At 40.4% G+C, this 72089-nt stretch overlaps 1 protein-coding gene across 1 annotated transcript; it reads left to right on the top strand.

Annotated features, from left to right (window-relative positions):
* The first annotated feature begins 31072 nt into the window (after positions 1-31072).
* Positions 31073-55157, top strand: LOC131937895 (doublesex and mab-3 related transcription factor 3, truncated). Its single transcript, XM_059295602.1, has 4 exons — positions 31073-31746; positions 43382-43713; positions 47462-47651; positions 53212-55157. Exons 2-4 carry the CDS (start codon positions 43528-43530, stop codon positions 54276-54278), a joined length of 1443 nt encoding a protein of 480 aa, XP_059151585.1. The 5' UTR covers positions 31073-31746; positions 43382-43527; the 3' UTR covers positions 54279-55157.
* Positions 55158-72089: the final 16932 nt, after the last annotated feature.

Below are 72089 nucleotides of genomic sequence, written 5' to 3'. Positions count from 1 at the left end.
TACCAGATGACCACACGTCTAGACTGTCCACACCAATACCAGAAGACCACACGTCTGTCCACACCAATACCAGATGACCACACGTCTAGACTGTCCACACCAATACCAGATGACCACCCGTCTGTCCACACCAATACCAGATGACCACACGTCTAGACTGTCCACACCAATACCAGATGACCACCCGTCTGTCCACACCAATACCAGATGACCACATGTCCACACCAATACCAGATGACCACACGTCTGTCCACACCAATACCAGATGACCACATGTCCACACCAATACCAGATGACCACACGTCTGTCCACACCAATACAAGATGACCACACGTCTAGACTGTCCACACCAATACCAGATGACCACCCGTCTGTCCACACCAATACCAGATGACCACCCGTCTGTCCACACGAATACCAGATGACCACACGTCTAGACTGTCCACACCAATACCAGATGACCACCCGTCTGTCCACACCAATACCAGATGACCACACGTCTAGACTGTCCACACCAATACCAGATGACCACCCGTCTAGACTGTCCACACCAATACCAGATGACCACATGTCTAGACTGTCCACACCAATACCAGATGACCACACGTCTAGACTGTCCACACCAATACCAGATGACCACACGTCTGTCCACACCAATACCAGATGACCACACGTCTGTCCACACCAATACAAGATGACCACACGTCTAGACTGTCCACACCAAAACCAGATGACCACATGTCTAGACTGTCCACACCAATACCAGATGACCACACGTCTGTCCACACCAATACAAGATGACCACACGTCTAGACTGTCCACACCAATACCAGATGACCACCCGTCTAGACTGTCCACACCAATACCAGATGACAACCCGTCTAGACTGTCCACACCAATACCAGATGACCACCCGTCTAGACTGTCCACACCAATACCAGATGACCACACGTCTAGACTGTCCACACCAATACCAGATGACCACCCGTCTAGACAGTCCACACCAATACCAGATGACCACATGTCTAGACTGTCAACACCAATACAAGATGACCACACGTCTAGACAGTCCACACCAATACCAGATGACCACACGTCTGTCCACACCAATACCAGATGACCACATGTCTGTCCACACCAATTCCAGATGACCACACGTCTAGACAGTCCACACCAATACCAGATGACCACATGTCTAGACTGTCAACACCAATAGCAGATGACCACCCGTCTAGACTCTCCACACCAATACCAGATGACCACACGTCTAGACTGTCCACACCAATACCAGATGACCACACGTCTAGACTGTCCACACCAATACCAGATGACCACATGTCCACACCAATACCAGATGACCACACGTCTGTCCACACCAATACCAGATGACCACACTTCTAGACTGTCCACACCAATACCAGATGACCACACGTCTGTCCACACCAATACCAGATGACCACACTTCTAGACTGTCCACACCAATACCAGATGACCACATGTCTAGACTGTCCACACCAATACCAGATGACCACCCGTCTAGACTGTCCACACCAATACCAGATGACCACCCGTCTGTCCACACCAATACCAGATGCCACCCGTCTGTCCACACGAATACCAGATGACCACACGTCTAGACAGTCCACACCAATACCAGATGACCACACGTCTGTCCACACCAATACCAGATGACCACACGTCTAGACTGTCCACACCAATACCAGATGACCACACGTCTAGACTGTCCACACCAATACAAGATGACCACCCGTCTAGACTGTCCACACCAATACCAGATGACCACACGTCTAGACTCTCCACGCAGGTGCACATCCTGTCCTCTTGAAACTTACCGTTTGTTCGCAGCTTTTTTTAAAGCTTTTATTTAGATCGCAACGTCTGTCTGTTTGTTTGTTTGTGGATTTGTGGCAAATCTTGTAACTAAATTTTGACACACTTCCAATGCAGCGATTTCGTTCAAACTTTGAATTAAACTAGATGTTTAGTTAGTTATTAAAAATCAATTAAACGGTTTCGATAGATTACTTTATTCAAAATCAGATGGAGAGATAAATAGCTAGGCGCGACCACCCTAACACCCATCGTCTCCCCACCCTCACTCCCCACCCTCACTCCCCACCCTCACCGCTTCCTCCGGCTTTCCCGCCCGCTTGACTCAAGCCCACAGTAACAGTTTCTTGGTCTTGTTGAGATGTGCCAGGTTTTTGACAAGTTTTTGACAAGTTTTTGACAAGCTGACTGTGACGCTACCCTACGCCGATCTAAACATCACTTCCATCCACTTGATCACGTGTCGCTGTATGGACCAATCGCCTGCAGCCATACCCGAGAACGATCAAGCTTGAAGTGAAGCGACATCTACATTCTCTCGTCTAGCGGGTATGCCTGGAGTTTTTAAAATGACGGTTAAAACGGTCCGAAGAAGAAAATAAAAAAGTTATACTAACTAGCATTTAAAAATAAGATATTAAAATAAAAACTTTTTTCTTTGAGTATAAAATATTAAAGGCTTTGGTCTGTCAAATGTGACTTTTGTCGGACTGTTATGTTACATAGGTTTTACGATTGTTTTCATCGAGACTTCAATCCTGAGACTTTACCCCACAATTCGCCCCTCCTCAACTGATACCTACAATGTAATGTTTTTGTAGTCAATGCCAGTCTCGTATTCTGATCAAAACTTCGAGTCGGCTGTTGTAAAATAGGATGGTAACAGCTCAACTGTGACACCTCCACCCCCCATCCCCCCCCCCCCCCCCCCCCCACCATTGCCACTTTTAGCCACGCTACAGAAAATTATCCAGCTGCTTTCATCCATACCTGACAACGACATCTGTAAAACATGGGATGAAAGAAGGATTTTTATTGGGATAGTAGCTACAACTAGGTCAATTACTGCAGCTTATTGGGATAATAGCTACAACAAGGCCTGACTGACAATTGTATTTACGGATGGTCCCTGTACTTTACCATCCATCAATGGATGTTCGGATACGCTACCCTCCCCTCCTCCCCACCTTTCCCTCCTACCCCCCCCCCCCCCCAACCTACCCGCCCCACTCCAGCCTATCCGCCCCACCCCATCCTACCCGCCACACCCCAGCCTACCCGCCCCACCCCAACCTACCCACCCCACCCCAGCCTACCCGCCCCACCCCAACCTACCCGCCACACTCCAGCCTACCCGCCCCACCCCTGCCTACCCGCCCCACCCCACCCCAACCTACCCGCCACACCCCAGCCTACCCGCCCCACCCCAACCTACCCGCCACACTCCAGCCTACCCGCCCCACCCCAGCCTACCCGCCCCACCCCAGCCTATCCGCCCCACCCCATCCTACCCGCCCCACCCCAGCCTACCCGCCCCACCCCAGCCTACCCGCCCCACCCCAGCCTACCCGCCCCACCCCAGCCTACCCGCCCCACCCCAGCCTATCCGCCCCACCCCAGCCAACCCGCCCCACCCCAGCCTACCCGCCCCACCCCTGCCTACCCGCCCCACCCCAGCCTACCCGCATGTAGACGGGCGGCGACATCCGAAAGTCCCCGAGGCCACAGACAGGAGCCGGCACCGAACCCACAGACTCCTGTCGTGCCGGCTACATTGTCGGACCTCATCTTACGGCTGTAACAGCCGGGTCCGGCCTAATGAACCGTCAAGTGGAGTATCGTTTACCACGTCAAAAAAGCATCTTTCAAGGGCTTTTAATGAGCCAATTGCCCGGCCATTCAGGTCGGCCTTCTGTCCGTTACCCCACGCCCGGGGGTGCGGCCGGCAATGAAGCGAGGGTAAGCGATGTTGCCAACTCCAATCATCGCGACAGGAGCAGATTTAACTAGGGCCCGGCATACAGCAGACTGATGGGACAGCGAGGCACAAACTGATGGGGCGGTGTCTGTCGGATCTCTGGTCTTTGTAAACAGCTGTAATGTCAGCTGACACATTGGCGCTGTCAGTGGTGTGACAAGATGCAGATGTCATCTGTCAATATCAGATGAGGAAGATGTCATTTATCGTGTCTTCCAGTTATTTGCTTTGCTTTGCTTTGCTTTGCTTTGCTTTGCTTTGCTTTGCTTTGCTTTGCTTTGCTTTGCTTTGCTTTGCTTTGCTTTGCTTTGCTTTGCTTTGCTTTGCTTTGCTTTGCTTTGCTTTGCTTTGCTTTGCTTTGCTTTGCTTTGCTTTGCTTTGATTTGCTTTGATTTGCTTTGATTTGCTTTGATTTGCTTTGATTTGATTTGCTTTGATTTGCTTTGATTTGATTTGCTTTGATTTGATTTGCTTTGATTTGATTTGATTTGCTTTGATTTGCTTTGATTTGCTTTGATTTGATTTGCTTTGATTTGCTTTGCTTTGCTTTGCTTTGATTTGATTTGATTTACTTTTACAATTATTAAGTAAATTTGATTGGACCTCATGATAAGACCTTTTGACAAACTTTTGAAACTCTTCTAATTGGGTATAAACATTATAATTAGCGTAAGTCTTCGCTGGACAAGATGTCAGGATTGATAGCTAGCCTGTCGTGTCGGTGTTGTTAGCTAGCCTGTCGTGTCGGTGTGGTTAGCTAGCTTGTCGTGTCGGTGTGGTTAGCAAGACGGTCAGTATCGCTAGTTATACTGTTAGTGTCGCTAGTTAAACTGTTAGTGTCGCTAGTTAGACTGTTAGTGTCGCTAGTTAGACTGTTAGTGTCGCTAGTTAGACTGTTAGTGTCGCTAGTTAGACTGTTAGTGTCGCTAGTTAGACTGTTAGTGTCGCTAGTTAGACTGTTAGTGTCGCTAGTTAGACTGTTAGTGTCGCTAGTTAGACTGTTAGTGTCGCTAGTTAGACTGTTAGTGTCGCTAGTTAGACTGCTAGTGTCGCTAGTTAGACTGTTAGTGTCGCTAGTTAGACTGTTAGTGTCGCTAGTTAGACTGTTAGTGTCGCTAGTTAGACTGTTAGTGTCGCTAGTTAGACTGTTAGTGTCGCTAGTTAGACTGTTAGTGTCGCTAGTTAGACTGTTAGTGTCGCTAGTTAGACTGTTAGCTAAACCTCGCGAGATTGAGACGAGAGTTTGTTGTACAGACGTCCCGGTACCCATGACGTCACTCGTCTGACGTCGCCAAGATGTCTGCGGTCACCGGTCCAGAACGAGGCAGCAGGTGAAACCACGGAGCAGACCCCGATCACAGGGAGCAGGGCTGGCGATGACGGCATCACGGACATGATAATGCGACATCCACGGACATGATAATGCGACATCCACGGACGGCCCAATGTATTGGTGGTGATGGCGTGGCCAGGGATGACGGCTCCCAGACACTCAAGTGCCGTGTGGGCCGGCTGATGTTTCAACAGCCGGGCCGTCAAAGTCACTTTTAGCCGGCAGGGGGTCCCGTCATGCTCTCTCGCGACTATTTAAAGACCGGGGGGCGGGGCTTAAGACATTGAGACACCATCATTCTATTTGAGACACCATCATTCTATAGACGTTTTCATTTTCTTTTTTTTTTATGCCGTCCAGTTTTTCCAGTGTCTGTGTGAGCGCTATGGAGCAGACGTTTTGATCATCTTCTTTCCCGCCCCCCTCGACACTCGGAAATTAGCATATCGGAAGTCTTTTTTCTCCCAGCCATCCGACTGGGCTTTGAACCTCTCCAACTCTGCTGGGCTGGTCAATGGGGCGTGCAGCAATTAATGGCACCCGCGCACACAGCGCTCATTATCTGACAAACCGCAGGGGCGTTGCCGGGGTTTCACGCCAGCAGCCGGTAAATTAGAGGGCCGCCACTGCCGGGGGACGTCATGGATCCGCCGCTGGCTGGGGAAGTGACGCGTGTAGGTTTTTGTTCAAACATTCACGTTGGAGAATCGGGCATTGTCAGTAGCGATTTTCTAAATGTCTACATTTAGTGGTGACTTCTACAGGTCACAGTTTCTTGTCTAAGTCAGACCTTCTATAAGTCAGTTTCTTGTCTAAGTCAGGCCTTCCATAAGTCACAGTTTCTTGTCTAAGTCAGGCCTTCCATAAGTCACAGTTTCTTGTCTAAGTCACAGCCTTCTATAAGTCACAGTTTCTTGTCTAAGTCAGGCCTTCCATAAGTCACAGTTTCTTGTCTAAGTCAGGCCTTCCATAAGTCACAGTTTCTTGTCTAAGTCAGGCCTTCCATAAGTCATAGTTTCTTGTCTAAGTCAGGCCTTCCATAAGTCATAGTTTCTTGTCTAAGTCAGACCTTCCATAAGTTACAGTTTCTTGTCTAAGTCAGGCCTTCCATAGGTCAGTTTCTTATCTAAGTCAGGCCTTCCATATGTCAGTTTCTTATCTAAGTCAGACCTTCCATACGTCACAATTTCTTACAGCGACCTTCTGTTATGATGTACTGCCCTAATATTGTATCAGATTTTTCAGATTTTTAAAGCTTGTGTATACCTTATCGCAGTACTCGGCCGTCTCTTCCGTCCCCTTTTGTGTGGCTTCGTTTCTTTTCTGTTAGTTCGCATTTGATAATACTGCCGGAAAATTGATGTTGCCGGCAAATTGATGTCGCCGGCAAATTGATGTTGCTAGATCTAGGACTCGGTCCCGTTGACCGGGATTATGTACACTAGCAGCACAAGAAAGGCGGGCGAGAAAACGATTATTTGGAGCAGACGAGAAGCGACGAGTTATCTGGCAATCTCAAGTCACGGACAGACTTTTCCCGCCTTTTGTATCGCCTGTTGTAAGCGATGCTTTCGAAATGTAAAAAAAGTTGGCCAAGAATTTAGTAACGCTTTGAGCTACCGGGGTGAAACGTAAGCCAGCGCGCCACACAATAGCAAGTCCCAGCCCACAGGAGGGGTGAGGGGCGGTGGGGGGGAAATAAAAACATAGATCTAGGATTGGACTGAAATCTAATCTGGCTAGCTTGGTTTTATGGGGCACTTAATATTTTAACAATTTAAACTAGTTTTCTATTCAATCGTACGCCCCCTGCGACTTTTGACGAATGTTGATAAAAAAAACTGACAAGCTTACTGTACGAAATACGTCCTGTCATTTCTACTTTCGTTTTCTCTGGCTGAGAGCGCCACCTGTGTGAAGACGGTCTGATTGGCTTGATTACAGAGGACAGGGGAGATGATGCACAGATCACCTTCCTAACACAAGCCCAGCCTAGCACGAGTTCTCCTTACCTTGGCGGGGATCTGGTTTTTTCCCTAGATTGAGCTCCCTTGGGCGACGTGAAGATTGCTGCAGTAGCCGCCCCTGAATCCTCGGGTTGGTTCGGCGGGGCGTGATGTGAGCTTTAGAAATACATACACCGCTAATTTTCGCCGTGTGACGTCATACTGCGGCCACCCGGGAGACGGTGGTCACAGAACACGTGACTAGCCAGGCGTCAAATTGGTGCAGACGAAAGTCACTCTGGGTCGTCTGCTGGGAGACTGGGCGCGAGTTAGTGAGGGGGTATCAGAGAGCAGCCGTAGGGTGGTGGGGGGGGGGGGACTTCAGGCGTTTGGTGGTATCCAAGTGGTGAAGGTATCTATTTTTTGGTGTGATCTGTGTGCTGGTGGTATCTGTGTGTTGGTGGTATCTATGTGTTGGTGGTATCTATGTGTTGGTGGTATCTATGTGTTGGTGGTATCTATGTGTTGGTGGTATCTATGTGTTGGTGGTATCTATGTGTTGGTGGTATCTATGTGTTGGTGGTATCTATGTGTTGGTGGTATCTATGTGGAATAAGATTGGTGAGAAAATATGGGGGAGGCATAATGGTGAGATGGATTGGTGATACAAGATTGGTGAGACAAGATTGGTGAGACAAGATTGGTGTCACCAATCAGCAGACGGCTGAAAATGTTGACAAGATCCCAAATGATGGTAATTTTGTCAGTGAGGTCACATGTCACAACCTCAAGGTCACTGACCTTGACCCCGCGCTCCTGGCATGAATGAGAACAGATGATTTGCCAGGGGGGATTTTTCCAAGAAATTTGGGGGTCATCAGGGTCAACTTCCTGGCGGCGACATACAAGGAGAGTCAGGACATTAGCGCCTCTTATTGAGGGGGGGGGGGGTGGGGGGGGGGGGGTAGGAGAGTCAGGACATTAGCGCCTCTTCATGAGGGGGGGGGAATTAGGAGAGTCAGGACATTAGCGCGTCTTCATGAGGGGGGGGGGGATTAGGAGAGTCAGGACATTAGCGCCTCTTCATGGGGGGGGGGGAATTAGGAGTCAGGACATTAGCGCCTCTTCATGGGGGGGGGGGGGAATTAGGAGAGTCAGGACATTAGCGCCTCTTCATAAGGGAGGGGGGGGGGGGAAATTAGAAGAGTCAGGACATTAGCGCCTCTTCATGGAGGGGGGGGGGGATTAGGAGAGTCAGCACATTAGCGCCTCTTCATGGGGGGGGGGGGAATTAGGAGAGTCAGGACATTAGCGCCTCTTCATGGGGGGGGGGGGGAATTAGGAGAGTCAGGAAATTAGCGCCTCTTCATGGGGGGGGGGGGGGAATTAGGAGAGTCAGGACATTAGCGCCTCTTCATGGGGGGGGGGGGGGAATTAGGAGAGTCAGGACATTAGCGCCTCTTCATAAGGGAGGGGGTGGGAAATAGGAGAGTCAGGACATTAGCGCCTCTTCATAAGGGAGGGGGGGGATTAGGAGAGTCAGGACATTAGCGCCTCTTCCTTGGGGGGGGGGGGGGAATTAGGAGAGTCAGGACATTAGCGCCTCTTAATGAGGGGGGGGGGGAATTAGGAGAGTCAGGACATTAGCGCCTCTTCATAAGGGAGGGGGGGGGAATTAAGAGAGTCAGGACATTAGCGCCTCTTCATGGGGGGGGGGGGGGATTAGGAGAGTCAGGACATTAGCGCCTCTTTTTGAGAAGGGGGGGTGGGGGTGGGGTAGGAGAGTCAGGACATTAGCGCCTCTTCATGAGGGGGGGGGGGGTAGGAGAGTCAGGACATTAGCGCCTCTTCGTGAGGGGGGGGGGGTAGGAGAGTCAGGACATTAGCGCCTCTTCATGAGGGGGGGTAGGAGAGTCAGGAGAGTCAGGACATTAGCGCCTCTCCGTGAGGGGGTGGGGGGTGGGGTAGGAGAGCCAGGACATTAGCGCGTCTTCCTGGGGGTGGGGGGGGGGGATTAGGAGAGTCAGGAGAGTCAGGACATTAGCGCCTCTTCATGAGGGGGGGGGGGAATTAGGAGAGTCAGGAGAGTCAGGACATTAGCGCCTCTTCATGAGGGGGGGGGGAATTAGGAGAGTCAGGGCATTAGCGCCTCTTTTTGAGGGGGGGGGGGGTGGGGTAGGAGAGTCAGGACATTAGCGCCTCTTCAAGGGGGGGGGGGGTGTAGGAGAGTCAGGACATTAGCGCCTCTTCAAGGGGGGGGGGAAATTAGGAGAGTCAGGACATTAGCACCTCTTCATGGGGGGGGGTGAATTAGGAGAGTCAGGGCATTAGCACTTCTTCATGAGGGGGGGGGGGGGAATTATGTTCACCTTATGAATTGGAGAAGAGGATCGCCACAAACCACACCACCACATGACCACTTCACACACCACACCTCCACACCACCTCACACCACCACATGACCACTCCACACACCACACCTCCACACCACCTCACACCACCACATGGCCACTCCACACTCCACACACCACACCTCCACACCACCTCACACCACCACATGACCACTCCACACACCACCACATGACCACTTCAAATAAAATAATCTATAACGATTCTGTGGATATTGCTGAATATATGGATGCACACAGTGCCTGGACACGAGATGGACACAATGGATAACAGTGGATGGAGTGGACATGCCGGATTATTCCGTTAATCCCCTGTGCCGGCAGGATGAAAGCCGTGAGACTTGATCAAAGACCTCCACACTGGTCTATGTGCTCACTGCCCACTGGCCGCATGAACTGACCAAAACAAACGTTTGGTCATAATGACTTGCTGGACGATAACCTTGGTGTGGGGACGGATTAGGCCACGGTCTCCACGGCGTCAAATGATCCGTGAAATTGTCTTTGTTGGCTAGATTAGAGACCCGGCACACCCAGGGCACAGCCAGGGCAGCACAGCGAGGGCAGATCTGCCTTTGTCCTTCTCATATTGGAGCTGACAGCTTTATTGGAGGCTATGCGACAGACGCTAGTAGCGTACACGGAGTTGACGGGTAGCTTCTGTGGTCAACATTGTGTGACGGTGAGGGGAACGGTTAGGGGAGATTATCGTGCTAAAGCAATGGCTGTCGATAATCCCTGAGAGTTGCCTCTCTTTGATATTGTCGTGGAGGCTTGAGTTGAAGGGCGATCACTCCACACATTGTCATGGAGGCTTGTATTGAAGGGCGATCACTCCAAACAAATTTAAAGAACAACGAGGGACATGTCCGCACCTTGAGGCTAGCACCTACCGATAGATCTAACAATATGAAATACATTAGGGAGGGGGGGAGGAGGATGGGGGTACAGGGAATAAGTGTTTTCAATTGGTACTTTAACATTTTAGATGAGGTGCTAATGTTGTATTGCCCCACCCCCTTCAACCCCGAACAGACAGACAAAAAATATGTGGTCTATATCAAAATATGGTCTATATCAAAATATGGTCTATATCAAAATATGGTCTATATCAAAATATGTAGCTTATATCAAAATATGTGTTGTATATTAAAATATGTGGTCTATTTAAAAATATGTGGTCTATATCAAAATATGTGGTCTATTTAAAAATATGTGGTCTATATCAAAATATGTGTTTTTTACCAAAATATGTGTTCTATACCAAAATATGTTATCTATATCAAAACATGGGTGATTGTATAAAGAAATGTAGCCTAAATAAAAATTGTAGTCTATTACAAAAAAGTTTGGTCACACAAAGCATGCGATTATTAAATTATTTGAACCAACTATAGAAATAAAAGTTTGCCATAAGTCTGTGGTTTTTTTAAATAACACTTTTATACATGATCCACTTATGAACATATTTGTCTAATTAAACATCTCAAAAATAAAAGCAATTATGACCTATGGAATGAACAAAAAATAATGTAATAAAAATTAATTTCGATGAAAAGTTTCCAGAAAGTTCTCGACTTTTCTCTGTGTCAGGTCTGGTGTCAGCAAAACAATGTCTCATCACAGACGACTCTTCACATCTTTTCACTCGGTAGGACATCACATTTTTCACTCGGCAGGATTTCACATTTCCAATGTTTGGTTAAAGTCACCATGCCTTTCAGATTGTAGAAATGGTTTGTTGTACTTTCATGTCCACCTGTTGTAGAAATGGTTTGTTGTACTTTCATGTCTACCAGTTGTAGAAATGGTTTGCTGTACTTTCATGTCCATCTGTTGTAGAAATGGTTTGTTGTACTTTCATGTCCACCTGTTGTAGAAATGGTTTGTTGTACTTTCATGTCTACCAGTTGTAGAAATGGTTTGTTGTACTTTCATGTCTACCAGTTGTAGAAATGGTTTGTTGTACTTTCATGTCTACCTGTTGTAGAAATGGTTTGTTGTACTTTCATGTCTACCAGTTGTAGAAATGGTTTGTTGTACTTTCATGTCTACCAGTTGTAGAAATGGTTTGTTGTACTTTCATGTCCACCTGTTGTAGAAATGGTTTGTTGTACTTTCATGTTCACCAGTTGTAGAAATGGTTTGTTGTACTTTCATGTCTACCAGTTGTAGAAATGGTTTGTTGTACTTTCATGTCCACCTGTTGTAGAAATGGTTTGTTGTACTTTCATGTCTACCAGTTGTAGAAATGGTTTGTTGTACTTTCATGTCCACCTGTTGTAGAAATGGTTTGTTGTACTTTCATGTCTACCTGTTGTAGAAATGGTTTGTTGTACTTTCATGTTCACCAGTTGTAGAAATGGTTTGTTGTACTTTCATGTCTACCAGTTGTAGAAATGGTTTGTTGTACTTTCATGTCCATCTGTTGTAGAAATAGTTTGTTGTACTTTCATGTCTACCTGTTGTAGAAATGGTTTGTTGTACTTTCATGTCTACCTGTTGTAGAAATGGTTTGTTGTACTTTCATGTCCACCTGTTGTAGAAATGGTTTGTTGTACTTTCATGTCTACCTGTTGTAGAAATGGTTTGTTGTACTTTCATGTCTACCTGTTGTAGAAATGGTTTGTTGTACTTTCATGTCCACCTGTTGTAGAAATGGTTTGTTGTACTTTCATGTCTACCTGTTGTAGAAATGGTTTGTTGTACTTTCATGTCCACCTGTTGTAGAAATGGTTTGTTGTACTTTCATGTCTACCAGTTGTAGAAATGGTTTGTTGTACTTTCATGTTCACCAGTTGTAGAAATGGTTTGTTGTACTTTCATGTCTACCTGTTGTAGAAATGGTTTGTTGTACTTTCATGTTCACCAGTTGTAGAAATGGTTTGTTGTACTTTCATGTCCACCTGTTGTAGAAATCGTTTGTTGTACTTTCATGTCTACCAGTTGTAGAAATGGTTTGTTGTACTTTCATGTCTACCAGTTGTAGAAATGGTTTGTTGTACTTTCATGTCTACCAGTTGTAGAAATGGTTTGTTGTACTTTCATGTCTACCAGTTGTAGAAATGGTTTGTTGTACTTTCATGTTCACCAGTTGTAGAAATGGTTTGTTGTACTTTCATGTTCACCAGTTGTAGAAATGGTTTGTTGTACTTTCATGTCCACCAGTTGTAGAAATGGTTTGTTGTACTTTCATGTCCACCTGTTGTAGAAATGGTTTGTTGTACTTTCATGTCTACCTGTTGTAGAAATGGTTTGTTGTACTTTCATGTCTACCTGTTGTAGAAATGGTTTGTTGTACTTTCATGTCTACCAGTTGTAGAAATGGTTTGTTGTACTTTCATGTCCACCTGTTGTAGAAATGGTTTGTTGTACTTTCATGTCTACCTGTTGTAGAAATGGTTTGTTGTACTTTCATGTCTACCAGTTGTAGAAATGGTTTGTTGTACTTTCATGTCCACCTGTTGTAGAAATGGTTTGTTGTACTTTCATGTCCACCTGTTGTAGAAATGGTTTGTTGTACTTTCATGTCTACCAGTTGTAGAAATGGTTTGTTGTACTTTCATGTCCCCCTGTTGTAGAAATGGTTTGTTGTACTTTCATGTCTACCTGTTGTAGAAATGGTTTGTTGTACTTTCATGTTCACCAGTTGTAGAAATGGTTTGTTGTACTTTCATGTCCACCTGTTGTAGAAATCGTTTGTTGTACTTTCATGTCTACCAGTTGTAGAAATGGTTTGTTGTACTTTCATGTCCACCAGTTGTAGAAATGGTTTGTTGTACTTTCATGTCCACCTGTTGTAGAAATGGTTTGTTGTACTTTCATGTCTACCAGTTGTAGAAATGGTTTGTTGTACTTTCATGTCTACCAGTTGTAGAAATGGTTTGTTGTACTTTCATGTTCACCAGTTGTAGAAATGGTTTGTTGTACTTTCATGTTCACCAGTTGTAGAAATGGTTTGTTGTACTTTCATGTCCACCAGTTGTAGAAATGGTTTGTTGTACTTTCATGTCCACCTGTTGTAGAAATGGTTTGTTGTACTTTCATGTCTACCTGTTGTAGAAATGGTTTGTTGTACTTTCATGTCTACCTGTTGTAGAAATGGTTTGTTGTACTTTCATGTCTACCAGTTGTAGAAATGGTTTGTTGTACTTTCATGTCCACCTGTTGTAGAAATGGTTTGTTGTACTTTCATGTCTACCTGTTGTAGAAATGGTTTGTTGTACTTTCATGTCTACCAGTTGTAGAAATGGTTTGTTGTACTTTCATGTCCACCTGTTGTAGAAATGGTTTGTTGTACTTTCATGTCCACCTGTTGTAGAAATGGTTTGTTGTACTTTCATGTCTACCAGTTGTAGAAATGGTTTGTTGTACTTTCATGTCCCCCTGTTGTAGAAATGGTTTGTTGTACTTTCATGTCTACCTGTTGTAGAAATGGTTTGTTGTACTTTCATGTTCACCAGTTGTAGAAATGGTTTGTTGTACTTTCATGTCCACCTGTTGTAGAAATCGTTTGTTGTACTTTCATGTCTACCAGTTGTAGAAATGGTTTGTTGTACTTTCATGTCCACCAGTTGTAGAAATGGTTTGTTGTACTTTCATGTCCACCTGTTGTAGAAATGGTTTGTTGTACTTTCATGTCTACCTGTTGTAGAAATGGTTTGTTGTACTTTCATGTCTACCAGTTGTAGAAATGGTTTGTTGTACTTTCATGTCTACCAGTTGTAGAAATGGTTTGTTGTACTTTCATGTCTACCAGTTGTAGAAATGGTTTGTTGTACTTTCATGTTCACCAGTTGTAGAAATGGTTTGTTGTACTTTCATGTTCACCAGTTGTAGAAATGGTTTGTTGTACTTTCATGTCCACCAGTTGTAGAAATGGTTTGTTGTACTTTCATGTCCACCTGTTGTAGAAATGGTTTGTTGTACTTTCATGTCTACCTGTTGTAGAAATGGTTTGTTGTACTTTCATGTCTACCTGTTGTAGAAATGGTTTGTTGTACTTTCATGTCTACCAGTTGTAGAAATGGTTTGTTGTACTTTCATGTCCACCTGTTGTAGAAATGGTTTGTTGTACTTTCATGTCTACCTGTTGTAGAAATGGTTTGTTGTACTTTCATGTCTACCAGTTGTAGAAATGGTTTGTTGTACTTTCATGTCCACCTGTTGTAGAAATGGTTTGTTGTACTTTCATGTCCACCTGTTGTAGAAATGGTTTGTTGTACTTTCATGTCTACCAGTTGTAGAAATGGTTTGTTGTACTTTCATGTCCCCCTGTTGTAGAAATGGTTTGTTGTACTTTCATGTCTACCTGTTGTAGAAATGGTTTGTTGTACTTTCATGTTCACCAGTTGTAGAAATGGTTTGTTGTACTTTCATGTCCACCTGTTGTAGAAATCGTTTGTTGTACTTTCATGTCTACCAGTTGTAGAAATGGTTTGTTGTACTTTCATGTCCACCAGTTGTAGAAATGGTTTGTTGTACTTTCATGTCCACCTGTTGTAGAAATGGTTTGTTGTACTTTCATGTCTACCTGTTGTAGAAATGGTTTGTTGTACTTTCATGTCTACCTGTTGTAGAAATGGTTTGTTGTACTTTCATGTCCACCTGTTGTAGAAATGGTTTGTTGTACTTTCATGTTCACCAGTTGTAGAAATGGTTTGTTGTACTTTCATGTCCATCTGTTGTAGAAATGGTTTGTTGTACTTTCATGTCTACCAGTTGTAGAAATGGTTTGTTGTACTTTCATGTTCACCAGTTGTAGAAATGGTTTGTTGTACTTTCATGTCTACCAGTTGTAGAAATGGTTTGTTGTACTTTCATGTCCATCTGTTGTAGAAATGGTTTGTTGTACTTTCATGTCTACCAGTTGTAGAAATGGTTTGTTGTACTTTCATGTCTACCAGTTGTAGAAATGGTTTGTTGTACTTTCATGTCTACCAGTTGTAGAAATGGTTTGTTGTACTTTCATGTCTACCAGTTGTAGAAATGGTTTGTTGTACTTTCATGTCTACCAGTTGTAGAAATGGTTTGTTGTACTTTCATGTTCACCAGTTGTAGAAATGGTTTGTTGTACTTTCATGTTCACCAGTTGTAGAAATGGTTTGTTGTACTTTCATGTCTACCAGTTGTAGAAATGGTTTGTTGTACTTTCATGTTCACCAGTTGTAGAAATGGTTTGTTGTACTTTCATGTCTACCAGTTGTAGAAATGGTTTGTTGTACTTTCATGTCTACCAGTTGTAGAAATGGTTTGTTGTACTTTCATGTTCACCAGTTGTAGAAATGGTTTGTTGTACTTTCATGTCTACCAGTTGTAGAAATGGTTTGTTGTACTTTCATGTCCACCTGTTGTAGAAATGGTTTGCTGTACTTTCATGTCTACCAGTTGTAGAAATGGTTTGTTGTACTTTCATGTTCACCAGTTGTAGAAATGGTTTGCTGTACTTTCATGTCTACCAGTTGTAGAAATGGTTTGTTGTACTTTCATGTCCACCTGTTGTAGAAATGGTTTGTTGTACTTTCATGTCCACCTGTTGTAGAAATGGTTTGTTGTACTTTCATGTCCACCTGTTGTAGAAATGGTTTGTTGTACTTTCATGTCCACAAGTTGTAGAAATGGTTTGTTGTACTTTCATGTCCCCCTGTTGTAGAAATGGTTTGTTGTACTTTCATGTCCACAAGTTGTAGAAATGGTTTGTTGTACTTTCATGTCTAACAGTTGTAGAAATGGTTTGCTGTACTTTCATGTCTACCAGTTGTAGAAATGGTTTGTTGTACTTTCAGGTCTACCAGCTGTCAAAATTTCTTTAACAAAAACCACTAAATAAAAAATACATGTTTACAGCTATCTTAATTCCCACTCAGTGTGTATCCACAAAGTGTCCAGGTGTAGCTAAGTTGTCAGTTATTGACATTCTACTTGGTTGCTAATCCAAATAGTCCCGAGTTCGAACTCCGGTTAGATCAGTATCGATAGCAGGGGACAGCAACCCATCTAAAAGAGACAACTCCAAAGTCAAGCAACTGCTGCCTTGTAGTTGGTTCTTGGTTGGACAAAGGCTGTGGAAGCAAATTCAGAAAGAAATGTAGGCTTACATCAAGTTAATATGGTGCATAACAAGTTGACACGTAATACTTTATTGTACTGTAGGAAATCCCGTCCAATCTTACAAATTTAGAACTACGACAAAGACATGCTATTATAACCGGGTACCTACGGACAATTATTGCAAACGTCGACTCCGATTTTCTACACCAAAGCACTCAAAAAATGCATACATTAGTCGCAGTAACTACGTTGTTACATTGGCCGCAGTAAATACACTGTTACATTGGCCGCGGTAAATACGTTGTTATTAATGTCTGAAGTATTATAAAACGAACAACAAAAATGTATCCTATATACCACCCCAGCCCCGAGCTCTCATGGGTACAGCCCATGGTTCCAAACACGGTAACCATAGCAACCACTGATGTAAGTATGTCATCTAAAACAATAGAGGGCGACACTCACCACGTTCCTATCATGCACAGAGTGAAAAAAAAGTTTTAAAACAAGGAAAATTTAAAAGTTAAATAAATGATGCGATGTGTCGACCTGATAATGATTTGCTCTTTCAACTCATTAATTTTAGTTAAAAAGAAACCTCTTTGTCTTTTTTTGTCACCGACTACAGCGCTCCTAATCTTAGCATTAAACAATCGTTATCTCCCCTGAAAACAATCGTTATCCCCCCTTAACTTTCTTTGTTAGCAGCCCGCCAAAAGCTGTCGTCTGACTCCGGCCACATTGTTGCCTCCCCTGAATGTTGACTTGCTTTAATTCGACAAATCCTTCACCAAATTATTCACAGATTTCAAGCGCCAGCAAGACGTCAACATGCTTGGTATGGGGGAGCGGGTGGGGGAGGGGGGTAACGGGCCGTTCAGCACATCTTCCCCGGCCCTAGCGGTCAACCGCCAGGTGATAGAGCACCATCTCGGGGGGACAGACACAATGGCCCGGGGGTGACCGGCCGCCTGATGAGTGTCATCGTTTGCCCAAGACCAACATGCATGATCCAGCTCTCGTCTGCTGGAGCATGTCCCCCGTCTGCTGCTGTTGGTTTTCACAAATCCGCGCCATTTTCATGACATTAGAGTTAGTGCCCTTGTTCCCAGGCTCGCCATTTCTCTCACGTGACTTGAGTCTTCCCATGATGCACTGTTTGACGTATCTTAGCACAAGTGCTAGATAGCACAAGTGCTACATAGCACAAGTGCTACATAGCACAAGTGCTACATAGCACAAGTGCTAGATAGCACAAGTGCTAGATGGCACAAGCGCTAGATAGCACAAGTGCTAGATATGAAGCACATTTCAAGTCTGGTAGATACTTGCACTGGCACATGTCCTAGGCCAGATCTCAATGTCCTACCACATGAGGAAAACAACACATGAATGTCCTACCAGTTGAGACAAATAATACATGAATGTCCTACCATTCACCTAGAATATGATCTGTTGTCACTACCAAGCAGTGTTTCTTCCAGAATTTTTTCTCCGGGGGTGCACTTGAAATTTTGGTGAACGGAAAAAAAAGTCACAGGACAAAAAAAAAAACACAGAAAAAAAGTCACAGTTTTTGCTAGGAAAAAAAGTCACAGAAAAAAAGTCACAGTGGAAAAATTTTATCGGAAAAAAAGTCACAGAAATAAAGTCACAGAAAAAAAGTCACAAAAATCTTTTTAGAAATATTTTTATTAATTTGTTAAGAATTGTAAATTTTGTATGTTTATTGTTGTGGGTTGTATTTTTTGGTAGCATAAATTATTTATAGACGTTAAAAGCATTATGATTTATAACAATTGTAAGTAAAAATACTCTAAGATAATTAACACAACAATCTCAACTTTTGTTACGTATTTAGTTAAATACGCGGTAGAAAAGTTAACTGTCTGTTTTGATCCTAAGTTTTGTTATGTAATGAGCGTGATAAATGTGGGCAGTATAGGTGGTTAAACTAAACATAACTATTGTTGCCATGAGTTGAGGGCAGCAAGTCAGATGAACTTACCATTTCACGGTAATTTAATATTGGTATTTAAAAAAAAAACACGATGAAAAACGTGGACTTATGAGCATTCTATTAAATGCTACTAATCTTAAGTTTAACATAATTACAATCTACATACTTCATAATAAATATTTTTAGATGAATTATAAAAATTCCTATGCGTATACAGCCTACACACATTACATTACATTTAATTAATCCTAAGTTAATTTGCACTCTCTAAATATTTAATACATAAAAGTATTAACAAATATCATGCTAATATATAGGCCTATTTGTGACTTTTTTTCCTGTGACTTTTTTCCTGTGACTTTTTTCCTGTGGCTTTTTTTCTGTGTTTTTTTTCCCTGTGTTTTTTTTTCCTGTGACTTTTTTTCCTACAATCGAAATTTTCGAGGGGGGGGGGGCGGACACTGTCAAAATTATATATTTTCAATATAAATTCCTTTTTTTCGTGGGGTTGGGGGGCGGCAGACTTTCTTCGCCCCCCCCCCCCCCCGAAGAGATGCCTGGAAGAAACTCTGCTACCAAGTCACCTGGAATATGATCTGTTGCTAATGATTACATTTTTATTTTTTAAATCAATGTCTAGATTTTTCGTCAAGTGGATTAGAGGTTAGCTAGATTAGTGGCCTAAAGCTAATGTAGCCTAGATCTAGTGGAGCCTAAAGATAATTGAGCCTAGACATACTGGAGCCTAGATCTAATGTAGGCTCAGGCTACTGGAGCCTGATGCTAATTGAGCCTAGATATACTAAAACCTAATGCTAATGGAGCCTAGATCCACTCGAGCCTTCAGTTACTAGAGCCTAGATCTAATGGAGCCTAGATCTACTGGAGCCTAGATCTACTGGAGCCTAGATCTACTGGAGCCTAGATCTACTGGAGCCTAGATTTACTGGAGCCTAGATCTACTGGAGCCTAGATCTACTGGAGCCTAGATCTACTGGAGCCTAGATCTACTGGGGCCTAGTGAGATATTCCCATACATCTGCGCCACAAGACAAGGAAATCCCAAGGTTAAAAATGTCGAGTTTATTTGACCAATGGCAGCGAGTGTTTTGTTTATCTGACCAATGGCAGCGAGTGTTTTGTGGCCCGTGTGTATTCCTGGGCTTATAACATGTAAATAAGGGAGGTAAGTCTACACACAACAGCACATTCTTGAAATACATTCGACAGGCGGGTAGCGGGCAGATCTGCCGGTTTTATTTTTTTCTTCATTGGGTCAAAACTTGTCTCCACATACAGTCCTCTGTTTGCCACACTGGTGTGGTGTTACTGTGGTGTTAATGTGATGTTAGTTTGGAGTTAGTGTCATGTTAGTGTGGTGTTAGTGTGATGTTAGTGTGATGTTAGTGTGGAGTTAGTGTCATGTTAGTGTGATGTATCCATGTGTTAGTGTGATGTTAGTGTGATGTTAGTGTGGTGTTAGTGTGATGTTAGTGTGATGTTAGTGTGATGTTAGTGTGATGTTAGTGTGGTGTTAGTGTGATGTTAGTGTGATGTTAGTGTGATGTTAGTGTGGTGTTAGTGTGATGTTAGTGTGATGCATCCATGTGTTAGTGTGATGTTAGTGTGATGTTAGTGTGATGTTAGTGTGATATTAGTGTGATGTTAGTGTGATGTTAGTGTGATGTTAGTGTGATGTTAGTGTGATGTTAGTGTGATGTTAGTGTGGTGTTAGTGTGATGTTAGTGTGATGTTAGTGTGGTGTTAGTGTGATGTTAGTGTGATGTTAGTGTGGTGTTAGTGTGATGTTAGTGTGATATTAGTGTGATGTTAGTGTCATGTTAGTGTGATGTTAGTGTGATGTTAGTGTGATGTATCAATGTGTTAGTGTGATGTTAGTGTGATGTTAGTGTGATGTTAGTGTGATGTTAGTGTGATGTTAGTGTGATATTAGTGTGATGTTAGTGTGATGTTAGTGTGGTGTTAGTGTGATGTTAGTGTGATGTTAGTGTGATGTTAGTGTGATGTTAGTGTGATGTTAGTGTGATGTATCAATGTGTTAGTGTGATGTTAGTCTGATGTTAGTGTGATGTTAGTGTGATGTTAGTGTGATGTTAGTGTGATGTTAGTGTGATGTATCAATGTGTTAGTGTGATGTTAGTGTGATGTTAGTGTGATGTTAGTGTGATGTTAGTGTGATGTATCAATGTGTTAGTGTGATGTTAGTGTGATGTTAGTGTGATGTATCAATGTGTTAGTGTGATGTTAGTGTGATGTTAGTGTGATGTTAGTGTGATGTTAGTGTGGTGTTAGTGTGATGTTAGTATGGTGTTAGTGTGGTGTTAGTGTGATGTTAGTGTTATGTTAGTGTGATGTAGCCATGTGTTAGTGTGATGTTAGTGTGATGTTAATGTGATGTTAGTTTGGTGTTAGTGTGGTGTATCCATGTGTTAATGTGGTGTTAGTGTGGTGTTAGTGTGATGTTAGTGTGATGTTACTGTGATGTTAGTGTGATGTTACTGTGATGTTAGTGTGATGTTAATGTGGTGTTAATGTGATGTATCCATGTGTCAATGTGTCAGAAATTGGTCGTTCGGTACAGTTATTTATCACTTACGAATTACATCTACTCAGCTCTGATGGGTACCCAACTAATTCTAGGGAAATTTAGGCGTCTGTACTAATGCTGATCACCAAATTCCTTCTTGATGCTGATCTCACAGAAACAAATAAAATCTACTTCACCTACGCCATGTACCGACAGGTTTGAACGGGCCAATGTTGATCGTCTATCACTTGTCATTTCGTGTTTTGAAAAACTGAGCGGCCAATGGGAGACAACCTAGAAAAATGTACTTGTGTTTAAGTTAGAAAAGAGTTAAATCCCCTGTATTTCATGGGTAAAAAATGCTAAAAACTTATTTATCTGATGTGTATTATTTTTAATGTTTATTTAAATTTATTTTTATCGTTTTTCAAATTGAATATATAAGTTGTTTATTCAATTTGTTTTTTTAAATTGTTTATTTAATAAATTAAACGCGAAAATATTTTAAAACATTTAAAAAAATTTATGGGTAAACATTAAAATACGAGTCTGCATTAAGAACAGTTTCCCACCACAACTAATCTCATGCGGTAATTATTTTTACTTTGCTTAAGTAAAAAAAATTAAATATTTAAATATTTAAAGTCCTTATTTATTTAATGTCTTTAAATATTTTAAAGAATTACATATCAGGGGAAAGTACCAATTAAATATTTAGATAATTATTTTTCTGAGTTGTCCCCCTGTACTCCTTTTTTTCAATTATTATTATTTTATTTATTTATTTTTATTTTTTGAATACATGTGTACTGTTCATATAAACTGTATTTATAAAATGTATGTTTTCGTTTATTAAGTAGCTATTGTTTTTTTTTTCGTCTCCCCTTAGAACCCTAGTCTCTGTACTAGAGCAAATAAATAATTTTAATAAAAATTTGATGTAAATTATTATCAACCAAAAGCAGACTAATTGTATCATTCAAAATAATTACTTCAGCTGTTTAATACATTTCTTTTTTAAGTTGACTTTTTATACTTTAATTCACATAATTATTTACACTCGCAGTGTAAAAGTTATCCTAGACTTGCGACGGCTTTTCGAATTTCTTCAAAGCTTAAGAAATTTCATGGCTTTTACACGGGTCACAGCTAGCTTTTGATGGACCTGATACTAGATCACGTGAGAGTGGACTGTCGAGGTCACTTCCCCAAGGTTAAATATTATCGTAACAAAAATTATTTTAAAGCATGATACTGAGATCAGAAAAAAAAAATTGTAGCAGGGGGAAAAATCGAAGAAATGGATTACCAATGTAATTATTGCACAGTTACTTCCCTTTGACCATATTTCGTCAAAACTTTGTTTTAATGTCTGAAAATAGAGTTTTCTGATTTCTCGCTCACATTTATGGACATTTAATCCGTCATCAAATCCTTTATGTACACAATAATATGTAATACGAAGGATATACAAATAATTTGCTGTTCAAAACCCCATATAAAACACTTCCCTGATGTTAAACCGTTTACCTCATGTTAAATCTTTAACCTCATGTCAAACATAACTTGGTGTTAAACATTTTACCTGATGTTAAACATTCAACCTGATGTTAAACACTTTACCTATTGTTAAACATTTTACGTCATGTTAAACATTTCACCTGATGTTAACCATTTTACCTGATGTTAAACATTTTACCTGATGTTAAACCTTTTACCTCATGTCAAACATTTTACTCGATGTTAAACATTTTACCTCATGTTAAACATTTTACCTGATGTTAAACCTTTTACCTCATGTCAAACATTTTACTCGATGTTAAACATTTTACCTGATGTTTAACATTTTACCTGATGTTAAACATTTTACCTGATGTTAAACATTTTACCTGATGTTAAACCTTTTACCTCATGTCAAACATTTTACTCGATGTTAAACATTTTACCTGATGTTAAACATTTTAACTCATGTCAAACATTTTACTCGATGTTAAACATTTTACTCGATGTTAAACATTTTACCTGATGTTAAACCTTTTACCTCATGTCAAACATTTTACTCGATGTTAAACATTTTACCTGATGTTAAAACTTTTACCTCATGTCAAACATTTTACTCGATGTTAAACATTTTACCTGATGTTAAACATTTTACCTCATGTTAAACATTTTACCTGATGTTAAACCTTTTACCTCATGTCAAACATTTTACTCGATGTTAAACATTTTACCTGATGTTTAACATTTTACCTGATGTTAAACATTTTACCTGATGTTAAACATTTTACCTAATGTTAAACACTTTAACTATTGTTAAATATTTCACCCTGATGTTAAACCTTTTACCTGATGTTAAACATTTTACCTCATGTTAAACATTTTACCTCATGTTAAACATTTTACCTGATGTTAAACATTTTACCTGATGTTAAACATTTTACCTGATGTTAAACATTTTACCTGATGTTAAACCTTTTACCTCATGTCAAACATTTTACTCGATGTTAAACATTTTACCTGATGTTAAACATTTTAACTCATGTCAAACATTTTACTCGATGTTAAACATTTTACCTGATGTTAAACCTTTTACCTCATGTCAAACATTTTACTCGATGTTAAACATTTTACTCGATGTTAAATATTTCACCCTGATGTTAAACCTTTTACCTGATGTTAAACATTTTACCTCTTGTTAAAATTTTTACATCATGTTAAACCTTTAACCTCATGTTAAACATTTTACCACCTGTTAAATATTTTACCATATGTTAAACGTTTTACCACATGTTAAAAATTTTACCTGATGGTGAGAAAAGTGAGACTAAGTGTTAGGGGTCATCCTTAAATGACGTCACACTCGTAGGGGGGAGGGGGGGGGTCCGTAATTTTGTGACGATGTGTAATGAGGGGGAGGGGGGGGGGGGGGTTCAGAAGGATGCGACGTCACACTTTTGCATTATAAAAAGCAATGTTAGAAAACGAATTTTAGACGTTATTTCGCGTTTTAAATAACTGTTTTAATACATTGTAATAGTTTAGACAAGATTTTAGAAAAATATCGATGTTTTAACAAAATTTAACTGCAAATTTGAGGGGGGTTGTAGGTTGAGGTGTGACGTCATTTTAGGGGGGGGGGGTCTGGCTTTTTGTGACTACGTGTGACGGAGGGGAGGGGGGAGGTAAAAATCGTCAAAAAAAGCGTGACGTCATTTATGGATGACCCCTTAGTTTGACGAAAGTAACCATTCTACTCCAGCAGTTAGTTCTTTTTTTTTTAACGTACGGGTAGCTGATGTGTACATGAAGGACTTGGGTAGCTGATGTGTACATGAAGGACTTGGGTAGCTGATGTGTACATGAAGTAAGGACTTGGGTAGCTGATGTGTACATGAAGGGCTTGGGTAGCTGATGTGTACATGAAGGACTTGGGTAGCTGATGTGTACATGAAGGACTTGGGTAGCTGATGTGTACATGAAGTAAGGACTTGGGTAGCTGATGTGTACATGAAGGGCTTGGGTAGCTGATGTGTACATGAAGGACTTGGGTAGCTGATGTGTTTGGTGTATCTGAAAATGTAGAAAAAATTTATTTGACCTAAACTAAAACAAAAATGACACCAAGAAGAGCTGGCAGAAGGACGTCAACAAATGCAAATATTGCCGACTAAAGTTCTTACACTGATGCAGAAGTCACGGAGATAAAGACAACTTTTGCACGCGATCATATAGGCCTTAACAAAGTAAATCACATTAGTGCACACGATCGTAAAGTCGTTGACAAAGTAAATCACAACTTTACAAAACAGAGACCTAACAGACACGAATGTCTACCCAAGGTGTTTAATGTTCAGTAACTCAGCCCCAATTAAAAGGTATCGATTTACTCCACAAGATCCCTACAAGAACCCCACAAGTACTCCACAAGAACCCCACAAGAACCCCACAAGAACCCCACAAGAACCCCACAAGAACCCCACAAGAACCCCACAAGAACCCCACAAGAACTCCACAACAACCCCACAAGAGCCCCACAAGAACCCCACAAGAACCCCACAAGAACCCCACAAGAACTCCACAACAACCCCACAAGAGCCCCACAAGAACCCCACAAGAACCCCACAAGAACTCCACAACAACCCCACAAGAGCCCCACAAGAACTCCACAACAACCCACAAGAACCCCACAAGATTCCTACAAGAACCCAACAAGAACTAGTTAGTCACAAATAGGAAATAAATCAGAGCGTGTATGACAGTCATTCCCAAACAAAATCAGCCCAAAACATCCGCTTAGGTGGAGGTTTTGAAAACGGTTGGAGAATTTGACCTAAGTTGTTAAATGGGCATTTTCTTCTTCCAGGGATCAAGAGTAGCTGCCCTCATACAAGTCTCCAGTTTTCTGCCATTTTCAAATAAGCTTTTATTATGTAGGGTGTGGAATTGCCCAACCTTCCTAATTTTTAAAAAAATGTTTTAAACTACTAATTTTATCTAATGCTAATAATCTAATTATTGCTGACTCTAAATCTTGCATTACAATTATAGACTAAAGTAAAAATTACCACTTTATGATGGGGAATTTCCATAGGGTGTGGAATTTCCCCGGGTTATCCCTACACCCCGATCAACAAAACACCATAAAAACTAATAACATACAAAACAAATTGATAAATAAAACAAATATAAAAAACTTTTATAGCAACAAGCTTTTAAAAGAAATGAAAATAAGAAAATTAAAAAAAATTAAATTATTTGCTTTCTTTCAAAAAAGCTTCGGTTGGTAAAATATGAATGCCATCTCACGAGGAACCAACGCTGACGAAAGCAATTTTTTTTCCAGTGCATTTAAAAACATGTTGCTATAAGGTTTTTTATATTTATTTTATTTTCTACTTTTTGGCGATTCCTAATTTATGAAGTCGACACGACTAAAAATGTTTGCTTTATCAGTAGCTCGTGAAATCCAGTGTTTCTTCCAGACTTTTTTCTCCGGGGGGGGGGGGGGGACACTTGATAGTTTCGGGAGGGGGGGGGGACGACAACATTTTCGGGGGGGGCAGACATTGATAAAAGGCATGTTTTCTATATAAATTCCATTTCGTTCGGGGGTGGGGGGGGGGGCGGTAGACTTTTTACCGGGGGGGGGGGAGAGGGAGGGGAGCGAGATATGCCTGGAAGAAACTCTGGTGAAATCTGAAAGACGTGGAGGCAGCCGTCCGTGACCATATTTTATAGACGACAGCAAATTTTTAATCTTGTTACCTCCCCTTAGTTTCAAATCGTTCAAAAACTGTATTAATAATACAGTAAACTATTATCTGCCCCTAATAGCCATCACGAGATCGACGGCTCTACTATTGTAAACATTGTCGTGAACCACAGCTCACCAGACTGTTAGGGTGATCGCGTCCAGTTCTATTCCCTTCTGTTATTGATTCTAGTAATCAATCGACAGTTTTTATTGTGTTCTCTCCCGTTAATTTCGAAGCCGTTATTTTTTTACGACTGATTAAACATCCAACTAAAACCCCACAAACAAACAAACAAACAAACACACGGCGAAATAAATAAAAGCTTGTATATAAAAGCTTGTAATAACATTTTAATTACCAGCTTTTAAATAATAATGTACTAAATAAACCGGGAGTGATCTCCCCTAAACTTTCTCGAATATTCTTATATGACACTATGGGAGATGGCACATCACTATAAAGACATGATTCTTAATCCATTTTTAATTACTTAAGCTTTTTAAAATAGAATAGAATCTCGTAGAAATAAACCGGCAGTGATCTCCTCTAAACTTTCTCGAATATTCTTATATGAAACAACAGGGAATGGCAACTCGGGATATAGACATGATTTTTAATCCATTTTAAATACTTAAATTTTAAAATAGAATAAAATCTCGTAGAAAAAAGAATTGCACACCAAGTGAACGCCAAATAAAATGTGCATACTAGTGCGGAATATTATTAGTACTTGAGTACCGTTACAGCTAAGTTGATGAAATTTCATATATACGTATTTTATCAAATTTGTAGATCCGTATTAACTTTTGAGCGATTTCTGATAACCGGAAGTGGAACTTTTTCTACTTTTAATTTTTCATAAGCCTATAACTTTAGTACTGTTTCAGATAGATAAATGAAATTTCACATGTAAGTAAAAGATCTAATTCTCTGCCTTCTGTCAAATTTTGAGTTATTTCCGTTTACCGGAAGTAGTAATTTTCGCTATTTCCGATTACTCAAAAAACGTATGTGAATTTATGAAGTACTAATAATATTCGGTTTAGGGGAGATCACTCGCGGTTTATTTCTTTTTAGTGTACAATCAAAGCTTGTGGTCAAAACGTTTATATTAATAGCAGTTTGTATTTACGGCGTCAAGTTTGTAGTGGTGTGGTTCGTTTGGGGAAAATCTATTCGGTTGAGTAATAGTGGCATAGGTTTATATTTTGTTGGCTAGAGTTTGGGTTATGGTTATTGTAAAGATAAGTTTAATTGGCTAGAGTTTGGGTTATGGTTATTGTAAAGATAAGGTTAAATGGCTGGAGTTTGGGTTATGGTTATTGTAAAGATAAGTTTTATTGGCTAGAGTTTGGGTTATGGTTATTGTAAAGATAAGTTTAATTGGCTAGAGTTTGGGTTATTGTTATTGTAAAGATAAGTTTAATTGGCGAGAGTTTGGGTTATGGTTATTGTAAAGATAAGTTTAATTTGCTAGAGTTTAGGTTATGGTTATTGTAAAGATAAGTTCAATTGGCTAGAGTAGGGTTACGGTTATTGTAAAGATAAGTTTAATTTGCTAGAGTTTAGGTTATGGTTATTGTAAAGATAAGTTCAATTGGCTAGAGTAGGGTTATGGTTATTGTAAAGATAAGTTCAATTGGCTAAGTTGGGTTATGGTTATTGTAAAGATAAGTTTAATTTGCTAGAGTTTAGGTTATGGTTATTGTAAAGATAAGTTCAATTGGCTAAAGTAGGGTTATGGTTATTGTAAAGATAAGTTTAATTTGCTAGAGTTTAGGTTATGGTTATTGTAAAGATAAGTTCAATTGGCTAGAGTAGGGTTATGGTTATTGTAAAGATAAGTTTAATTTGCTAGAGTTTAGGTTATGGTTATTGTAAAGATAAGTTCAATTGGCTAGAGTAGGGTTATGGTTATTGTAAAGATAAGTTTAATTTGCTAGAGTTTAGGTTATGGTTATTGTAAAGATAAGTTCAATTGGCTAGAGTAGGGTTATGGTTATTGTAAAGATAAATTTAATTTGCTAGAGTTTAGGTTATGGTTATTGTAAAGATAAGTTCAATTGGCTAGAGTAGGGTTATGGTTATTGTAAAGATAAGTTCAATTGGCTAGAGTAGGGTTATGGTTATTGTAAAGATAAGTTTAATTTGCTAGAGTTTAGGTTATGGTTATTGTAAAGATAAGTTCAATTGGCTAGAGTAGGGTTATGGTTATTGTAAAGATAAGTTTAATTTGCTAGAGTTTAGGTTATGGCAGGGGCGTAGCGAGGGGGGGGGGGGCGGGGGTGCGGACCGCACCGGGTGACACCATTTAGGGGGGTGACACCAAGGCAAAAAATAGCAAAATATATAGAGAAAAACTCGAGGGGGGGGGTGCAAATCGAAAGTTTGAGGGGGGTGCAAATCGAAAACTTGAGGGGGGGGGGGTGCAAATCGAAAGTTTGAGGGGGGGGTGCAAATCGAAAACTTGAGGGGGGGGGGGGTGCAAATCGAAAGTTTGAGGGGGGGGGGGGTGCAAATCGAAAATTTGAAAGTTTGTCCCTGGGAAGGGTCTCTATGGCTCTGGGGGGGTGACACCATTAAGTGCCGCACCGGGTGACACCCGACCTCGCTACGCCACTGGGTTATGGTTATTGTAAAGATAAGTTTAATTGGCTAGAGTTTGGGTTATGGTTATTGTAAAGATAAGTTTAATTTGCTAGAGTTTAGGTTATGGTTATTGTAAAGATAAGTTCAATTGGGACCGAGGTGGATGGTGGAAAATTTTACGGTCAACTGGGCAGAGGCGTAGCGATGGGGGGGGGGGGGGGGGGGCAGGTGGGGACATATGTCCCCGGGCGCCGACCTCAGGGGGCGCCAAAATGGGTTGTAAAAACAAATGAAAGTGTCAATTTAGCTGCATTTTTTGCAGTTTGAGGGGGCGGGGGTGCAAATCGAAAGTTTGAGGGGAGATGCAAACCGAAACGTTGAGGGGGGGGGGTGCAAATCGAAAAGTTGAGGGGGGTGCAAACCGAAAGTTTGCTCCCGAGAGGGCGCCAAATTGAAAGTTTGTCCCCGGGCGCCTGGAAGGGTCGCTACGCCTCTGCAACTGGGGTGCCCCAACGACCCCAATAATGGTTGAGCGGTTATGATGACGACGATGATGATATAAGGGCTACCTGAAAAATACGGTTACCAAAAGAATTGAATGATTGTTAATTTAATTGTTAGAGTAGAAGGAGGCTTTGGTTAAGTTTTAAATTACTTTGTGGTTTGTTTGTTTTTTACCGACAATAGATGGGGGGAGGGGGTAGATGTTGAAACTTATGACGATATGGGTAGAGTGAGGGCGGGGGATTGACGTCACATATCATAAAATGTTGCATTTTCAAACGCGTTATCTTTTAAATTTCTATGTTTGGACAAATGTACTGCACTCATTTATTCCACTCAGTTGTAGTGTAGACAGAACGCACTGCGGGAGGGGGGAGGTTTAAGTGTGATCAGTGTTTCTTTCAGACATTTTTTCTACGAGGGGTAAGGGAGGGGGGCACTTGCATCATTCGAGGTGGCGGCCTTAAATTCTGGGGGGGGGGGGGGGAGCGGGGGGCAACTCTGTTTGTAACCATGTAACCATTACAGTGTGTAAGCATTACAGTTTGTAACCATTACAGTGTGTAACCATGTAAGCATTACAGTGTGTAACCATTACAGTGTGTAACCATTACAGCGTGTAACCATGTAACCAGTACAGTGTGTACCCATTACAGTGTGTAACCATGTAACCATTACATTCTGTAACCATGTAACCATTACAGTGTGTAACCATTACAGCGTGTAACCATGTAACCAGTACAGTGTGTACCCATTACAGTGTGTAACCATGTAACCATTACATTCTGTAACCATGTAACCATTACAGCGTGTAACCATGTAACCATTACAGCGTGTAACCATTACACCAACCAAGCTGTAAACGAACCCCCCTAAAACAACAGTAATTGAGCCAGCTGACGTCACATACAACAAGCTCCAGCAATCGATCACAACTCCGTGACTTTGTGATTGGTTTATCGACGTCACATGACTTTGTGATTGGTTTATCGACGTCACATGACTTTGTGATTGGTTTATCGACGTCACGTGACTTTGTGATTGGTTTATCGACGTCACATGACTTTGTGATTGATTTATCGACGTCACGTGACTTTGTGATTGGTTTATCGACGTCACATGACTTTGTGATTGGTTTATCGACATCACCAAAAGCCCACTCAACATCCCATTAATTAGTATTTTTTTAAAGATCTTTTTTATCACCCATAATTGATTAGCTTAATTAATCATCACTAAATATCAGATTAGGAAATAAAACGTACCTCCGCTAAAAGTTGTCTGACTCTCCTGTTAAGTGAAACACGTTTGTCGGCATGACACGGCCAATGTGCCGGCTCAGCCAATGAAAACACTTCTTGCTCGAGGTCCAGCCAATGAAAACATCTCATGATGAATGTCCAGCAGCGAGGCCAGGCCACCTGCCCGGGGGAGGCGGGGCTGCGGGGGATGGGCGGTGCCTAGATCTGAAGCTTCTGGAATCTCTCGCTGGAACCCTGGCACCGTTAGAATTAGCCCCGGGGGCGGGGCGAGTGCCAGACTGTGGACGTACACTGTCAGTATGGGGGGAGGGGGCTGGCTGGTGACGACTGAGGAAGATAACAAAAAATTGAAACGCGGTAATGCGGCCTCGACAAGTAGCTTGTGATTGACACAGGGTTTGGCTCAATCTGCCACAATCATGTAGCATATTGCTAGAGATCTTCGCTGGGGGAGAGGTTCATACTGCTACACTGTGAGACAGTTGAAACCTGCTACACTGTCCGACAGTTCAAACCTGCTACACTGTCAGACAGTTGAAACCTGCTACACTGTCCGACAGTTCAAACCTGCTACACTGTCCGACAGTTCAAACCTGCTACACTGTCAGACAGTTGAAACCTGCTACACTGTCCGACAGTTCAAACCTGCTACACTGTCCGACAGTTCAAACCTGCTACACTGCAGCCAATATTGGCTGGAGTTGACCAAACTAGCCACACGGCCCAACTTTGGCTGGAGTTGACCAAACTAGCCATACGGCCCAACTTTGGCTGGAGTTGACCAAACTAGCCACACGGCCCAACTTTGGCTGGAGTTGACCAAACTAGCCATACGGCCTAGCTACTGGCAACCTTCTACTCTGGATGTAACTTCTCACACTTCGGCGGCTCTCAAGAGTTTTGTGTTCAAAGTATCGGACACTTAGGTCGTCTCATAGTTCTTTTTTAAAAGGACCAGGACTAAAACCTATGCAACACCTCGATGGTGAAGGACTAGGACCGAAGGACATACAGCATATTCTGTTATACAAGGACTAGGATTACAGGGCATACGAAGGACCGGTAAGTCTGACCGATACAAGTTTTGAACTTTACGGTAACTTGGCTCACTAGGTACATGTTCGCTTTATTGTTTCTATCATCTGTGGTATGTGGCTTGTGTTTAATGGAGAGTTTATACATCAACTAATGCAGATATAGTTTTTATACTTACTTTAATGCAGATATAGTTTTTATACTTACTTTAATGCAGATATAGTTTTTATACTTACTTTAATGCAGATATAGTTTTTATACTTACTTTAATGCAGATATAGTTTTTATACTTAATTTAATGCATTTATAGTTTTTATACTTACTTTAATGCAGATATAGTTTTTATACTTACTTTAATGCAGAAATAGTTTTTATACTTACTTTAATGCAGATATAGTTTTTATACTTACTTTAATGCAGATATAGTTTTTATACTTACTTTAATGCAGATATAGTTTTTATACTTACTTTAATGCAGATATAGTTTTTATACTTACTTTAATGCAGATATAGTTTTTATACTTAATTTAATGCATTTATAGTTTTTATACTTACTTTAATGCAGATATAGTTTTTATACTTACTTTAATGCAGAAATAGTTTTTATACTTACTTTAATGCAGATATAGTTTTTATACTTACTTTAATGCAGATATAGTTTTTATACTTACTTTAATGCAGATATAGTTTTTATACTTAATTTAATGCATTTATAGTTTTTATACTTACTTTAATGCAGATATAGTTTTTATACTTAATTTAATGCATTTATAGTTTTTATACTTACTTTAATGCAGATATAGTTTTTATACTTACTTTAATGCAGATATAGTTTTTATACTTAATTTAATGCACTTATAGTTTTTATACTTACTTTAATGCAGATATAGTTTTTATACTTACTTTAATGCAGATATAGTTTTTATACTTAATTTAATGCATTTATAGTTTTTATACTTACTTTAATGCAGATATAGTTTTTATACTTACTTTAATGCAGATATAGTTTTTATACTTAATTTAATGCATTTATAGTTTTTATACTTACTTTAATGCAGATTTAGTTTTTATACTTACTTTAATGCAGATATAGTTTTTATACCTAATCTAATACAGATATAGTTTTATACTTCATCTAATACAGATATAGTTTTTATACTTAATTTAATGCAAATATAGTTTTTATACTTAATTTAATGCAGATATAGTTTTTATACTTAATTTAATGCAGATATAGTTTTTATAATTACTTTAATGCAGATATAGTTTTTATACTTAATTTAATGCAGATATAGTTTTTATACCTAATTTAATACAGATATAGTTTTTATACAGCATCTAATGCAGATATAGTTTTTATACTTAATTTTAATGCAGAGACGAAATTTTATATTATATTTTTTAAGTAGTTTTTATACTCAAACTAATGCAAATATAAATTTTATAATAATCTAAGGCTTATATAGTTTTTGTACTGAATCTAACGCAGATATAATTTTCATACTTAATCTAATACAGATATAGATTTTATAGTGTTCTAATGCATATATAGTTTATTTACACTGAATCCAACGCAATACAAATTTTCATACTCATTCTAATGCAGCTAAAAAAATTATTTCATTCATAATCTAGCGAAGCTATAATTTTTGTAGTTTATCGAGTGCAATTTTTATACTTAAACTAATGCAGCTATAATTTGTATATTTAATATGATTTTAATATATACAAACACATACACAAATACACACAGACACATACCCACACCACAAGTTAACAACAAAAAAGGATTGGAATAAGCATCGTGACAAAAGTATTGGAAGATCAAAACAAACTTTCTTCCAACTACAAAAATATTGAGAGGACACAAACTTTCTTCCAACTACAAAAATATTGAGACACAAACTTTCTTCCAACTACAAAAATATTGAGACACAAACTTTCTTCCAACTACAAAAATATTGAGACACAAACTTTCTTCCAACTACAAAAATATTGAGAGGACACAAACTTTCTTTCAACTACAAAAATATTGAGAGGACACAAACTTTCTTCCAACTACAAAAATATTGAGACACAAACTTTCTTCCAACTACAAAAATATTGAGACACAAACTTTCTTCCAACTCCAACATTGTGGTGAGCAAATCACTGGTCGATGCTTCCAGAACATTTATAGTGAGTTATTTGACCACACACACTCCATTTACAACAAAACATACCCCATTTACAACCACACATACCCCATTTACAACCACACATACCCCATATATAACCACACATACCCCATTTACAACCACACATACCCCATATACAACCACACATACCCCATTTACAACCACACATACCCCATTTACAACCTCACATACTCCATATACAACCACACATTCCCCATTTACAACCACACATACCCCATATACAACCACACATACCCCATTTACAACCAGACATACCCCATATACAACCACACATACCCCATTTACAACCACACATTCCCCATTTACAACCACACACACTCCATATACAACAAAACATACCCCATTTACAACCTCACATACTCCATATACAACCACACATACCCCATTTACAACCACACATACCCCATATATAACCACACATACCCCATTTACAACCACACATACCCCATTTACAACCACACATACCCCATATACAACCACACATACCCCATTTACAACCACACATACCCCATTTACAACCTCACATACTCCATATACAACCACACATTCCCCATTTACAACCACACATACCCCATATACAACCACACATACCCCATTTACAACCAGACATACCCCATATACAACCACACATACCCCATTTACAACCACACATTCCCCATTTACAACCACACACACTCCATATACAACAAAACATACCCCATTTACAACCTCACATACTCCATATACAACCACACATACCCCATTTACAACCACACATACCCCATATATAACCACACATACCCCATTTACAACCACACATACCCCATATACAACCACACATACCCCATATACAACCACACATACTACATATACAACCACACATACCCCATATAAAACCACACATACCCCATATACAACCACACATACCCCATATACAACCACACATACCCCATACACAACCACACATACCCCATATACAACCACACATACCCCATATACAACCACACATACCCCATATACAACCACACATACCCCATATACAACCACACATACCCCATACACAACCACACATACCCCATATACAACCACACATACCCCATATACAACCACACATACCCCATATACAACCACACATACCCCATATACAACCACACATACCCCATACACAACAACACATACCCCATATACAACCACACATACCCCATATACGACCCACATACGATCACACCATATACCCAGCTATCACTTCATGCTCTACAATCACAATCACAATCCGGGTGAACTTCACGAGAAGTAAACACAACTCAATCATTAAGCTAGTGCCATAACCATCAAAACACCATTCACTAATTACAGAATAACCATAACCATCAAAACACGAAATGTTTTATATTTAATAATAAAAATATGACCAGTGTCTCTTCCAAACTTTTTCTCCGGGGGGGGGGGGGGGGCGGACTAAACTTTCCGAGGGGACGGACACTATTAAAAGTATATGATGCCCGTCCTGCTTCTAGTCAAGCTGTCCTTTGACTCAGACAAGAAATGAATGTTGACATCAAGTTTCTAGTCAAGCTGTCCTTATACTCAGACAAGAAATGAATGTTGACATCATGCTTCTAGTCAAGCTGTCCTTTGACTCAGACAAGAAATGAATGTTGACATCATGCTTCTAGTCAAGCTGTCCTTTGACTCAGACAAGAAATGAATGTTGACATCATGCTTCTAGTCAAGCTGTCCTTTGACTCAGACAAGTAATGAATGTTGACATCATGCTTCTAGTCAAGAAATGAATGTTGACATCAGAATTTACACTGATAAGGACAGTGCTAGGGCGTTAAAGTGCAAACTAATTTTTTTAAAGATGGAAAATAAAATGCAGACAAAGTCAAAAGTAAAAACACCAATTGAATTATGCAGCCGGACAAGTATTGTTTTTTTTTCAACATTACGAGAAATTTCTCTTCAAACAAACATGGCGTCCAATCAGACATGGGACCCTACTAGCACTAGAGGTTTCGATTGAAAAGTTTACAGCCTTAAGTATGTGTTTCGGCTATAGCTTTAACGATACCTTTATTTACTAGTTCTGTTGAGTTCCAATACTAAGATACGTTTTCAATATGGACAGATCTTAAATTTGAGAAGATGAAGAGATTTATTAGATGGACGACCAAGAAAATATCTTTGTCTGCCAAAAAAATAATAAAATTAAATAATTTAAACCATGTTTCAAATGACTTGTTTAAGGCACTAAATTAGCATGGATATTCGATTGTGTGATTTGATTTGTGTCTGTTGTCACATTGAAATGGCAGCGACGTGCGACAGGTACTCGAGCTGTAGATACATGTGTGCTTTGTTGTATTGTGTGGGGAAAATTATTTGAAAAACTATTGGGAAAACTTTAGCGAATCTCTTTACATAAACGGTACTACCAGAATCGTACGCAGGGCATGTGGGGGAGGGGGGGAGGGGGGGCAATTTTAGAAAGAGAGGCACCTTTAGGGTGCTTAAATAAAGTCTAAAACAGGTTCCAGCAACAAAACAGTTCCTCTCCTGCCCAAAACCTACCAACCTGACACCCCTAGCAACTGTTGCCATGGTCAACCTTATGTTAGGTAACATCTAATTTAGGGTAGGAGTGGTCGACCGATAGAGCTTACGGCTGTTAACTCAACAGTCTCGAGTTCGGATCCCGGGCTCAAATTTATATGACGACCCTGCTCTGATGGGTACCTACTAGTGTCAGAGAAGTTGTAGTGAAAACAGATGAACTCTACTTCATCTGCCCCTAGTATCTAGGGCACAAAGAGGAAAAGATGATGAAACATCTAATTTGTTCATTACTCGTCGCATGGATACTTCTAGTTGAGCACAATACTGGGCAATGGAAAATATATCTTAAATGTATAGGGTTAAATACAGTTAAAATAAAAGAGATATATTTAGAAAAATACTGGGCAATGGAAAATATATCTTAAATGTATAGGGTTAAATACAGTTAAAATAAAAGAGATATATTTAGAAAAATACTGGGCAATGGAAAATATATCTTAAATAATCTGTTTTGTACCTCAGCATTTCTAGATAAATATATTTATCTGTGATTAGTGTATACGTATCATTCTTATGTATTGAACAGTCTATCTCTTATAAAACGAACTATATTTGTATCACATTTAAACTAAACTAGTAGAAAGCCTGCGCTCTGTATTATGTATCATATAATTAAATCGCACAAGGTACCGACATCCGAAAGTTACAAAACTTCTCTATAGCGAAAATTTTAGAAAGTTACAAAACGTCACTATAGTGACGATTTTAGAAGTAACAAAACGTCACTATAGTGACGATTTTAAAAGTTACAAAACTTGTCTATAGTGACGATTTTAGAAAGTTACAAAACTTCACTATAGTGACGATTTTAGAAGTAACAAAACTTCACTATAGTGACGATTTTAGAAAGTTACAAAACTTGTCTATAGTGACGATTTTAGAAAGTTACAAAACTTGTCTATAGTGACGATTTTAGAAAGTTACAAAACGTCACTATAGTGACGATTCTAGAAGTAACAAAACTTGACTTTAGTGACGATTGTAGAAGTAACAAAACTTCTCTATAGTGACGATTTTAAAAGTTACCAAATATGTCCTGGGTGACGATTTTAGAAAGTTACAAAACTTGTCTCTAGTGACGATTTTAGAAAGTTACAAAACTTCACTATAGTGACGATTTTAGAAAGTTACAAAACTTGTCCAGAATGTTCACATTATCCAGCGTGACAGTGTCGTGAAGTCTTAAAAGTTTACCTTTTACAGAAGAACAAAGACACAATCAACGGGAAACATTAAATGGGAAACATTAAATGGGAAACATTACAACTCAGTTTCAAATCTTTCCAAACATATTGTTTAAAGTTTACACTGACAGCTGCTTAATGCGTTGTTCATTTTTTTTTTTTACAACTAATGGCTAGATGAACCAGTTCTTTTGTTTCGCCAGTTTTTCTTTTTCTACTTTTTGTAAAAACTTTTACGTTTTTTCTACCCATATCTCTATTGCTTTATTTTACCCTTTAAATGTAACATGCATCTAATATTTTATTAGTAACACGCGATTCTTTTTACAGTTTAGTGGTGTATTATTATAAATTTCAAGTTAATCATTTTTTTTTTACATTTTATTATTTCTATTTTTAACGCTTATTTAAAAGATTCTTATTCCAAACGTCTTTATAAAAAAATTGTTTTATTTTTTCTTAGTAGGAGTATTAATCAAACTAATTAAAAACTCATAATAAGCGCTTTCGTTAGATGCACCGATGTGCCTGTAAAAGCGCGACACTAATTGGCCCCACTTAATGTTGCAATCAGAAATTGAAAAAAATAATTAAGCATCGATATTCTTAAAGTTCAAGTCAAATCGCCTTGTCATCGAACATTGACCAGCTGCTTGTCATCGAACATTGACCAGCTGCTTGTCATCGAACATTGAGCAGCTGCTTGTCATCGAACATTGAGCAGCTGGTAGGCCTACAGTTCACAACAAATCGGCTCAGTTGATCTCAAATTTTGGTCCAGCTAAATAAATGCTTGTTTAAATTGTCAAATATTTCAAGGGAAAAAATGTCCAACTAATTTAAAGTTTAAAAAAAAAACCAGTCAATTAGTTGAAATTAAACACTTAATGTTAAATATGTCCAATGCTTAAAATTAAAATACTTAATGTCATACCTATACCCCCAAAAAATGATTCTTTTTTTAAATTAATTTAAATCCAAAACATGCATTGTAAAATAACAATGGACGAACAACTAATATAAAAAGTTTTATTATTTTAATTTTTTTTTACCTTTACTGCAGATTTTTTGTCAATTTTGTACTAATTAATATATTCACAAATAATTAACAAATTTACAAATAATTAATAAATTCACAAATAATTAATAAATTCACAAATAATTAATAAATTCACAAATAACTCAAGAACACAAAAGCTGACAAATCCCAATAGATCAAAGCAATTACATTAAACATTATGTAATGAATATAATTAGATAATTACATGTACTCATGTGATAGAGAGTAAATGGAAACCAACTGTTGACAGAAATATAAGGGTACCCACCCTACCCCAGATTTTAACAATTGTTGGGGGTTTTCGGCATCTAAATATAAAATACTTAGTATACAGCCCTACTACATTTAAAGATGTAATTATATGCGGCTGTACTATATGTAGACATAGTTATATACAGCACTACTATATGTAGACATAATTATATGCAGCACTACTATATGTAGACATAATTATATGCAGCACTACTATATGTAGACATAATTATATGCAGCTCTACTACATTTAAAAAGGTAATTATATGCGGCTGTACTATATGTAGACATAATTATATGCAGCTCTACTATATGTAGACATAATTATATGCAGCACTACTACATTTAAAGATGTAATTATATGCAGCACTACTATATGTAGACATAATTATATGCAGCACTACTATATGTAGACATAATTATATGCAGCACTACTATATGTAGACATAATTATATGCAGCACTACTATATGTAGACATAATTATATGCAGCTCTACTACATTTAAAAAGGTAATTATATGCGGCTGTACTATATGTAGACATAAAAAAATTATAATTATATGCAGCTCTACTACATTTAAAGATGTAATTATATACAGCACTACTACATTTAAACATGTAATTATATGCAGCACTACTATATGTAGACTTAATTATATACAGCTCTAGTACATTTAAAGATGTAATTATATTCGACTCTTATATACATACAACTATGTAGGGAAGACAGACCGAATCAGTAAATCAAGTTTGAAGCCTTTATGTCGGGGGTTCTTAAAGTAATGATTAATTTGACTTGGAGTGTATTTTAAGAGCAAACTGGCCAACTTTAGAGAAAACATTGCTACATCCAGCTGTAACCGAGTACAGATAAACATCCTTACTATTATCTGTGCAAAGTGTAGACCTATTTTTTTTTTAAAAAAAAGGGGGGGGGGGGGTGACACCAACGTTCACCTCTAGGTGCCGCACCGGGTGACACCCGACCTAACAACGCCACTAAGAACCACCACTCTAAATGTAGAACTTCTCCTTTTTTTCTACTTTTATCGCCCAAAACCTGCATTAAAAAAAACGGTAAATTCGGGAAAAAAATAACAAAAAACATCATTACAAAAAACAGACTTAAATATTTATTAAGCAGTATTTAGATGTACACATACACCATAAGCATAAAGAAAAGTAGCACTCCCTCAATTATATGCACTTACCCAAGTAGGTGTAATGGTAAATAATGTAGTCAAATGGTTGCAATACTTTACGGTAAATAATACACTCAAACGGTTGAAATACTTTACGGTAAATAATACAGTCAAAAGATTAAAATACTTTAATACAGTCAAATGGTTGAAATTAAAATACTTAAGGGTGAATTGTACATGGATCTGTTTATATAAACTGTTTTTATTCATCGGGTCAGCTGTTACAGTATATGTAATATGTTATATAAAATATACAAGTAGAGTTGTGAGTTATTGTCAGCTGTATGCACATAAGGTCTTGACATTCTATATTGAATAATGTTGTAGTTAATGTCTAGAGTTGTTGTTTTTTGATAAATTAGACATTTTTTGTTGTGTAAGTTAGAAATGGTCTAGGAGACGAGTTATGTGTAAATTAAATGCAGTCTGCAGCATACAATTGAACTAATGTACAAATCATCTCTTAACTGACTAGAAATAATTTGTACACAAAAGTCCAGAGATGTATGTAGCTGATACATTAGTCTGTACGTTTTGTTTAGTGTATTGAATCATTTGAAAACAAATATTCTAGAATTAATGTTATGTGTACATTATTTAGCTTGTTATGAAACAAAATATCCGTTTCGTACACAACAGTTGTAAAATATATCCAGAAATTTTTTTTTGTTTGACCTTGAGCTGCACCAGAAATGACCTTGAACTTGGCCTAACATCGAATTTACAAGCACATTAAACGGTGCACAGAATGTATTCCAACACGTGGAGCTGCATCCGGCAAATTTTAGCCCCCTCCCCCTCCCACCCACCACCACCACCACCACCACCACCACCACCACCACCACCACCACCATCACCATCACCATCACCATCACCACCACCACCCAAAGGGAAAAACCTTTAAGTTAACTCGTGTATGCCATCCGCGCAGTGTTTCTTCCAGACTTTTTTCTCCGGGGGTGCACTTGAAATTTTCGGGGTGGCGGACAACAATTTCCGGGGGGGGGGGGGGGTGCGGACACTGTCAAAAGTATATATTTCCTATATAAATTCCATTTCGTTCGGGGGGGGGGGGGGCGGTAAACTTTCTTCGGCGGTGCCCCCCCCCCCCCCCCCCCCGAAGAAGAAACTGCATCCGCAGCTGAACCAAAACCTAGGCCAGACCCTCGTACCAATTCTTCTAAACAAGGGAAATCATGTCGCGACAACTCGAATCCAGTTGATCAACTTACTTGGATGTTTCTCTCCCCTTGTGATGATCTCAGTCAACAGACTACAATAATCCGTCAAATAATCCGTCAAATAATCCGTCAAATAATCCGTCAAATAATCCGTCAAATAATCCATCAAATAATCCGTCAAATAATCAGTCAAATAATCATGCAAATAATCATGCAAATAATCATGCAAATAATCATGCAAATAATCATGCAAGTAATCATGCAAGTAATCATGCAAATAATCATGCAAATAATCATGCAAATAATCATGCAAATAATCATGCAAATAATCATGCAAATAATCATGCAAATAATCATGCAAATAATCATGCAAATAATCAGTCAAATATTCCGTCAAATAATTTGTCAAATAAACAGTCAATTAATCCGTCAAATAATCTATCAAATAATCTGTCAAATAATCTGTCAAATAATCCTTCAAGTTATTACAAAATTTCATGTGTAAGACACACACATGTAAGATATAAATAATTTTATAGCCATGATCAAATCAAGAGGATCGTTTCAACTTTAGAAAACATTTAAAGTTTTTAAAAGTTTTTAAAAGTTTTTGAAAGTTTTTGAAAGTTTTCCAACATTTTAGAACGAGATTTTTTTTTTTTGTGAACTGGATATTTTTTTTTTGCTCACACATCCCGTCATCAGTTTCAATGATGATCGTTTAATTAGGCTAATTAAAATAATCTGTTAGCTAATATGTTTGGTAACGAATTACTTCTAGCTTAAAGTGTGTGTTTGTTATTGCGTTAAGTTGTGTGTTATGATGTGTGTTACTGTGTGTTATGATGTTTGTGTGTGTACATTAGGTGCTAAGTGTTATGTTGTGTTTTAGTGTGTGTATCTCTAAATGTCTTTAAGTAAACGTGTGTTTGTGTGTGAATTAAGCTGTGTTGCTTTGTGTGTTCGTTTTTTGTACTGATGTGTGAATATGTATTTGCGTATGTGTGTTTGTCTTTTAATGTTACGTGGCTGGGTGTATCATTGTCGTTATGGGAAGTTGGGAGGGGGGGCGTCTTAACATGGGAGGTGGGGGCGTGGTTATGTTAACATGGGAGATGGGGTGTGGTCATCTTAACATGGGAGATGGGGTGTGGTCATCTTAACATGGGAGGTAGGGGTGTGGTCATGTTAACATGGGAGGTGGGGGTGTGGTCATGTTAACATGGGAGGTGGGGGTGTGGTCATGTTAACATGGGAGGTGGGGGTGTGGTCATGTTAACATGGGAGGTGGGGGTGTGGTCATGTTAACATGGGAGGTGGGGTGTGGTCATGTTAACATGGGAGGTGGGGGTGTGGTCATCTTAACATGGGAGGTGGGGGTGTGGTCATCTTAACATGGGAGGTGGGGTGTGGTCATCTTAACATGGGAGGTGGGGGTGTGGTCATCTTAACATGGGAGGTGGGGGTGTGGTCATCTTAACATGGGAGGTGGGGGTGTGGTCATCTTAACATGGGAGGTGGGGGTGTGGTCATCTTAACATGGGAGGTGGGGTGTGGTCATCTTAACATGGGAGGTGGGGGTGTGGTCATCTTAACATGGGAGGTGGGGGTGTGGTCATCTTAACATGGGAGGTGGGGGTGTGGTCATGTTAACATGCTGGTGAGGTGAGCGAGCTGTTGTAAAGTTTACAGTGGACGAAAAATTAGGAGCAGGATATAAAACTAAGGGGACATTTGCTGACTCCTTAGGGGACATTTGCTGACTCCTCTATGTTTACTGTCTTTTGTTAGGACTCTTTGCCGACTCCTGTTGAACTATGTACCTCTGACGCGCGTCTGTTGTGACTCAGTCAAGCTAAATAATGTTAAATATTTAACTAATTGCTGCTGCAGTATTCATCGTGCTTTTGTTGGTTTTAGTTTAAGTCATTATCTGATTGCACTAATTAGCTGAACTTTAATTGTGATTATATGTTTTCTGTTTTAGGTCAATAACAGTCGCCAACGGTCAAGACGGTCCCAGGCGAGAGAGCTCGCGATTGGTCAGTTTGTCAATCACGTGAACACGCGATTGGTCAGTTTGTCCATCACGTGAGCACCACGGCCACCAAACTGTCGCTGTACCCTACCAGTATGAACGGGGTGCCCGCCCTGTACCCCCTGACAGAGAAGGGCGCCCGGAAGCCAAAGTGCGCCCGCTGCCGCAACCACGGCATGGTGTCCTGGCTCAAGGGCCACAAGCGCCACTGCACCTACAAGGACTGCTCGTGCCCCAAGTGTAACCTCATCGCCGAGAGGCAGAGGGTCATGGCCGCCCAGGTAAGGCGTCACACTCGCTATACAACTTTAGGCGACACACTCGCTATACTAGGGCGACACACTCGCAACACAACTTTAGGCGACACACTCGCCATACAACTTTAGGCGACACACTAGCGACACAACTTTAGGCGACACACTCGCCACACAACTTTAGGCGACACACTCGCCACACAACTTTAGGCGACACACTCGCTATGTTAGGGCGACACACTTGCAATACAACTTTAGGCGACACACTCGCGACACAACTTTAGGCGACACACTCGCTATACAAAATAAGTAAGGAGACACATTCGCTATACAACTTTAGGCTAGGCGACAGACATGATAAAAGATGGACTATAAACCCCAAATTTTACATAATGGGTTTACAAATTGCTCCCCCCCCCCCCCCCTTAGACAAAATTCTCCCTGTAACACTTTCAAGTTTTGTTCTGTCTGGTCTGAGAATTATTGGGATAGATTTGAATTGGTTAGAGCCTTACAGGTATAAATAGTTAACAAACTGTGTGGGGTGGGGGGGGGGTGTGGACATGTTCAGCGATAATTGAGTTCTCAAGTTTTGATTGAGTCATGGTTTAGGTGTCAGTTATGGTTCAACATTTTGGGACTGATCTTGTTTTTTGTTTCAAATGTAGAGAATTAGGTCAGTGAATTTCTATTGGTTGGTTCAAGGATTTAACTTATGCCTGGGTTTAATGGTTGGGTTTAATAAATGCTTGTGTTTAATGTCTAACTGACGTCCTGACGTAAATGTTGACGTCCTGCGGCCACACTGACATCCTACTAATCCGATAATTCGGAGAGAAAGTAATTTACATCCTATCGAAGCTACAATGGTGTGTTAATTACTTTTGTCGAATCAACTCACATTTATTGTATCTGATTTATTTTTCTATTGACAATGACTTGACAATTACAATTTGTTATATTTTAAATTGTAATTATTTGGTTAGATTAAATTTTTTTTTTTTTCACTTTCTTGTATGCAGAGTATAGAGGAAGTATTGTAATCGTGCACAAAAATCACATGAAATTTTGACTATTTTCACTGTTTTACACCTCAGTACTTCATCATATACGGAGTATAGGGGACTATTTTAATGAGGCAAAAATTCTTAATCCAGTTTTATAAAAATTTCGAGGATTTACGCGTAATCGAGTCGGAAAAACTGGACTTCGCAATTCTGTCCGTGAGTGTGTATGTGTGTCCGTGAACACGATAACTTGAGTACCGTAATAGCTAGGTAGATGAAATTTCATATATAAGTATCACATCAAATTTGTTGTTGTGTATCAAATTTTCAGCGATTTCCGGTAATCGAAAGTCGAATTCATTCTACTTTAGGTTTTTCAAAAGACTATAACTTGAGTATTGTTTCTTACAGATAGATGAAATTTCACAAAAAAACCTAATTCTCTGTGTTCTTTCAAATTTTGAGTGATTTCCGGTGACCGTAAGTAGCACGTTACGCTATTTCCGATTTCTCAAAAAAAAAAAAACGCATATGAATTTATAAAGTACTAATGTTCCGCACTATTATACAAATTGTTGCTGTTCACTTGGTGCGCAATTCTTTTTTCTACGAGATGTTATTCTATTTTAAAAAGTTTAAGTAATTAAAAATGTATTAACAATCATGTATATATTCCGAGTTGCCATACCCCATTGTTTTATATAAGAATATTCGAGAAAGTTTAGGGGAAATCACTCCCGCTTTATTGTGTTTTAATGAAACAATATCCGCCATCAAAGAGGTTGGATAGAGATCCATCACCCTACAGATTCCATAGTTTATAAACCTGCTCAAATCAATTGTTGATGTAGCTCGGTGAACATTATATACAACCTAACGTATAAATTTAGCTGCGGTTGGTTTTTTGACTAAATGACATTTGAAGCCTGTTATTTCAATAACTAGTTCCAACATATCCCATAGTTGGCATAGGAGATTCGATGAAGTTGGAAGAAATAGATCTGGCTACATTTAGAAGTTAAAAACTGAAGACTTGCAGTGATGTACGGAAACAGATGAAACAAGTTGCATCAAGAATCGGAAATATATCATGTTATATTGTCAAAGTTCGAATAAAAAAATACTGGATAAAATTTAAAACATGTTTATAACGTGGCGACCTAATACGTATATTTGCAATGCCATACAAAAGAGCGGATTTATAAAACTCGAATAATTGAACATAGTACTCAGAAGTTTGAAATGTTATTTTGTCTCTACAGCTGACCAACAACGACAGCTAACAATATTTCCTCGCTTTATCCACCAAACTACAAACTTTTTCTAACACATATGTCACACGTAAAAGATCAAAATAAATTAAATAAACCGGGAGTGATCTCCCCTAAACTTTCTCGAATATTCTTACATAAAACAACAGGGGATGGGAACTCGGAATATAGTTATGATTTTTAATCCATTTTAAATACTTAAACTTTTTAAAATAGAATAGAATACACAGGAAAAAAGAATTGCCCACCAAGCGAACGCCGAATAAAGATCTGTATAATAGTGCGAAATATTAATAGTACTTTATAAATTCACATGCGTTTTTGAGAAATTGGAAAGAGTGACAATTACTACTTCCGGTCAACGGAAATTACTTAAAATTTGACAGAAGGCAGAAAATTAGATCTTTTACTTACTTGTGAAATTTCATTTATCTATCTGAAATAGTACTCAAATTAAAGGCTTTTGAAAAATTCAAAGTAGAAAATGTTCCACTTCCGGTTATCGGAAATCGCTCTCGAAAGTTGATACGGATCTACGATTTTGATATAATACTTATATCTGAAATTTCATCAACCTAGCTGTAACGGTACTCAAGTTATCGTGTTTACACGATACACACACACACACACACACACACACACACACACACACACAGACATACGGACAAGATTCCAAAACTATGTTTTTCCGACTCAGGGAGGTGTAAAACGTCGAGATTTGCAAAAATCTCAAATTTTTTTACACGATTTCAATTCTTTCTCTATACCTCGTATAAACGAGAAAGTAAAAATTGCAACTTGTAAAAAGTTATGTCGTTTTTAAAAATAAATTTATTCGAAAATTTAAAACTTTTCCAATTTTTTATTTGGTAAACTTCAAGCAAATATTTTTTATTATTGTTGATTATTTCCTGATACTTGATATTTGATCAGAGCATAACTGTACCTGTCCCAATATATCATCACGTGACATCAAATGACATCACATTATATGACGTCACTTGATATGTCATTCACTAATATAATATAATATCAAAGGACATAAATTCACATTATATCACATGCACATTTATTTCGAATGTGAGTGAATTTTGATAATTTAAGTGTTTCAAGTGAATTCTGATATAATCTCAGGCTGCAGAGAGAATTTTGATATTTTCAGGTTGTAGAGAGAAATTTGATATTTTTAGGTTGTAGAGAGAAATTTGATATTTTCAGGTTGTAGAGAGAATTTTGATATTTTCACTTTGTAGAGAGAATTTTTATATTTTCAGGTTGTAGAGAGAAATTTGATATTTTCAGGTTGTAGAGAGAATTTTGATATTTTCAGGTTGTAGAGAGAAATTTGATATTTTCAGGTTGTAGAGAGAAATTTGATATTTTCAGGTTGTTGAGAGAATTTCAAAATTTAAGGTTGTAGGGAGAATTTTGATATTTTCTTGTTGTAGAGAGAAATTTGATATTTTTAGGCTGTAGAGAGAATTTTGATAATTTCAGGTTGCTTTGAAAAGACAACAAGCAGCAGAAGACGCCATTGCTTTAGGGATCCGCGCATGCGTGTCAGAATCGGGAATCCCCGTGATGACCCAAGGGCCCCTCTGGGGTCCAGGGACGGTCACTGCCCCCCTGTCAGGGGCGGACAAACACGGGGACCAGGACCATCAAGAGGACGGGGAGGACAGTTGTGGTAAGTTCAAACATGGCTCTACACCACGGCATTTGTCATACACACATCACACCAACCAAGTAAACATCAGTCACACACACACATCACACATCACAGCAACATACATCACACCAACCAAGTAAACATCAGTCATACACACATCACACATCACAGCAACAAACATCACACCAACCAAGTAAACATCAGTCACACACACATCACACATCACAGCAACATACATCACAGCAACATATATCACAACAACATACATCACACCAACATATATCACACCAACATACATCACACCAACATATATCACACCAACATACATCACACCAACATACATCACACCAACATACATCACACCAACACACATCACAACAACATAACCTACCCAGCACACAACCGATCCCACTTTATTCCACTTTAATTAAAGACAACAACAGATCGAAAACAGCGGAATTGTAAGAGGGTTAGGATGGCATTAATATTTGCCACGTCCGTCAATATCATCCCCCCCCCCTTGTCACTTGGACTTGTTAGCACTCCATCTTCCAACGGTTGTAGCAAAAACGTGCCCGTTATTCCAGCGTGGGCCCCGGGGTGGGGAGGTGAGGGCCCCGGGGTGGGGAGGTGAGGGCCCCGGGGTGGGGAGGTGAGGGCCCCGGGGTGGGGAGGTGAGGGCCCCGGGGTGGGGAGGGCTACGACAGACCTAATGGTCTAGAATTGGATCAATCCCGGTCTTTGATGTGTGGGGAGGCGGCGATCAGCTGTTGTATACAGCCCAGACCTACTTGACCCTGACCTTCTCGCACTACCGACATCTGAGGGTGCTCTGGAGCCGCGCCTCTCTGGGAGTTGGTGGGCGCTGAGAGGGCGCCACTTTTGTAGTTGCTGTATTTTGAGAGGGCGCCACTTTTGTAGTTGGTGTATTTAGAGAGGGCGCCACTTGTCTGATACTTCAACACCTCGCCAGTTTTTTACTTGAAAGTTTTATCTCAACAATGTGGCAATCTATGTCAACCCGTTAGCAACCCTACTACACTATAGTGACAACCCTACTACACTATAGTGACAACCCTACTACACTAGAGTGACAACCCTACTACACTATAGTGACAACCCTACTACACTAAAGTGACAACCCTACTACACTATAGTGACAACCCTACTACACTATAGTGACAACCCTACTACACTAAAGTGACAACCCTACTACACTATAGTGACAACCCTACTACACTATAGTGACAACCCTACTACACTATAGTGACAACCCTACTACACTATAGTGACAACCCTACTACACTATAGTGACAACCCTATTAGCAACCCTACTACGCTATAGTGACAACCCTATTAGCAACCCTACTATGCTATAGTGACAACCCAATAGATGACAACCTGCTCATGTCCACAATGTTGTCCCTGCCTAATATCAACGCTATCCTAGCTGTATATCAATGATGCACTGCTATATATCAACGCTATCCTTGCTGTATATCAATGATGTACGTGCTGTATATCAATGCTGTACTGCTATGTATCAATGCTGTACTGCTATATATCAATGATGTACTGCTATATATCAATGCTAACTGTATATCAATCCTCTACCGAATTACTGCGGTGATGTAACGAAGAAAAAAACTTGCACCGAAAAGAGCCGATATTATTTATTTAATTTAAGGCCGTTTCGGCTAGGCTTTGCTCCAGCCTTAAGTAGCCATGTCAACATTCAAACTCCTGGTCGTTGCTTCTGCTTTTGTGGTCGTTACCACATTTTGTAGTCGTGACCAGCTTTTTATATATCTTTCCGTGCAAAAATGTAAGCAATTTGTAAAAACACAAAATACGACTAAAAATAGCTACGATCACGTGCCAATAGAAATCAATATTTAAATATAGGTCTACTACCCAAAGACATTTCGTCAAGTGAATTCGTACGGCATTTACTATAAACAGTTAAGTCAGACTTTATGAGGAGCAGGTTTGGTTAGGATTGGGTGTTAATGGGGGTTACATTGATCGGTTCGTTGACCCTGGATGTGATCGGTTATATGACCCAGCATGTGGTCAGTTCGTTGACCCTGGATGTGGTCAGTTCGTTGACCCAGCATGTGGTCAGTTCGTTGACCCTGTATGTGGTCAGTTCGTTGACCCTGTATATGGTCAGTTCGTTGACCCAGCATGTGGTCAGTTCGTTGACCCTGGATGTGGTCAGTTCGTTGACCCTGGATGTGGTCAGTTCGTTGACCCTGGATGTGATCAGTTCGTTGACCCTGGATGTGATCAGTTCGTTGACCCTGGATGTGATCAGTTCGTTGACCCTGGATGTGATCAGTTTGTTGACCCTGTATATGGTCAGTTCGTTGACCTTGGATGTGGTCAGTTCGTTGACCCTGGATGTGGTCAGTTCGTTGACCCTGGATGTGATCAGTTCGTTGACCCTGTATATGGTCAGTTCGTTGACCTTGGATGTGGTCAGTTCGTTGACCCTGGATGTGATCGGTTATTTGACCCAGCATAAACGTTCATCAGTTAGTTGACCCATCATGTGATCAGTTAGGTTAGCCAGCATACACGTTGAGCCGCTCACCTTGATGAACGTGAGCCGCGATTGTGTCAAAGCGTCAGCTACACCCGTGGGTGGCACCCATATCATCCCGCCCGCCCCGGCCATTAGAGCTGACATGCCTTCCCCATGGCGCCACACATTGAGTATTTACATCGTGTGCCACGTGACCAGCTTATCGTCTGCTCCTGCTAATGCCTTCCTGCCACAGACCAACGCCAAGGGAAAATACTCCTTTTATCGTTCTACTCACCTCATCGTCACGTCAACAATTAAGGCCCTCGCCTGTGAAGAGCCCGATCCACCTCTTGTATTAATACTGACTGGTAGCTTAAGAGCCGCGGAGCCACCCACGAGCCTCACGATTTGTCTCCCTTGTGCGGCCCACCTGTGGCAGGAAGCGCAGGCCTGTGACAGTGTAGGAATGCGCCGAGATACTGGAATCATTAGCGCAGTTTCTCGCACAAAGGCGGTAAATATGGCGCGAAGATTGGAGGCAGACGCGGCGTGAACGCTGGAGATGATATTTTGTATACACAAGTTGATCTGCTGATTGTTGGGATGGCAACGTCTGCTGCAGGCCCGACCCTCGCGGTGGGTGACAAGGCCAGATAGAGCGGCAACCCTCAGCTATGTCTTGCCCTCTAATGTCATCATGGCAAAGATGCAGAACACGTGCAGACGATCGCAGGCGCGAGATTCCGTCTATTTACAGCTGGCTATCCATCGTACATGCAAACATACACCGCTAATCTCGCAGCTATTGCCCAAGTTTTAAGTCTTTACAAAGCGGCTCCCACACTTGACGTGTATGCCGCTGTTACCGGTAACTAAATTTAAATCAAGTCTTGCACACTGTTATTGTAGCGTAGATCCGCATCACGTGATTAATATGTTTCCGGTTAACTCGACCGTTTACCCAAATGTGACGTCATATCCGCTTGTCTTGGCCGTTTGAACGAATCACTGCATGCGAGTAGACTTAGACCATCTGATGGGGTCAGAAAACAGCAGGCGGCATCTATCTATCCCCATCTAATGACCATGACCTTTGACACCAACACAAAGGTCACGTGGCGTGGTCAGTAGCAGAGCGTGTGGGCTCGTGTGCCAAGGACTGAGTATCGTTTTCACCTTCTGCCGGTCGACCGGAGAATGTGCCGGCTGATGTGGGGGTCAGGGTACGGGCCGGTATGAGGGGTAGGGGACGATCTGCCGGTCGACATAATTATGATAAGCAATAGACAGGGTGACATGGGATAGGAACAAGACAGCGTGACATGGGATAGGAACAAGACAGCGTGACATGGGATAAGAACAAGACAGCGTGACATGGGATAAGAACAAGACAGCGTGACATGGGATAAGAACAAGACAGCGTGACATGGGATAAGACCAAGACAGCGTGACATGGGATAAGAACAAGAGCGTGACATGGGATCAGCTACAAATATTCCCACCCCCACCCTCAGCTCCAGGGAGTGACTTGGTGCGAGAAACAAAATACGACCGTGAAAACGCTACAAGTCAAGGCGGCATCGCTTGCTCTTTACTTTTCAAATAGTCCAACTCAAATTTTGGCGCCCTAACAGCTTTTCATAAGCCACGAGCAAACAGTGAAAGGGTAAACCGCTGAATAGAAGACAGAGGAGAATATTTACTAGCAGTCGCTCGTGGTCCTCCCTAGCCTTGTAAGGTGGCCTGTTTGGTGGCCTTGTAAGGTGGCCTGTTTGGTGGCCTTGTAAGGTGGCCTGTTTGGTGGCCTTGTAAGGTGGCCTGTTTGGTGGCCTTGTAAGGTGGCCTGTTTGGTGGCCTTGTAAGGTGGCCTGTTTGGTGGCCTTGTAAGGTGGCCTGTTTGGTGGCCTTGTAAGGTGGCCTGTTTGGTGGCCTTATAAGGTGGCCTGTTTGGTGGCCTTGTAAGGTGGCCTGTTTGTCCATTAGGGGAGGCTCGCTCGTTGGCTAGAGCTAGAGACTGGAGACCAGAGCTAAAGACAAGAGCTTAAAATAGGGCTAAAGACAAGAGCTTAGACTAGAGCTAAAGACAAGAGCTTAAAAATAGAGCTAAAGACCAGAGCTAAAGATTAAAACTAAAGACAAGGGCTTAGACTAGAGCTTAGAATAGAGCTAAAGACAAGAGCTAAAGACAAGAGCTAAAGACAAGAGCTTAGACTAGAGGTTAGAATAGAGCTAAAGACATGAGCTAAAGACAAAAGCTGAGACTAGAGGTAAGAATAGAGCTAAAGACAAGAGCTAAAGACAAGAGCTTAGACTAGAGGTGAGGTTAGAATATAGCTAAAGACAAGAGCTTAGACTAGAGCTAAAACTAGAACTAGATCTAGAGAACCGAAATAAGAGAGACTAAATCTAATTTATAAAAATAACCATTCGTAGTTAAACCTCAAAATATATGTGTATGTACAGGAGACCGATATATATATATATATATATATATATATATATATATATATATATATATATATATATATATATATATATATATATATATATATATATATATATATATACATACAGCCGTCAGAAATGTAGACATGTTATGATTGACCTAATGTGTGAAGAGAGCGGCCCATGTGGAAAGCATTGAACGAGTCATTACCTAGGGTTGCTGTACCAACACAAGTATCAACTTTCTAAGTGAGCTTTGCCCGTGGGTCGGGGGTGGAGTTCTCCCACCCTCCAGCAGCCGTGCCGAGTGCTCGCCGAGTGTGTGAGTACATCTCGTGTGTTTTCACGCACGAGCAGGTGCCGAGGTCTCCAGGTTTCCGCCGCCAAGTTTACCCAACCACTAGCCTAACCCACGGACGTGCTGTTGGATATGGAAGTCAAACAACGACTTTAATTTGTTTTACTAGTAGTCAGACCCGCGAGCTACGGGCAGGCGGCCATTAATTAAATTAATTATTGACGTCTTCATTCTCCTCCACTGAAAGCTCATCTATTGGTTGAGGGTTGTCACGTGACTAATGTTTACATATTTCACTTCTGCAGATTCTCAGACGGAGCTTGAGGTCGACAGCTGCAGCGACGATGATCGGGAATCCCCGCTGGTCGGATCCCCGTTGACCAGGTCCCCGCTGACCAGCTCCCCGACCCCTAAGAGCACCGAGCAGTCCCCAGTCACGGAGAAGCGCCCCAGCCCCCACCCACAGCAACCCGAGTCGACGAAACAGGTCCAGAGATCTGCACCATCGCACCACGCCAGCCACCACCACCACACCAACCACCACCATCGTAAGGAAAATGCGGAGACCGGAAGTCACCAGCGACCAACGGCGTACAGACCTGGTCGGTTGTCGCCCCTGGAGATTCTAGAACGGGTTTTCCCGCACCAGAGGAAGTCTGTGCTTGAGCTCGTGCTCCAAGGCTGTAACGGTGACCTGGTCAAGGCCATCGAGCACTTCCTGTCAGCACAGGATACCGTGGTTGCCCAGCAACAGGCTGTCCTGCAAGCCAATCAAAAACCGGATGTGAGATCAAACCCCTTCATGAACAGTTTCCCTGGCAACCATTCCATGTTTGGCGGCGTGTTGAACAATGGCGGCAGCAGCACTACCAACGGGGCAGGCAGCAGCGGACCTAACGGGATTCGATCCTCGGGCCACCACTCGCACCACACTCCCCCCGCGGCGCACAGCGGCCCGTCCCCCAAGCTGGCCTACAGCAACATCAAGTCAGCGTTCACGCCCCTGGGCCCGGGCCTGCACTCGGCCTTCACCCACCAACTCCCGCACTTCCACCCAGCTGCCGAGGCCGCCCTCAGAAATCCTTTCTTCCCCCAGGGCCACGCCCACCCTGACATTCTGCCCTCGGCGCACCACTTCGCTTACGCCGGGCTGGGGATGGGGCTGGGTGGCCTCCCCACCCCGTCCTACCCCGGGGTCTTCGCCTCGCCCTTCACCTTCCACCCGTACCGCTTCAACTTCCGGGGCTCGGCCTCCCCCCGGACACGCACGCCGGACAAGAACAGCGACAAGTCGGCCCTGACCGACTCAGACCACATCTCAGACTCGTGGGACGAGGGCAGCTCCCCCCGGGACAACAAGCCCGTGGACTGAGACAACCTTGACCCAGACCTCGCGTTGACTGAGGTCAATGCAACCTTGACCTAAGCCTTTCGTCGAATGAGGTCACGGTCAACTTGAATCTGTACTCATTTGGTTCAAGGTCATTGAAACTTTGATCAAAGCCTGTCACACGGGCCACTGTGACCCTGACCTGTACTTAAGTGGGTCACGGTCACTTGAACCTTGACCCAAGGCTACCCTCTGACCGAGGCTACTGTTGAAGACAGAATGGCTAGAGGCTGCTATGGAAAGACTTGATATTGTACATACTTCATTCACGCTTGATATTGTACATACTTCATTCACTTCATTCAGTCGGCGGTCCATTATCTTCTCATCCTGTATGCTCCTGAATACGTTATATTAACAAAGTAGTACCGATGTCATGGCTGAATGAACTAGAAGTACAAATGGTCATTGCTAAATGAATTAGAAGTACAAATAGTCATGGCTGAATGAACTAGAATTACAAATGGTCATGGCTGAATGAACTAGAATTACTAATGGTCATGGCTGAATGAACTAGGAGTACAAATAGTCATGGCTGAATGAACTAGAAGTACAAATGGTCATGGCTGAATGAACTAGAATTACTAATGGTCATGGCTGAATGAACTAGAAGTACAAATGGTCATTGCTAAATGAATTAGAAGTACAAATAGTCATGGCTGAATGAACTAGAAGTACAAATGGTCATGGCTGAATAAACTAGAAATTCAAATGGTCATGGATGAATGAACACAGTAGTACGTTGGTTACAGTTGAGTGAGAGGAGTTGTACGAATGGTCACGGTAGCGTGACTTTACTGCAGTAGTTGTGTTAGGTTAGCTGTATTGGATGTCTTCTTACCCCTAGACAATAAACTTCACCAAACCTATGACGTGTCAGTGTTTGTTGGAGTCAAATAGTGATGTGTTTGTTTGATTTTGTGTGTTTTTCTTTGGTACATGTCAGATGTTGTATGTTTTGTTTTGAAATTTTAACAAGAATAAATTGGGAGTATTCTCCCCTAGATTTTTCTGATAATTTATCATTTAAAAGTAAGGGATGGGGTGGCAATGGGTTGTGGAACAATGGACGTCTGCAACAAAAACCAGTCCAATCGTTTTTGGAGATCACACGTTGAGGCGAAGAATTCGTAAAAAATGCTCTTTGAGAATATGATATAAAATTAACATATTCTGAAGACTTTTCAGAACTCGTGCAAACGTTCATAGAAATCTAAGTACAGGAACTCATACTCTAAAATCAAATTTAGTTTGCCTAACTAAAACAGTAATTAAGTTATCGGTAGTTTAGAAACTGGATATTGCACGTCACTCTAAATCTCAAGTAATCTAAGAATAAGATCTAATCCTAGAATACGGTATTTTCTCTTCCTAACTAAAACAGTATTTCGGTTTTCGTAAAGGGCAACAGAGTTAAGAACACTTCCGGTTATCGGAAATAGTTCAAGCTTGTTAGAAACAAAGGCGTACAATCAAAATGTGAAATTCAAGATTCAAGGGGTTTTTTTTTTAAAAAAACAACGGAAGTGGATTATGTATGACTTCCGGTTACCAAAACTTGCCTTAAAGTTGACAGAAAACCACACATTGGATAAAATACTTATTCCAGAAATTTCGTCTAAAATAACTTTACTCTAGTTACAATGTTTACATACAGATACCAACACAGACAAACAGAAAAAAAGAGTAAAACTTCATTTTTCCGACTCAGGGAGGTGTAAAACATCGAGATTTATCAAAATCTGGAGTTGGATTGTTTGCTTCAAGTTCAGCTTCAAATGTCCGCTTCAAGTTCAGATTCAAATGTCCGCATAAATCTACCACATACCCTCTCACAAATCTACCCGGGCACAAATTCACCACTTACCAGGCACAAATCCACCACGTAGCCGGCACAAAACCACCACATACCCGGGCACAAATCTACCTCATACTCGGGCACAAATCTACCACATACCCGGGCACAAATCCACCACATACCGGGGCACAAATCCACCATATACCCGGGCACAAATCCACCATATACCCGGGCACAAATCCACCACATACCCGGCACAAATCTACCACATACCCGGGCACAAATCTACCACATACCCGGGCACAAATCCACCATATACCCGGGCACAAATCCACCACATACCGGGGCACAAATCCACCATATACCCGGGCACAAATCCACCATATACCCGGGCACAAATCCACCACATACCCGGCACAAATCTACCACATACCCGGGCACAAATCCACCACATACCCGGGCACAAATCCACCATATATCCGGGCACAAATCCACCATATATCTGGGCACCAGTCAAGCAGGATATCTTCCGAGTAGCAGTCTGACTACCTACACTCCCCCACCCTCTTCCACCCCCACCCCACCCCATTTAACCCTGTAGGAGCGAGCCATTGATCTGCATAAGTGCAAACAGATGTAAAGTGCTCAGTGATTGGCTGGCGGTAAGTCATTTTGTTTCGTGAATTCTAATTGGCCATTTGAGGGGTACACTTGTAATATTTATGCAAATCTGCCATGAAATCAATCTTCTCGTGTTTCGGCCGGCACTTAAGGCACCTCGCTAGCACGATGTTGACCAAAGGCAACCCGAGACGGCTATCAGAGTAGACTCGTTGGGAATTTGGTTTTTTCCAAGTTGGGTTTCTCAAGTGGTGAAAACTTCTTGGCGCCTGATAAAGGAATTATCTCGAGGATTTGACTGGGTACACTTTAGTCTTGTGTTACAATACTTTCAACATGTAGATATCTATCTATATCTATATATTTCTATATTTCTATATCTATATATATATATATATATATATATATATATATATATATATATATATATATATATATATATATATATATATAGTGTTGGAGTGTGGTCACCCCAAAAGATAGTAAAACAATAAGTTGAACCAATACTAACAGTTTTTTTTATCTCGCCTTATATTGTTATCGTCCATAAAAATACCTTGTTGGCCAGTTATATAAATACCTTGCTGGCCAGTTATAACAATACCTTATGGCCAAATAACTCTTGAACCGTCTTGCAATGTTTCAAATAACGTGCTAGAGATTGTCCTGCTAATGGAATGTCAACTTGCCGTGACCATAATCTGGTACCCACGGCTCCGGACACGCCCTGACCGACACTCGAGTACCGCGGCCTGGTCCATTCGGCTGACACCCCCACGTCCACACGTAACATGGGCTGGTCCACTAAGCTGACACCCCCACGTCCACACGTAACATGGGCTGGTCCACTGAGCTGACACCCCCACAATGTCACCAGCAAAAACCCTGCACATCCCGCGTCCCACGGCCGGCCGGCCCGTCAACCGGTCCACGGCTGCGGACCACAAACACCCATGCCGGACCCGGTTGATGGAGAACAATGGACGCTAAAGTACCGTCGCGACATGTAAATAGCTCTAGAATATCAAATGTTTGATTTAAGTCATAAAGTCATGCGTGACTTGAGCGAGAATCTGTCGATGTTTGACCGCCTCATTGTGTGCAGGGGGAGCAGGGGGAGCAGGGGGAGCAGGGGGAGCAGGGGATGTAGAGTGGAGGAGTGGAGCAGATCTATAACCCATTCAAGGGAAATAACTAGAAATATGAATGGAAACTTTAATACTCACACTGACTGCATTCATTTGATGCGCAATTCTTTTTTTTTCACGATTCTAATATGTTGTTTTTTAATTATAAAAATAAAAAATTCTAAAAATAATAAAATCATTTCTATGGCCCTGGTAGTGAGTTACCTGCTGATATAAGATACGGAAAAGTTTAGGGGAGATAACTCTCGCGGAAAGTTTAGGGGAGATCACTCACGCGGAAAGTTTAGGGGAGATCACTCACGCGGAAAGTTTAGGGGAGATCACTCCCGCGGAAAGTTTAGGGGAGATCACTCCCGCGGAAAGTTTAGGGGAGATCACTCCCGCGGAAAGTTTAGGGGAGATCACTCACGCGGAAAGTTTAGGGGAGATCACTCACGCGGAAAGTTTAGGGGAGATCACTCCCGCGGAAAGTTTAGGGGAGATCACTCCCGCGGAAAGTTTAGGGGAGATTACTCCCGCTTTATTTAAAGACGGGAAATGGATTTTCCGTCAATTATTTCATGCGTACAACGTCACCACATTCTCGAAGCACATATTCCACTCGATTCCTGGCTTGTTTTGTCTGTAATGTGGTCATGGTGGTGGATTGTGGTCAACCTATCACCCACCTCTACATACATAGTTGTTTTAGACTTTCCTCACAAGTCCGATAACAATATCACGTGACATTAGCTTTGACATAAAAAGACATTTAATTAAATTGAATTCTATTTATTTTGTTATTTATAAATGTGTGGTGTGATTTTATCTACACGCATATTACTGCGGAGAAAATTAAATAGGGATAATGAGGTACCGTCCACTGTGTAGGACTATATATATATATATATATATATATATATATATATATATATATATATATATATATATATATATATATATATATATATATATATATATATATATCACATTGTGTGAACACTATACTCAACCATTGACTAATATTGGATGAATACAAGATATGCTAATGTTATATTAAAACGGATCCAACAAACGCTAATCTAGTTGTATGTTCTGTTCTATGGCTCTGTGTTTGACTCATGGTAGAAATGTTTGTTTATGCTGGCGAACATCGTGACGGCGATCTACATTCGCCAGACTAGCGAGCACAGTTCGCTATAACTCGATTACGCTGTTTTCTTGTAGATCTGGCGCCCTGCTCGCTGCGTGCCGGCTCCCCCGTACGGCTCCTTGTTTGGTTTACAATTAATATCTATGAGCGTCATGAACCGGCAAAACCGGTGGCCGGCTCCAGGACTGGGAGGAGTAAATAGAGAATTGAGAGTGCCGGCCGCAGCGTAACGTGATATAAACACTCAGCCACATCTGAGGGAATCTAATTGAGCGCCGAGATTTAGAAGCGAAATTATGCCATTATCAGGCCGGAAACTGCCGGTTAATTTATCTACGTCCTTATAAACATACGGAACAAGACTTCTGCCGGAGGTGCTTGACGCCATCTTGAAATAATTAGCTGTGCTGTAGTGGAGCGGGCGCCCCGGGCTGGGCGCGGGATTGTGTAACACCGACACTGAGGGTTCCAGCGCGCCCGGGGCCGGGCAACACTTCGGCACAAAGGGAGGGAATCGTTTTACCCTCACCCTCACGTTGCCGGTGTACGGGGGTAGAGCGGAGATGAAAAGACCTAATCCCGATAGCCTTATGCTGCAGGTTTCATGATGCGGCAGATACTCACTTGAACAACGCTGCCCTTCCGCTTCAAGTTACACCACTTTGGGTGTATATATATATATATATATATATATATATATAAATATATATATATATATATATATATATATATATATATATATATATATATATATATATATATATCCCTAACCATAACCACAACCAACCACAAACTAACATAAAATACAAGAACACAAAAGCAAACGTAAACACAATAAAATATAAACGCAAACCGAACACAAACACAAACACAAACGCATACGCATACGCATTCGCATTCACATAGGCATACGCATACGCATACGCATACGCATACGCATACGCATACGCATACGCATACGCATACGCATACGCATACGCATACGCATACGCATACGCATACGCATACGCATACGCATACGCATACGCATGCGCATGCGCATACGCATGCACATGCGCATGCACATACACATACACATGCACATGCACATACACATACACATACACATGCACATGCACATGCACATACACATACACATACACATACACATACACATACACATACACATACACATACACATACACATACACATACACATACACATACACATACACATACACATACACATACACATACACATACACATACACATACACATACACATACACATACACATACACATACACATACACATACACATACACATACACATACACATACACATACACATACACATACACATACACATACACATACACATACACATACACATACACATACACATACACATACACATACACATACACATACACATACACATACACATACACATACACATACACATACACATACACATACACATACGCATACGCATACGCATACGCATACGCATACGCATACGCATACGCATACGCATACGCATACGCATACGCATACGCATACGCATACGCATACGCATACGCATACGCATACGCATACGCATACGCATACGCATACGCATACGCATACGCATACGCATACACATACACATACACATACACATACACATACACATACACATACACATACACATACACATACACATACACATACACATACACATACACATACACATACACGTACACGTACACGTACACGTACACGTACACGTACACATACACATACACATACACATACACATACACATACACATACACATACACATACACATACACATACACATACACATACACATACACATACACATACACATACACATACACATACACATACACATACACATACACATACACATACACATACACATACACATACACATACACATACACATACACATACACATACACATACACATACACATACACATACACATACACATACACATACACATACACATACACATACACATACACATACACATACACATACACATACACATACACATACACATACACATACACATACACATACACATACACATACACATACACATACACATACACATACACATACACATACACATACACATACACATACACATACACATACACATACACATACACATACACATACACATACACATACACATACACATACACATACACATACACATACACATACACATACACATACACATACACATACACATACACATACACATACACATACACATACACATACACATACACATACACATACACATACACATACACATACACATACACAGGCATACGCACATGCACTACACACTAGCGGGCCCAACAAACACAATAAAACATTTGTATAAACACAGTGGGTTGAGTCCGCTCGTCCCCGTCCCCCGTTTTCAACTAACATCAATTTTTGTAAAATTAATTTAGCTACATATCCACTTAGTGTTGATTATATATATATATATATATATATATGTATATATATATATATATATATATATATATATATATATATATATATATATATATTTATATATATATATATATATATATATATATATATATATATATATATATATATCACATCTCCATCATCAACATTCTGACAATTTAAAAACATCGCAGTACAAGTCTGAACACAGGGGATGGGGATGGGTAGGGTGGGGGAGGGGGAGGGAGGGGTGAGGGTAAAGAACATTTTAAAACTTGTTATCGTGAAGGAAAAAAACGAAACAATTCTAAGATAATATAAACTACAACTTGATCTTTCAACCCAAAACAATAATTACTCGCGTTCAATTGTTTACATGTCAACCACTGTTGCCATGGATACCAGACAGGTAATGATTTGCCTAGACAGGTAGAGTACAGGTAAAGCGGGATGATAACCAGAGCGGGAGATTAGCACCTGCCAGTTCTTGAACTTTCGTAATGCAGGAGCAGGCTGTAAATATATCAGGGAACTAGCAGGCCGTAAATATATCAGGGAACTAGCAGGCCGTAAATATATCAGGGAACTAGCAGGCCCTAACTATATCAGGGAACTAGCAGGCCGTAAATATATCAGGGAACTAGCAGGCCGTAAATATATCAGGAAACTAGCAGGCCGTAAATAAATCAGGGAACTAGCAGGCCGTAAATATATCAGGGAACTAGCAGGCTGTAAATAAATCAGGGAACTAGCAGGCCGTAAATATATCAGGGAACTAGCAGCCCTAAATATATCAGGGAACTAGCAGGCCGTAAATATATCAGGGAACTAGCAGGCTGTAAATATATCAGGGAACTAGCAGGCCGTAAATATATCAGGGAACTAGCAGGCCGTAAATATATCAGGGAACTAGCAGGCCGTAAATATACCAGGGAACTAGCAGCCCTAAATATATCAGGGAACTAGCAGGCCGTAAATATATCAATGAACTAGCAGGCTGTAAATAAACCAGGGAACTAGCAGCCGTAAATATATCAGGGAACTAGCAGGCCGTAAATATACCAGGGAACTAGCAGGCCGTAAATAAATCAGGGAACTAGCAGCCGTAAATATATCAGGGAACTAGCAGGCTGTAAATATATCAGGGAACTAGCAGCCGTAAATATATCAGGGAACTAGCAGGCCGTAAATATATCAGGGAACTAGCAGACCATAAATATATCAGGGAACTAGCAGGCCGTAAATATATCAGGTGTGACCTACTTAGGTCTGTTTGGCTTTATGTATATTCAATCTCCTGAGTTATGTATTTGTCCTTGGGAGAATTGTCAGTTCACTGGTACAACCCGGTCAACTGAACGCTGTCACATCATGTGATTGTAAGTTTAATCCCTGGCAGACCCTCAACCAATGGACTTGCGACCATGAGAATCCTTGACTGACCCTCAACCAATAGTCGTAAGACTTTTGAGTTATTTCCCCTTACTCTGAGTTGTATTTAATCACGGGATTCTCAAGTTCAGAGGCCGCCAGATTGACCTAGGGACCAGGAGAGGTGTGCCTGTGGTTAGGTACGCCATTTTGCAGTATTGTTATTTTGTGACATGATTTCACCTTTTGTATAAGGAATTATGTGACTAGTTGTAGTTTACTGAATTTGTGTTCTGGTGTATTATTACACCTTTTTGACTATCGGTGATAGTTTAACCTGTATAAGGATTTCTATAGTTGTAGAGGCAAATTGTCTCTCCAATTGTCTCTCCTTGGTCTTTTATTGTAATTATTATGAGGCCAGTTCAGTTGTGTGTATTAATGATTTATCACAGCGGTGATGTGATTGTGATTTTTCTCAAACTGTAAGTTGGAGTTGAGTTTATTTATATTACACTGAGAATCTGTACATTTTGATCTTACCTAGTGTCATTATCTTGTACATAAATTAAAAAGGTATTCATAGTTTAAGGCGTGTGAGTCTCTTTGATTTGTCGTGATTTACCCCTAGACTGCATTAACGAGCTCACGGCGAGTTGTTGAGATTCCGTTACAACGTCTTCTATCGGTACCATACCAAACGAACCTGGGGTGTCCGCTTCCTCCGCGGATGTCGGAGGTCGGACATAACAAGTGGGGGCCCGTCCGGGATTTTGATTTATGTGCAAGTTTGGCATTAGTTTGAGTTTGTGATTTAGAGTTTGGTCAGTAGTTCGAAGAAGTTGAACTAGTTATTGAGTAGTTGTTTTTGTTATCAGTTGAAGGTAAACATTGTTACTTTGTAGCTATGGAGGCTTTGTTGTTAAGTCCTACTGTAGAAGCAGTTGAGAACTTAAGTAGGAAAGATTTGATAACAGTTGTCAAAAAGTTAAACCTGGACTATATTGTTACTCAGACCTCTAGGGTGTTGAAGGACAAAGTTATTGTTTACTTCATTAATGAAGGCATGTTAGATGAGAGTTTTCTTTCTGAAGTTTTGGCACGGGAAGTGAAAATTGTTGATAGGGAGTTTGAGGCCAGACTAAAGTTAGAAAGAGAAGTTCAGATGAAGAGGTTAGAATATGAGTTTGGCATTATTGACAGTAGTTCAAGGTCAGGAGGTCCTTCTCAGTTGTCTGTGGCCCAAACATTGGCCCAGTTTTGCAAATTAGTCCCTAAGTTCGATGAGTCAGATCTTGTCGTATTTTTTAATACATTTGAGAACATGGCTGAAAGTTGTCAATGGCCTAGTAACGTAGTCACGACGTTACTAAGCACTGCTTTAATTGGTAAGGCTGCCACCACATACCAGGCACTCTCTCGCGAAGTCCAGTCAGATTACAAAAAGGTCAAGGCTGCCATTCTGAAGGCTTACGAAATAACCCCAGAAGCCTACAGAATTAAGTTCAGAAAAATTAGGAAACAACAGAACCAAACCTATGTTGAGTTCCTTTTTGAAAAAGAAAGTCTTTTCAAGATGGCTCCATTCTGAGAATGTCGACGACTTCGACAAACTCAGAAGTCTGATACTAAGAGATTTCCTCAACGCAGTACCTGAAGAGATCAGACTACACATCTTGGATAACCGAATAACAGACATCAAAAGGGCAGCAGAATCAGCTGATACATACGAGCTGGTGCATAAGAAGTCACAGGGTTCTGGTACCAAATACAATCCGGTACTACCTCTCATCAGCAACAGTCCCCCTGCTGGCCAGTTGCTGAGATCTCGTCAATCAACACAGATACCCAGAGTCACAGCCAGGCGACTGATCTTCCACTATTGTTCCAAGCCTGGGCACATCATTAAGAACTGTTTCCTGCGACAGCGAGATAACAGAGAGTATATACGAACATCTCGTAACGCTCTCCCCCATCAAGCAAGGCCAAAGGTGAACCTAGCCCGTCGTGATGACCCTACACCAGCGTGTCCACAGGGAGGTAACGAAGTGACCACCACTTTCGTCCAGTCATCTTATGACTATCCTCTTCACCAACCGGTTACATCAGCAGCAACCAATGGTGAAGAATCGAGAACTGTTGGCTTCACGTCATTCATGACAGATGCTGTCATCAGCAACCCTGGAGACCCAGCATCATCGCGGAACATCGTAGTCCTAAGAGACACTGGGGCTTCTCAGTCACTTTTGCTGAGAGACTCATTGAACATTGCACCAGAAACCAACACCGGTGATGTCACCATCATTCAAGGAGTGGGAGCTGAACCAACAGTAGTTCCACTACATAAGTTCAACTTGAGACATCAGCTCATCCAAGGAGATGTTATCCTTGGGGTGATAGATTCCATACCTGTCCCCGGAGTACACTTGCTCCTAGGTAATGACTTAGCGGGAAGCAAAGTCCACCCCCAGGAGGTTCAGAACCCGTTCTCTACAGACCCCGACGGTGAAAATGAACTGTTCTTTTGGCCGAGAATGCACAACGATGACACCCGTTATTGCAGACATTGTAAGAACTGTCAGTTGGTTGGGAATCCCAGTCAAAATATTTCCCAGGCCGATGAAACAGATTCTTGTGCTAGACGAAGCACTTAACAAGATTACCAAGGACTGCGTCACCTACTTCCCAGACCGGAGAAAGAAACAACTGGTTTATCATGTAAACTCACTAACTCTTTCTCCACAGCTAAGTTTATGTTACTTATAAGTATATCTAGTAAATTTGATGATGCTACTCTTAAATTGTTAAAGGCCCCAAAATTGTTAAATACTAAATTTTTGGCCCATTTAGAAGACCAACATGTACATTTATCTTCTAATGAGAATCAGACATTCTCACAGGTAGTTAAAACTTTACCCTCCATTCCTTGGGATGGCAGGTTACTATAGGCGGTTTTGTAAAAACTTTTCAGCTGTAGCTGAACCACTTACGGCCTTATTGAAAAAGGGTGTTGAGTTTGAATGGTCAACTAAATGTCATGAAGCTTTTTTGACCATTAAGTCATTTTTATCAAATGCTCCTGTTATGGCTGCACCAGATTTCAGCAAGCCTTTTAAACTTGCCATTGATGCTAGCAATTTAGCCATTGGCTCAGTCTTATTCCAGGAAGACAACCGAGGGATCGATCATCCAATGGCCTTTTTCTCTAGAAAGTTAAATGAGAATCAAAAGAATTACTCCACTATTGAAAAGGAAGCTTTAGCTTTAGTCCTGTCCTTACAGCATTTTGAAGTCTATGTCACCTCTTCCATAAATCCAGTCATGGTATTTTCTGACCATGATCCTCTTAAGTTCACTACTAAGTTGGGACAGAATAACAACAGAATTTTAAGATGGTGTCTATTTTTCCAAAATTTTAATTTGGTAATTTCCCATATTAAAGGAACTGACAACATTGTAGCTGACTGTTTGTCAAGAATGTAAAACAACTTTTGACGTTCACATTGATCTTGTGAAACTTTTTTGGTTAGTTATAACCATTTTGCAAATGTTATGTTTGATCAAACTGTAGCCTGGTGGCTGGAGTTCCAAGCTTTCAATCAGATCAGAATTGTATGGTTTTTTCCAAAACTGATTACTTGTTGAAAATGCCTGTTATTTTCAAATGAACCTTATTTAAAGGTGGTTTTGTATAATGTGCATTGAGTTGTTATAAAAATGTATCACATTATGCACTTGATGTTATATTGAGATATTTAAATAAAGGAATTAAGTTGTAAGTTTCCCACATATTATATCCAGATGGATATGTTTTGTTTCCTTTGCATAAGGAACTTTGATGTATTATTATTTTGGGAAGGATTGTTTCCCTTTGGTAAATTGTAAAAAGGTGAATTGTTTCCCTTTAATTTTTAAGGATGTTTTTTCTTGACATAGAAATTTTGTTAGTTACTATAATTGGACATTTTTTATGTCAGATTTGTTCCATATAGTGATTGCCATTTTTGTGTAACAAAAATGCCTCTCTAAAAGGGAGGGGATGTGACCTACTTAGGTCTGTTTGGCTTTATGTATATTCAATCTCCTGAGTTATGTATTTGTCCTTGGGAGAATTGTCAGTTCACTGGTACAACCCGGTCAACTGAACGCTGTCACATCATGTGATTGTAAGTTTAATCCCTGGCAGACCCTCAACCAATGGACTTGCGACCATGAGAATCCTTGACTGACCCTCAACCAATAGTCGTAAGACTTTTGAGTTATTTCCCCTTATTTAATCACGGGATTCTCAAGTTCAGAGGCCGCCAGATTGACCTAGGGACCAGGAGAGGTGTGCCTGTGGTTAGGTACGCCATTTTGCAGTATTGTTATTTTGTGACATGATTTCACCTTTTGTATAAGGAATTATGTGACTAGTTGTAGTTTACTGAATTTGTGTTCTGGTGTATTATTACACCTTTTTGACTATCGGTGATAGTTTAACCTGTATAAGGATTTCTATAGTTGTAGAGGCAAATTGTCTCTCCTTGGTCTTTTATTGTAATTATTATGAGGCCAGTTCAGTTGTGTGTATTAATGATTTATCACAGCGGTGATGTGATTGTGATTTTTCTCAAACTGTAAGTTGGAGTTGAGTTTATTTATATTACACTGAGAATCTGTACATTTTGATCTTACCTAGTGTCATTATCTTGTACATAAATTAAAAAGGTATTCATAGTTTAAGGCGTGTGAGTCTCTTTGATTTGTCGTGATTTACCCCTAGACTGCATTAACGAGCTCACGGCGAGTTGTTGAGATTCCGTTACAACGTCTTCTATCGGTACCATACCAAACGAACCTGGGGTGTCCGCTTCCTCCGCGGCTGTCGGAGGTCGGACATAACAAGTGGGGGCCCGTCCGGGATTTTGATTTATGTGCAAGTTTGGCATTAGTTTGAGTTTGTGATTTAGAGTTTGGTCAGTAGTTCGAAGAAGTTGAACTAGTTATTGAGTAGTTGTTTTTGTTATCAGTTGAAGGTAAACATTGTTACTTTGTAGCTATGGAGGCTTTGTTGTTAAGTCCTACTGTAGAAGCAGTTGAGAACTTAAGTAGGAAAGATTTGATAACAGTTGTCAAAAAGTTAAACCTGGACTATATTGTTACTCAGACCTCTAGGGTGTTGAAGGACAAAGTTATTGTTTACTTCATTAATGAAGGCATGTTAGATGAGAGTTTTCTTTCTGAAGTTTTGGCACGGGAAGTGAAAATTGTTGATAGGGAGTTTGAGGCCAGACTAAAGTTAGAAAGAGAAGTTCAGATGAAGAGGTTAGAATATGAGTTTGGCATTATTGACAGTAGTTCAAGGTCAGGAGGTCCTTCTCAGTTGTCTGTGGCCCAAACATTGGCCCAGTTTTGCAAATTAGTCCCTAAGTTCGATGAGTCAGATCTTGTCGTATTTTTTAATACATTTGAGAACATGGCTGAAAGTTGTCAATGGCCTAGTAACGTAGTCACGACGTTACTAAGCACTGCTTTAATTGGTAAGGCTGCCACCACATACCAGGCACTCTCTCGCGAAGTCCAGTCAGATTACAAAAAGGTCAAGGCTGCCATTCTGAAGGCTTACGAAATAACCCCAGAAGCCTACAGAATTAAGTTCAGAAAAATTAGGAAACAACAGAACCAAACCTATGTTGAGTTCCTTTTTGAAAAAGAAAAAGTCTTTTCAAGATGGCTCCATTCTGAGAATGTCGACGACTTCGACAAACTCAGAAGTCTGATACTAAGAGATTTCCTCAACGCAGTACCTGAAGAGATCAGACTACACATCTTGGATAACCGAATAACAGACATCAAAAGGGCAGCAGAATCAGCTGATACATACGAGCTGGTGCATAAGAAGTCACAGGGTTCTGGTACCAAATACAATCCGGTACTACCTCTCATCAGCAACAGTCCCCCTGCTGGCCAGTTGCTGAGATCTCGTCAATCAACACAGATACCCAGAGTCACAGCCAGGCGACTGATCTTCCACTATTGTTCCAAGCCTGGGCACATCATTAAGAACTGTTTCCTGCGACAGCGAGATAACAGAGAGTATATACGAACATCTCGTAACGCTCTCCCCCATCAAGCAAGGCCAAAGGTGAACCTAGCCCGTCGTGATGACCCTACACCAGCGTGTCCACAGGGAGGTAACGAAGTGACCACCACTTTCGTCCAGTCATCTTATGACTATCCTCTTCACCAACCGGTTACATCAGCAGCAACCAATGGTGAAGAATCGAGAACTGTTGGCTTCACGTCATTCATGACAGATGCTGTCATCAGCAACCCTGGAGACCCAGCATCATCGCGGAACATCGTAGTCCTAAGAGACACTGGGGCTTCTCAGTCACTTTTGCTGAGAGACTCATTGAACATTGCACCAGAAACCAACACCGGTGATGTCACCATCATTCAAGGAGTGGGAGCTGAACCAACAGTAGTTCCACTACATAAGTTCAACTTGAGACATCAGCTCATCCAAGGAGATGTTATCCTTGGGGTGATAGATTCCATACCTGTCCCCGGAGTACACTTGCTCCTAGGTAATGACTTAGCGGGAAGCAAAGTCCACCCCCAGGAGGTTCAGAACCCGTTCTCTACAGACCCCGACGGTGAAAATGAACTGTTCTTTTGGCCGAGAATGCACAACGATGACACCCGTTATTGCAGACATTGTAAGAACTGTCAGTTGGTTGGGAATCCCAGTCAAAATATTTCCCAGGCCGATGAAACAGATTCTTGTGCTAGACGAAGCACTTAACAAGATTACCAAGGACTGCGTCACCTACTTCCCAGACCGGAGAAAGAAACAACTGGTTTATCATGTAAACTCACTAACTCTTTCTCCACAGCTAAGTTTATGTTACTTATAAGTATATCTAGTAAATTTGATGATGCTACTCTTAAATTGTTAAAGGCCCCAAAATTGTTAAATACTAAATTTTTGGCCCATTTAGAAGACCAACATGTACATTTATCTTCTAATGAGAATCAGACATTCTCACAGGTAGTTAAAACTTTACCCTCCATTCCTTGGGATGGCAGGTTACTATAGGCGGTTTTGTAAAAACTTTTCAGCTGTAGCTGAACCACTTACGGCCTTATTGAAAAAGGGTGTTGAGTTTGAATGGTCAACTAAATGTCATGAAGCTTTTTTGACCATTAAGTCATTTTTATCAAATGCTCCTGTTATGGCTGCACCAGATTTCAGCAAGCCTTTTAAACTTGCCATTGATGCTAGCAATTTAGCCATTGGCTCAGTCTTATTCCAGGAAGACAACCGAGGGATCGATCATCCAATGGCCTTTTTCTCTAGAAAGTTAAATGAGAATCAAAAGAATTACTCCACTATTGAAAAGGAAGCTTTAGCTTTAGTCCTGTCCTTACAGCATTTTGAAGTCTATGTCACCTCTTCCATAAATCCAGTCATGGTATTTTCTGACCATGATCCTCTTAAGTTCACTACTAAGTTGGGACAGAATAACAACAGAATTTTAAGATGGTGTCTATTTTTCCAAAATTTTAATTTGGTAATTTCCCATATTAAAGGAACTGACAACATTGTAGCTGACTGTTTGTCAAGAATGTAAAACAACTTTTGACGTTCACATTGATCTTGTGAAACTTTTTTGGTTAGTTATAACCATTTTGCAAATGTTATGTTTGATCAAACTGTAGCCTGGTGGCTGGAGTTCCAAGCTTTCAATCAGATCAGAATTGTATGGTTTTTTCCAAAACTGATTACTTGTTGAAAATGCCTGTTATTTTCAAATGAACCTTATTTAAAGGTGGTTTTGTATAATGTGCATTGAGTTGTTATAAAAATGTATCACATTATGCACTTGATGTTATATTGAGATATTTAAATAAAGGAATTAAGTTGTAAGTTTCCCACATATTATATCCAGATGGATATGTTTTGTTTCCTTTGCATAAGGAACTTTGATGTATTATTATTTTGGGAAGGATTGTTTCCCTTTGGTAAATTGTAAAAAGGTGAATTGTTTCCCTTTAATTTTTAAGGATGTTTTTTCTTGACATAGAAATTTTGTTAGTTACTATAATTGGACATTTTTTATGTCAGATTTGTTCCATATAGTGATTGCCATTTTTGTGTAACAAAAATGCCTCTCTAAAAGGGAGGGGATGTGACCTACTTAGGTCTGTTTGGCTTTATGTATATTCAATCTCCTGAGTTATGTATTTGTCCTTGGGAGAATTGTCAGTTCACTGGTACAACCCGGTCAACTGAACGCTGTCACATCATGTGATTGTAAGTTTAATCCCTGGCAGACCCTCAACCAATGGACTTGCGACCATGAGAATCCTTGACTGACCCTCAACCAATAGTCGTAAGACTTTTGAGTTATTTCCCCTTACTCTGAGTTGTATTTAATCACGGGATTCTCAAGTTCAGAGGCCGCCAGATTGACCTAGGGACCAGGAGAGGTGTGCCTGTGGTTAGGTACGCCATTTTGCAGTATTGTTATTTTGTGACATGATTTCACCTTTTGTATAAGGAATTATGTGACTAGTTGTAGTTTACTGAATTTGTGTTCTGGTGTATTATTACACCTTTTTGACTATCGGTGATAGTTTAACCTGTATAAGGATTTCTATAGTTGTAGAGGCAAATTGTCTCTCCTTGGTCTTTTATTGTAATTATTATGAGGCCAGTTCAGTTGTGTGTATTAATGATTTATCACAGCGGTGATGTGATTGTGATTTTTCTCAAACTGTAAGTTGGAGTTGAGTTTATTTATATTACACTGAGAATCTGTACATTTTGATCTTACCTAGTGTCATTATCTTGTACATAAATTAAAAAGGTATTCATAGTTTAAGGCGTGTGAGTCTCTTTGATTTGTCGTGATTTACCCCTAGACTGCATTAACGAGCTCACGGCGAGTTGTTGAGATTCCGTTACAACGTCTTCTATCGGTACCATACCAAACGAACCTGGGGTGTCCGCTTCCTCCGCGGCTGTCGGAGGTCGGACATAACAAGTGGGGGCCCGTCCGGGATTTTGATTTATGTGCAAGTTTGGCATTAGTTTTGGCATTAGTTTGAGTTTGTGATTTAGAGTTTGGTCAGTAGTTCGAAGAAGTTGAACTAGTTATTTAGTAGTTGTTTTTGTTATCAGTTGAAGGTAAACATTGTTACTTTGTAGCTATGGAGGCTTTGTTGTTAAGTCCTACTGTAGAAGCAGTTGAGAACTTAAGTAGGAAAGA

The sequence above is a fragment of the Physella acuta genome, unplaced genomic scaffold (assembly GCF_028476545.2).
Source record: "Physella acuta isolate Inbredline_101_S28 unplaced genomic scaffold, ASM2847654v3 ptg000225l, whole genome shotgun sequence".
Taxonomy (NCBI): Eukaryota; Metazoa; Mollusca; class Gastropoda; family Physidae; genus Physella; species Physella acuta.
Note: the sequence above shows the minus strand (reverse complement) of the source record. Positions and strands in the feature narration are given on the sequence as shown.

What these genes read in the sequence shown, in the direction of transcription:
- LOC131937895 (XM_059295602.1), top strand. Translation starts at nt 43,528, where the DNA reads ATGAACGGGGTGCCCGCCCTGTACCCCCTGACAGAGAAGGGCGCCCGG. An exon ending in AGAGGGTCATGGCCGCCCAG is followed by an intron (nt 43,714 to 47,461) that starts GTAAGGCGTCAC and finishes TGATAATTTCAG; the next exon opens with GTTGCTTTGAAAAGACAACA. An exon ending in GGACGGGGAGGACAGTTGTG is followed by an intron (nt 47,652 to 53,211) that starts GTAAGTTCAAAC and finishes TCACTTCTGCAG; the next exon opens with ATTCTCAGACGGAGCTTGAG.